Source organism: Polypterus senegalus, chromosome 6 (genome assembly GCF_016835505.1).
Source record: "Polypterus senegalus isolate Bchr_013 chromosome 6, ASM1683550v1, whole genome shotgun sequence".
Taxonomy (NCBI): domain Eukaryota; kingdom Metazoa; phylum Chordata; class Cladistia; order Polypteriformes; family Polypteridae; genus Polypterus; species Polypterus senegalus.
In genome coordinates this window covers 181,585,924-181,658,012 of record NC_053159.1, presented here as the reverse complement: position 1 = coordinate 181,658,012, position 72,089 = coordinate 181,585,924, and positions in this window count along the sequence as shown.

Here is a 72,089-nt window from a genome sequence, read left to right as displayed (position 1 = left end):
CTAGTGTACAGTATGCATCATGTTTTGCTCTGGAAGATAGCAAACATGATTCAGTCGAGAAGGTGACTAAAAAAGTCAGATGGCCCGCCTTTACTGTTTTCACAGCTGCTGCTGACATTGCTGGACTAAGAGATGTGTGTGGAGTGGTCTGCCTGCTACAATAAGAGATGCCCCTTCAGTCTCAGCTTTCAAATCCCAGCTGAAGACTCACTACTTCAGTTTAGCACACCCTGACTAGAGCTGCTGATTAACTGTACAGACTGCATCTCTGTTGTTGGTCATTAGCACTAAAACATAACTGATATGATAGTTAGAATTTGTTACTAACCCTCACCTATTCTGATTTTCTTCTCGGTACTCAAATGTGGCACTTGGTGCCACCTGCCAAGTTGTTCTGCCTGCCTAAGGTAAAGTCATCTCTGATGGAGGATCACAGGAATCGTGGGGTAGAGGGGTCCTTTCATTGGACTGGCTGGCCCAGCACTGACTTAGTTGTGGAATGGCCAATTGGGGGAGGCAGCTTCATGGACGAGGTCTCCAGGACTCTAAACAAATCCAAATCATATTATGAGATATCATCTACTGTTGAATTCTGCTCTGTACTTATATGTTTATTTTAATATTATGTTGTATTCAGGAATACTTGTGTTCTGTTCTGCGTATTGTATTGATCCCCTTCGTTTGACACCCACTGCACGCCCAACCTACCTGGAAAAGGGGTCTCTCTTTGAACTGCCTTTCCCGAGGTTTCTTCCATTTTTTCCCTACAAGGGTTTTTTTGGAGTTTTTCCTCGTCTTCTTAGAAAGTCAAGGCTGGGGGGCTGTCAAGAGGCAGGGCCTGCTAAAGCCCATTGCGGCACTTCTTGTGTGATTTTGGGCTATACAAAAATAAAGTGTATTGTATTGTACGAGAAAGGAGCCATCGATGGTGAGACCGTGACTGTTGTCACAGCTACAGATCTCCTACATTGCAGTTTTGCCGCACTGCCAGTGCTGGCGGATAAGAACAGCGCTCAGCTCAGGTTGTATGGCCACGATTCAGATGAAAGTGACTCAAATCTGATTTGAAAAAGAGCTGAATTTTGTGTCTGCAACACCCTGAAAACATCAGATTTGCGTCACACTAAGGCAAAAATTGGGATGTGAGTCACTACAGCCTGGTAATGTGAACATAGCCAGACTGACTTCAGCCTTTATTTACCAGATCAGATTTTCAGTTTCTATACACTTTGTTCGTATTTGATGACCTTGCCTTTTAATTGCTTAACTTGACTCAGACACTTAGGGTCACCTTCCATAAAGCTTCTCACGATTGCCATTTTGTCCTGACAAAACTTTTTTTAAAGTTTTCATTGGGTGGAAAGCAGGGAATATTGCTCAATGCAGTCAAAAATGTAGTTTGTCTCCTTCCTCGGCTACCCACCAACACAGTCCCGATCTTCTGATTTGCCTCACATACTTGTCATCTGGCTCTACGGTGGCTTTGGGTCTGCCTGAACTGGTCCTGTCACAGTTTTCTCCAGTTTCCAAGTTCCTTTTGAAGGAGTGGGAAACTAATGTCTCTCAGTAGACATGCTCTGCAGAGGTAAGTAGTTCCAGCCCAGGATGAGAGGGGTCACTGACACTAACAGCACCTTCTCCTTTACCCATAGTGTCAAAAAAACACTTCAGTAGGACCCCTACTCCCACCCACCAAACTCTGAGCAAACTTTGCCCCCTCCGGCTCTGACGCAATAAAACATGTCTGCTCCTGGAGGGTAGCATCTGTTACACTGCCATTACACTATACTGTTGTTTCAGCCATTTTGGTTTGTTTTATTTCTGGGCCCAGGCCGACATCTTTTTTTTGTCTTGTGTGAAGTAAACAGGGTGGCCCGACTGGTACCCCAATGTTCTCCCTTTACCGTTTTTTATGCTTCCCTGCCTTGTTATGCTGGACTCACTGACACCTTGGCTTATTTTGCAATTTCATTCAAGGAAAAGACCTCCACTGTGTTATAATGGTCTGTCTGTCTGTCTGTCTGTCTTCCTTTGTTACCTGTCTTTTTCTTTGCCATTATGATAGCACTACAGTATAAAGTGCAATGTTGTTCACAAGATGCTTAACAGAGGGTTGGAACACAGCTTGTTAAATCATTGCTAGTCTATAGACAAAGGATTTGTAAGTAAGCAGCAAAAAACAGGACACCTGTAGAAATTGTTTGCTTTATATTTTAAGGCTTAATAAACTTACTACGTCATTGTGCTGCTTCTGCCGTTGCCCCAAGGGCTGCTGGGTAAAAGATGAAGTTGCAAGCTTTAAAAGTGAGCCATAACAAGCCAGAAGGTTTGCAATCGGTGGAGTCTTCTGTGTTTCAATGCTTCACTGTACAATTGGATTACAGTTACACCCATCGGATTGCGTTTTTCTCTGGATTTATGTTCTTGTCCTGAGCCCTCTAACTAGAAAGATTACAATATGCAAGCTTTCAAGGCAACTCAGGCCTGTTCTTCTTGCCTGAAGAAGGGGCCTGAGCTGCCTTGAAATCTTGCATATTGTAATCCTTCTAGTTAGCCAATAAAAAGTGACATTTTGCTTGACTTCTCACTACATCCATAAAGACTAACACGGTACAACAGCCTAGTACTGCAGTAAAACTGTAAGTTGTTAACCCATTACTTGTTCCCTGAAAGAGGCCTATTTGTACTTCTCTGAAAATAACATAATGTTTCAGTTTTTTGGTCACCTAAGCAATTGTTTTTAGCTTTGTACCACATGAGATCATTCACTGGACTTCAATATATATCAAACACATGCAGATGCACATGGAAGACATCTTGAGTGCTTATCAAACAGTAATTCCACCCCGAGCTGATGGTTGGCGCTGTTGTCTGATGCTCTCCTTCCTCTCTCTTCAATAGATATATATATACTAGGGGGACCCAAAAATAACCGGAATTTTGTTGTTGTCCAAACACATTTCTCCAGTTTTAATGTCACTACACTGGTTACCTGTGTCATTCAGAATTGACTTTAAAATTCTGCTTATGGTTTATAAAGCCTTAAATAATCTCGCCCCATCTTATATATCGGAGTGTCTGACACGTTATATTCCAAATCGTAACCTCAGATCCTCAAATGAGTGTCTCCTTAGAATTCCAAGAACAAAACTTAAAAGAAGTGGTGAGGCGGGCGGCCTTCTGCTGTTATGCACCGAAAATCTGGAATAGCCTGCCAATAGGAATTCGCCAGGCTGATACAGTAGAGCAGTTTAAAACACTGCTGAAAACATATTACTTTAACATGGCCTTTTTATAACTTCATTTTAATCTTAATTTAACTTAATCCTGATACTCCGTATGTTCAATTTCCTCAAAATAATTATTCATGGTGGCTCTAAAATCGGTACTGACCCCTACTCTCTTTTCTGTTTCTTTTTCCGGTTTCTTTGTAGTGGTGGCCTGCGCCATCACCACCTACTCAAAGCTTCATGATGCTCCAACAATGATGGATGGATTAAAAGGAAGAAGTCTACGTGACCATCATCATCATCAAGTCCTTCCGTGAGAACCCTAAATCCAAAGAGGACTGTTTCATTTATGTTAGGTAGAATGCCCAGAGGGACTGGGCGGTCTCATGGTCTGGAATCCCTACAGATTTTATTTTTCTCCAGCCGTCTGGAGTTTTTGTTTTTCTGTCCCCTGGCCATTGAACCTTACTCTTATTCGATGTTAATTAATGTTGATTTATTTTTTATAATTGTGTCTTTCATTTTTCTATTCTTTAATATGTAAAGCACTTTGAGCTACTGTTTGTATGAAAATGTGCTATAGAAATAAATGTTGTTGTTGTTGTTGTTGTTGTTAGGTTGGTACTTGTAGTACGTGGTTGGGCCGCTAGGGCAATCTAGTTACACTCCTCACAAGTCAGTCTGCCAAGTGCCATCAGTCTGGAAGGTTGTGCTTGTGTTCAGTGAATTTTGTAAAAGTAGTTTTGTGCAAGCGTCGTTTTTTTACCATGGCCGATTATCGTGAGCAACACGTGGCGGTGAAATTTTGTTTTCTTCTTGAAAAAAGTGTTACAGAAACTATTGTTAATGAAACAGTATGACAACCCTGAACCACCCACCCTACTCACCGGATTTAGCTCCGTGTGATTTCTTTTTGTTCCCTCGGATGAAAAAAGACTTGAAAGAAAGGTGTTTTGCTGACGTCGAAGAGGTAAAACAAGAAACGACCAGAGCATTAATGGGCATTACTTCAGACGAATTTAAAAAATGTTTCGAACAATGGAACGGTTAGATAAGTGTATTTCCGCCAATGGAGAGTACTTTGAAGGAGACTAATTGTAGTTTGTACAGAAAATTAAATTAAACACGTTTTAAAAATATTTCCGGTTATTTTTGGGTCCCCCCTCGTATATATATATTGTATTGGACAGCCGGGTCCCATGCTGCATCTGTTCCGTGGAGCAACCATGGGCAGCTCAATACCTCCCCCGGGACGCTTGGTGGCAGCCTCCCTGGCCGACGGTGATCCCCCAACCTGCCACATGGCTCCATGGGAGATGGAGTCTTCCACAGCCTGCTTGGGAGCTCGGATGGCCACTAGCGGGATCTGCATGGAGTCAACAGCCTGGCTGGACGAGTCTTCCGCCCCATACGGAAGTGCAATTAGGACCAGGTTGTGAAGCACCTGGAACGCTTCTGGGTGGGCTATAAAAAGGGCCAGCTACCACCACTCGAGAGCCAGAGTTGGGAGGAGGAGGACTAAGCTAGAGGAGGAGTGGTGATAAAGGAGAAGAGTGTTTTGCTGGTGTTGTAATTGTGCTTTGGGACTGTGTTGGGCTGTGTGGCACAGGGAAGACATGTCCCACAGCTGAAGAATAATAAAGCCTGTGTTAATCTTGTACGTGCCTCTGTGTCAGTCTGTGCCGGGTCGGGCACTATACAGCGTTCTTATTACAATATATATATATATATATATATATATATATATATATATATATATATATATATATATATATATATATATATATATATATATATATATATATATATATATATATATATATATATATATATATATATATATATATATAATGTGAACTGGGACCCGGACACAGGCAGAAGGACAACATAGTTCCACCACACACTATTTATTTACAATATTTACACAGTTCAGTACACTTGCAATTCCCAGTGCCTCTTGCACCGATTCCCCAAAGTCCAGGCCACACTCTCAGTCACCGTGCCTCTCTCTTGACCGCCTCCCATCCTCTCGCCAGCTCTGTCCTCTTCCACCCGACATCCACTATCGACTGAAGGGAGGCGGCCCCTTATATGGGAACCCGAATGGGCTCCAGCTGCTTCCCGGCAATCAGTTGTAGCCACACCCCAGTGTGACTGAAGTGCCGGCCGCGCACCCGGAAGCCGTCCGGGTGTCCCCTGTTCTCTTCCCCCCAGCACTTCCTGGTGTGGTGGAAGTGCTGGGCTCCAGGGTTCCTCAGGTACCTGGGTGCCGCCCGTGGCCCCCAAAGCAACCAGGAAGGCGGCCCCCACGTGATCCCAGATTGGCGCACACCCACTTCTGGTCCTTCAAGGTGTCCTGGCCGGGTCGTAGCCCCTGGCATCCTCGACAATATATATATATATATAATTACTAGGAGGCTTTACCCCCTGCTTACTTCACTCGCCAACTCCTGGGCCTGCGCTACACACTAAAATCTTTGCGGTTCTGCCGCTCACGTATGGGGATGCGGATGTACAATTTAAACATATTGTTATTTTCATGGGAATTGTTACATATACATCAACACAACATATAACTGCCCATGATTGAATTTCGTTTATTTCTCTCTATTAAATAAAACGGCTTTTTCGATTGTTTGACTCTGAGATTTGTTAATTGTCTTTGCAAAATCTATTCTAATGGGAAACTGTTAATGTTTTAATACGAATGGCATATCAAGACCTCCTTTGTTGTCTAATGTTATCCCCTGAAGATGTACTACATTTCTTGGATACACCCTTCTTTCTACAGCAATTCGTGCGTTGGAAGACCGGACAGTGTTAAAGGTTATAGATATTCTTCGTGATATTGTAACTTGTTGTTTTTTTCTTCCACACGATCAACATTTTTGGACTGCTTTAACCAATTTGCCGTGTAACCGAACGACAATTTTGCCGTTAATTCATTTGACTTCTTCGTTTCTCAGTTCTAGGATTGCCCGTGTACTTTTTTCTGTTGATAACCCTTCATGATTAAATTCTTCAATAAGATTTGGACATAATACGTCTTCTTTAATTGGGAAAATGTTACAATTTATAAGAGCTGAGAGCACAGGAAGTGTGTCTGTTAAAAGCATTCACACAATTGAGAGGTGAGAGGACGGTGGTTTTGTTTGAAAATGTTTGAGAATAGGGTGGAACTTGAAAAAATCTCTCTTCCAAAACGTCTTGTCTCCAAAACGTCTCGTTGAAGGATTTTTTTATATAATAGAGAGATATATACAGGTGCTGGTCATAAAATTAGAATATCATGACAAAGTTGATTTATTTCAGTAATTCCATTCAAAAAGTGAAACTTGTATATTAGATTCATTCATTACACACAGACTGTATTTCAAATGTTTATTTCTTTTAATTTTGATGATTATAACTGACAACTAATGAAAGTCCCAAATTCAGTATCTCGGAAAATTAGAATATTGTGAAAAGGTTCAATATTGAAGACACCTGGTGCCACACTCTAATCAGCTAATTAACTCAAAACACCTGCAAAAGCCTTTAAATGGTCTCTCAGTCTAGTTCTGTAGGCTACACAATCATGGGGAAGACTGCTGACTTGACAGTTGTCCAAAAGACGACCATTGACACCTTGCACAAGGAGGGCAAGACACAAAAGGTCATTGCTAAAGAGGCTGGCTGTTCACAGAGCTCTGTGTCCAAGCACATTAATAGAGAGGCGAAGGGAAGGACAAGATGTGGTAGAAAAAGTGTACAAGCAATAGGGATAACCGCACCCTGGAGAGGATTGTGAAACAAAACTGTGGGGGAGATTCACAAAGAGTGGACTGCAGCTGGAGTCAGTGCTTCAAGGACCACCAGGCACAGACGTATGCAAGACATGGGTTTCAGCTGTCGCATTCCTTGTGTCAAGCCACTCTTGAACAAGAGACAGCGTCAGAAGCGTCTCGCCTGGGCTAAAGACAAAAAGGACTGGACTGCTGCCGAGTGGTCCAAAGTTATGTTCTCTGATGAAAGTAAATTTTGCATTTCCTTTGGAAATCAAGGTCCCAGAGTCTGGAGGAAGAGAGGAGAGGCACAGAATCCACGTTGCTTGAGGTCCAGTGTAAAGTTTCCACAGTCAGTGATGGTTTGGGGTGCCATGTCATCTGCTGGTGTTGGTCCATTGTGTTTTCTGAGGTCCAAGGTCAATGCAGCCGTCTACCAGGAAGTTTTAGAGCACTTCATGCTTCCTGCTGCTGACAAACTTTATGGAGATGCAGATTTCATTTTCCAACAGGACCTGGCACCTGCACACAGTGCCAAAGCTACCAGTACCTGGTTTAAGGACCATGGTATCCCTGTTCTTGATTGGCCAGCAAACTCGCCTGACCTTAACCCCATAGAAAATCTATGGGGTATTGTGAAGAGGAAGATGCAATACGCCAGACCCAACAATTCAGAAGAGCTGAAGGCCACTATCAGAGCAACATGGGCTCTCATAACACCTGAGCAGTGCCACAGACTGATCGACTCCATGCCACGCCGCATTGCTGCAGTAATCCAGGCCAAAGGAGCCCCAACTAAATATTGAGTGCTGTACATGCTCATACTTTTCATGTTCATACCTTTCAGTTGGCCAACATTTCTACAAATCCTTTTTCTGCATTGGTCTTAATTGATATTCTAATTTTCCGAGATACTGAATTTGGGACTTTCATTAGTTGTCAGTTATAATCATCAAAATTAAAAGAAATAAACATTTGAAATACATCAGTCTGTGTGTAATGAATGAATCTAATATACAAGTTTCACTTTTTGAATGGAATTACTGAAATAAATCAACTTTGTCATGATATTCTAATTTAATGACCAGCACCTGTATGTACCACATTTTCACTCCTCTATGGTTTAATGATCAGTGAGTATTACGACCTGATCTCGAAACCATCCCTGTTGTGTGTTTTTGTGCTTAAGTAAGTTAACTGGCACTGAGTTCCTCTTTTATGCAGAACAGGACTATCAATATTGGAGCTTCTTCCTTCCCCACGTTTGTATTCCAAACTGCTCACAAATGCCTCCATGATTATCTGGGTTATAGGAGCACTTTGGCCGCCCAACTGACCAAGGTTGGCTCTTCCATATAGAATGTGGCCGGGACGCCTGGAGGATGGAAGGACCATTAGAGGAAGAATGCCATCCCCAGAACACAAGAGGGCAGCTGCCCTGGTTTTCATCAGGGCCATGGGATCGGAACTTAGAAGCTCAAACCTGTTGGGGCCCGTGGGTACCCAGATGGTTACGGAGCCACAGACTGCAGCACTTATAAGGAAGTGCTGCCAGAACAGGAACTAAGTACACCCGGAGTGCTTCCTGGTGGGGTGGAAGGGTCATCAGGGAGCACCTGAAGCACATCTGGGTGATCTATAAAAGGAACCGCCTCACTCCATCTGGGGGGTCAGAATCAAGAGGCAGAGGATGGAGCTTGCGAGTAGAGGAGTGAGAAAAGACAGAGAAAGAAATGAGCATTGTTAGGATTTGGGCACTGTGTGTTGTGATAAGGACTCTTAAAATAAATGTGTGTGTTTTAAGGACTTCTGTGTGTCCTGTGTCTACCTGTAGTTGGGCTGATCTTCCACTGGGTGTACTATAAGTCATCGCCTAGGATGGCAAAGTTTATGGAGGTTGGCATTTTGTCAACTCCAAGTGAGACGCCTCCCGCTCTTATCTCTTGTATATATTTCTCTTCCGGTTCGACCTGCTTCCTCTTCAAACCCGGTCATGTCATGTCACGTCACCACCCTATATCTAGTCTGACCACGTGACCTTTCACTTTGGCGGGGACGTGACACCAATGGGGTCATGAGAGAGGAGTGGGGAACGCGGTAGTCCGAAGGAGGAATAGGATTCAAAAAAAGTGCTGTGGGATTGTATGGGAGGCCGCAGCCAGCGTGGGAAAGGGTGTGGAAGAGGAGGAATAGGAATCGAGAAATGTCATGTGGGCTGCGTGTCGGTGGGGGGACCGGATTTGAAGAGGAAGCAGGACGAACCAGGAATGAAATATATACCGTATATCTTCCAATAGTGGCCCCCGGCGTTTATTTGCAAAACTAGCCTCGGCTCCCGGCACTTAATAGAGACCGGCTGCTATTAGAGACTGGCCATTATTAACAAAAACCTTCACAACGCAATATTTTTTTCGCGTGTGTCGGTACATGTAGGTACACAAAAATATTGGCTAATATTACAAACAGCTACTTTATTTGAATTTCACATGCTGCATAACACTGTTAAAGATAAATGGCAATGTCTTTCTGTACCGTTCGCTGCTATTCGTCGTCCGAATCCGCAATGATGGCTTTGTTTTTGTCCAGTTCACTATCGTCTTCCTCTTCTTCCAGGTTTGCCCGTATTTTGGTCAACCCGGCACGAAAATGAAGCAGTTTTAGAAACCAGTATATCGATATTTCTTATATATGCAACGTGCTGACATGCACATGTATTACACATGCAAAGATACAGACGCTTACAATCTACGCTAGTTGGCAAATATCAAAGACCCGGCTACTGTTAAAGACTGGCTACTATTTGGCCGCGTCCCCTCTGAAGCCCAGCGCTTATTAGAGACCGGCGACAATAAGAGACTCGGCGTTTATTGGAGCATATACGGTATATCTAGCCTGACTGTGTGACCTTTCACTTCGGCGGAGACGTGGCACCAATGGGGTCATGAGAGAGGAGCAGGGAACACGGGAGTCCAAAGGAGGAATAGGAAGCAGGACGAACCAGAAGAGAAATATATATAAGAGATTATTGAGTACAAACTGATCGCTGTCCAAAATTCTGAAACAATCTTCATTCCCAGAATCTCTCTCCTTCCTTCTGACACCTATCTCCCTTTTAAATTTAAACACACACAATTCCCAGTCAGACTCACCTTCTCCATGACTATCAACAAGTCCCAAGGACAAACGTTTGCAAAGATTTGCGTTAATCTACAACAACCAGTCTTCAACCATGGTCAGCTGTATGTGGCTTTTTCTAGGGTTAGATCTTTCGACTCATCATCTGTCATCTCCAGCAAAACACCTATTCACAACTGCGTCTTTCAAGAAGTATTTATTTCCTCTTGATTTCTGAATTCCTTTCTCAACGTTTTCCATTCCTATTCTTACACATCGACTTGTATCTAATATTTTGATTTTGTTTTGATATACTTTATTAATGACTGAGGGGAAACTGTGTTTTCACATGAGGTCAATTGTGTTTTGGAGCTCAGAGCACAGGGTCAGCCATTGTACGGTGCCCCTTAAAAATAAAAAAAACTTAAAAATCACACGTACGTAAGTATTCACAGCCTTTGCTCAATACTTTGTCGATGCCCCTTTGGCTGCAATTCCAGCCTCAAGTCTTTTTGAATCTGATGTCACAAGCTTGGCACACCTATCCTTGGCCAGTTTCGCCCATTCCTCTTTGCAGCACCTCTCAAGCTCCATCAGGTTGGATGGGAAGTGTCGGTACACAGCCATTTTAAGATCTCTCCAGAGATGTTCAATCAGATTCAAGTCTGGGCTCTGGCTGGTCCACTCAAGGACATTCACAGAGTTGTCCTGAAGCCACTCCTTTGATATCCTGGCTGTGTGCTTAGGGTCGTTGTCCTGCTGAAAGATGAACCGTCACCCCAGTGTGAGGTCAAGAGCGCTCTGGAGCAGGTTTTCATCCAGGATGTCTCTGTACATTGCTGCAGTCATCTTTCCCTTTATCCTGACTAGTCTCCCAGTTCCTGCCGCTGATAAACATCCCCACAGCATGATGCTGCCACCACCATGCTTCACTGTAGGGATGGTATTGGCCTGGTGATGAGCGGTGCGTGGTTTCCACCAAACGTGACAACTGGCATTCACACCAAAGAGTTCAATCTTTGTCTCATCAGACCAGAGAATTTTGTTTCTCATGGTCTGAGAGTCCTTCAGGTGCCTTTTGGCAAACTCCAGGCGGACTGCCACGTGCCTTTTACTAAGGAGTGGCTTCTGTCTGTCCACTCTACCATACAGGCCTGATTAGTGGATTGCTGCAGAGATGGTTGTCCTTCTGGAAGGTTCTCCTCTCCCCACAGAGGACCACTGGAGCTCTGACAGAGTGACCATCGGGTTCTTGGTCACCTCCCTGACTAAGGCCCTTCTCCCCTGATCACTCAGTTTAGACGGCCGCCCAGCTGTAGGAAGAGTCCTGGTGGTTTCAAACTTCTTCAACTTATGGATGATGGAGGCCACTGCGCTCATTGGGACCTTCAAAGCAGCAGAAATTTTTCTGTAACCTTCCCCAGATTTGTGCCTTGAGACAATCCTGTCTCAGAGGTCCACAGACAATTCCTTTGACTTCATGCTTGGTTTGTGCTCTGACATGAACTGTCAACTGTGGGACCTTCTATAGACAGGTGTGTGCCTTTCCAAATCATGTCACATCAACTGAGTTTACCACAGGTGGACTCCAATTAAACATCTCCAGGATGATCAGGGAAACAGGATGCACCTGAGCTCAATTTGGAGCTTCATGGCAAAGGCTGTGAATACTTATGTACATGTGCTTTCTCAGTTTTTTTATTTTTAATAAATTCGCAAGAACCTCAAGTAAACTTTTTTCACGTTGTCATTATGGGGTGTTGTGTGTAGAATTCTGAGGAAAAAAATTAATTGAATCCATTTTGGAATAAGCCTGTAACATAACAAAATGTGGAAAAAGTGATGCGCTAATACTTTCCGGATGCACTGTATCTGTGTAAGGTCACACTTGAAACTCCAAGGAGACCCCATAACTTCAAGGGGAAACCTCACCCTCATCTGATCTAATCTAATAATAAGATTGGCCTCAAAACACAAATGGGGCCACCAATGCAACGGACATGAAGCAACTACCATCAGGACACTGTGGTTTGGGCACAACATTTTCACTCTTAAATGGCACTTTACTGGGTTGTGTGGTTCCTCATAGACCCAACGCCTGACTAAAGTCCAAAGGGTTCAACTGAAATAAAATGGGTTCTTGCGTTTACAAAGTTAATAATATGTGAATTAAACAGAAACCTTTAATATATAGTAGGTTAGGGATGTCAAACTCCAGGCCTGGAGGGCCGCAGCAACTGCAGGTTTTCATTCTAACCCTTTGCTTAATCAGTGACCAGTTTTGACTGCTAATTAACTTTTTCCCCCGTCATTTTAATAAACCCCTGTTAGAAGGATTCAGCCCTCTGGATTGATTTTTATCTTCACTAAATGACAGCCAAACAGAAATGAGATGTGAAACGAGCCAACAGGTGACCAGCTTAACCTGGGGCTTCAAACTCCAACTAGTTTCTTAATGAGAAGCCGATTCTTGCTGTTCATCAAACCTGTTATTTAATTCCATGGCTTGTTGCTGCTCTCATTATGCCACAGCACAAATTTTCAAAATTGTTTTCTATTTTTTCTAAGATTACTGTCAAAATGTTTTGGTGACCTGAGAGATCAGCCTTACTGAGACCTTCACCTTTCTTTATTTTCAGATATTGTGTGAAGGGCACAGGTGAGCTGCTCATGTGGTGGCTTGCTTTGTGTCTCATTATTTTTGGCTGCTAATTAAGGAAAAAGAAACAACTAAGGCACGAGTGTCGAACTCCAGCCCTGGAGGGCCACAGTGGCTGCAGGTTTTCCTTCTAACCAACTTCTTCATTAGTGACCTGTTTTTGCTGCTAATTATCTTCTTTAGCTTTAGTTTTAATTAACTTGACTCCGGCCCCTTAGTTATCTCTTTTTCCTTAATTAGCAGCCAAACAATAATGAGACAAAACAAGCCGCCACATGACCAGCTCACCTGTGCCCATCACACAATATCTGAAAATAAAGAAAGGTTAAGGTCTCGGTAAGGTAGACCTCTCAGGTCCCCAAAACATTTTGACAGTGATCTTAGAAAAAACAGAAAACTCAGTGCTTTTGGAAATGTCTTCTGTAGCAGAATGAGAGCAGCAACAGGCCATGGACTTCAATAATGGGTTTAATTAACAGCAAGAATGGGCTTCTCATTAAGAGATTGGTTGGAGTGAAATTGGTTGGAGTTTGAAATCCCAGTTTAGCTGGTCACCTGTTGGCTCGTTTCCTGTTTCATTTCTGTTTGCCGGACATTTAAAGAAGAAACAAATCGATTTAGAGGACTGAATCCTTAAAAAGTAGGCTATTAAAATGAAGGGAAATTAAGTTAATTAGCAGTGAAAACTGGTCACTGATTAGGAAAAGGGTTAGAATGAAAATCTGCAGCCACTGCAGCACTCGAAGTCTCCCTCGAAGGTGGGGTCTGAGTCAAGCTAATTATAAGAAGTAATTAGCAGGAAAAGCTGGTCACTAATTAAGAAGATGGTAGGAATGAAAACCTGCAGCCACTGTGGCCCTCAAGGACTGGAGTTCAACACCCCTAGCAGAGGTGACCTAGCAGAATACTAGCAGATTAAGAAAAACTGAATTTAGCCAGTTTTATTATTACAGCAAGAGCTTTGAAAATCATGAGCCCACTGAAAATGCCCCAATCTCATATCATCTAGTTTTGATCGTTTATGGAGCCTGATACGGATTTAAATAAAGAAAGGGACTTTCTGGAACCTTCATGTCTTTGGGGAAGCAAAAAGTGTTCCCTTGTGCCGTCGCTCTGCCACCTTTATTTTTAAGAGTGTTTATAGGGCAGCAAAAATCCTAAAGCCGACCCCGCAGTTGACACCTAATGCAGAAACGGGCTCGGGAAAATCAGGAAGTCTCTGCAAATGGCAGTCTCGCAAGAGGCAGTGGATAAAGTTGTCTGCACTCGACTTGATTTCAACTTATAATGACCATAAACACTAGAAATAAATCGTGTTGCATTGTATTATTTATATTATACTTGCAGTTACTGCATAGTGCATGCGCTGGTCTTATAAGTGTAAGATTTATTTCTACGAAAGAATTGAAATCAAATTAGCAAATGTGCAGGTCGTTCATTAACACACGGAAATACAAAACAGATTTTGCAAACCACTTCTTGCACCCAAAAGCCGCAAGGGTAAAAAAAAAAAAAAAATCGAAGTGATACGCAAAAGCGAGAAGACAAAATAAAAGAACGGGCATCCCGGATTCAGCTTTAGGGTAAACGCCGCCGGGATTCCGCTCCTGAACGGTGAGCGTGCTGTGAAATCAATCGGTCACTGAATTGACATTAAATATATATATATATATATATATATATATATATATATATATATATATATATATATATATATATTTAGTTTGGGCTTAAAAACGTTAACGCGACGTTTATGGTGCGCAGTCTTCCACAAGAAGAAACACAGAGCTGGCGTGTTGTGTCACAGTAACTGTCACTAGTCCGGCTTTTGTCTCCCTCTTTTATGAAGTGTTCTGTAATTTGACTGCAGTGTAGTGTGCCTTCTCTATCAAACGGTCACAGTATGCAAAAGGTGACACCATCGAATCTGTGCCTAAGAAAATATTGATCGTCAAAAATGAGAAATTAAAATTATTTAGTAGCCTTCAAAATGTCCGACTAATTGTCGTTTATGTCTTACAGCCATCCACTTCGATATAAAAGTGGATGGAAAGAAGAAATAAAGTCTATCTGAGCAACATTTACATATCTACACGACTATCATCTATATACATATCTTTTTTAAATCGTCTTTACTATATGTATCTATCTATTACATAGTGCCTTTCGTATATCATATAGTGCCTTTCTTTTTTTCTATCTATCTATCTATCTATCTATCTATCTATCTATCTATCTATCTATCTATCTATCCAAGCCCAAGGCATAAGAAGAAGAAGAAAAACAACAACAACAATACACATAAAGCACATTCAGACATCTTGGATATGTCCTCATTTTTTACAGCAGAAGACGTCCTTTTTTAATTTCTAACTCGTATCCTCGGTTTAGTGTCACTAGGTGTCGCTGTCTATCTCGGCTGTCTATATCTCTGGGAACAATCTATGGACGGGCAGCCATCCCACCGTAAGTATTTCGCCTGGAACATAAAAACAAATTAGTTACTGTCGTTTTGTGTGTGTGTTTACCTCTGCAGATTTATTTTCTTAAGCACCTAGCCAGACAGAGTATTTATTTTTATTTTTGTTATATATATATATATATATATATATATATATATATATATATATATATATATATATATATATATATATATATATATATATATAGTATCATTTTCTGTTTAATTTTTATTCTTTCTACTTTTCATTCTGTAATACATTAATTCGATATACATTTTTTGTTGGTGTTAATTTTACATTTTTTCTTACTGTAAAGTGCTTTGAGCTGCACATTTTTTACAAAAATAAATAAATAAATAATGTTGTGAATGAACATAAAAATAAGGCATCACTCATTTTTCAGTCTTCATAAACACTGCAGTCATTGTACTTCTGAATGTTTTTGGTTAACTGTGTCAAATTCCAATTTCGACAGTTTGTAACCTGCACCTCAATGATGTCCTGCAGCCAGCACATGAGGAGCAGCCCCATTTGCTGTTAGATAGATAGATAGATAGATAGATAGATAGATAGATAGATAGATAGATAGATAGATATGAAATATTATGTAGAACAGATAAACATAAAGGACACCATATAGTAGATACACAGATGGATAGATAGAAATTAACACATTTAAATGCCTTTATAAGATAGAGAGAAAAAAGGTGAATAGAGAGATAAACATGTAAGGCAGTATATAAGATACAGAGAATGATAATTATACAATACATAAAAAGTGAGGTGGTGCCTAATGATATGTGAAGAGGGAGTGGCTAATTATGGCTAGGAAGGGAGTGGCTAGTGGCAGATAAGAAAAGAGTGGCTAATGAGAGAAAAATAAAAATAATTAGATAGATAGATAGATAGATAGATAGATAGATAGATAGATAGATAGATAGAGTGACTATCGACTGGGAGGCTAGGAGAGGTAAAGGGAGTATCTAATTAATACATTTTGTGTGTGATCTTTACCACATTTCTTGACACACATTGCACACCAAACCTATCTGGAAGGGAGTGTCTTGATTGCCTTTCCCAAGTTTCCTTCCATTTTTTTACCTACAAGGGTCATTTTTTTGGTTGGGGGGCTGTCTTCATAAGGAGTAAAGGCTGGGGGGTATCAAAAACAAGAAACTGTTAAAACTCATTGTGACATTCCTTGTGTGATTATGGGCTATACATGAAACAAATTGGTGGTGGTGGTGTGGGTAATTATAGATAAAAGAGGAACGCGTGGCTGGGCAGAGGCAGAGGCCTGGCTACTGACAGGTAAGGCCAGTAGCTAATGACTGACACATTAATGCTAATTATACATAGAAATTGAGGGTGGGGCTAATCTCATGCAAAGTGGGATTAGCTAATGAGACTAATAAAGATGGAAGGAGGAAGAAAATGGATAACAGTAGATTGGTCATTTACTAATGATAGATAGATAGATAGATAGATAGATAGATAGATAGATAGATAGATAGATAGATGAGTGAAGAAACGACTAATGACATGTAAATGATTTGGCTGAACAGTTAGATACTAAAGAGTAATGCTTTATTAACCAGAAATATTGCTTTTTAATTTTTTTTTCAAAATTTCTTGACAAGTATTAAGGCAGTATCAGTTCGAAATGGAAATGTACATTTAAATTCAGAACTGTTTTACTTATTTATTTGTTTGTTTGTTTTATTTATTTCATTATTTATTGTCTGCGTCGTGGAAAAGTCATTGTGAGATAATTGCGCATCGGCCGTTAAACAGTGTAATTATGCCCGTATAATTGACAGAGAGAAGATACACAATCAATGTTTGTTTTGTATTATTATTTTTTTTTCTTTGTAATACTACAAGCGTCCTGCTGTTAGGCGAGGGCGAATGCATCTAAAGCTACAAACCCCGGCTTTTCCTTTTTCCGGCTGATTTCACATGCACGTCATTAAAATATTCGGTCCCGAAATTGGAGGCGAGTTGTGTTCTCGTTATTCTCATTACAGCGCGCCGTCGGGCCGCCTTGTAAGCAGCGTGCGCTCGCCCATTATCCTTATTTGTATTTGATATTGCACCAAATCAGGAGCACTTTGCGTCAGGCTCCTTAATAACGTGTTTAATGTGCACCACGTCGTTTGCATGCTTGATCTTATTACAAGTCAGTAGGAGGGTCTGGCTTTCGGCGGCTTTATTCTTTAGGGACCACCTCTGCAGTGGAGATGAAACAAATGCTTGCTAAAAAACCCTTCATGAGCAACGTTCAAAGACACAGACAAGTTGTGACTGGATTAACATTTATTGACTGTTTAAGCCTGCCTTTTTTCCCCTCTCTCTCCTTTTTTTTCGCTTCAGGACAAAGATACCCAGTTAATTGCAGTGGCTGTTCCACAAACTGATCACCATGGTGGCAACAAAGGCTTTGCTAATAGGCACTTCATTAAGGATTAGAAAGTCTCCATTACAAAACAAATTAAGCATGCTCCGATGTTAACCTATAGGTCGAATGGCATTACAGCAAAGTTTAAGCTCTTAGATAGCTGAAAAACTTATTAAGGGTTAGCGCTGAGATAGCATTTTGGTATTGATTTTACGATACGCAGGTATTATGATTTATGGAGTGCTTGTGTCAGTATAACAAGATGAAGGACAAACAATATCATCTCCAACATCATTAAAATTCAGAAGACTCCAGCGCGAACTCATCAGCAACTATATACACTGTCACCGTGCAGACACGCAATTTTCAAACAGGTTTTCGGCTTTCAAAATGTGAGATTTTACCTGTTCTTTTGAAATTATTACCAGCATCGAAAAAACGGGTAGAAAACGTTAATTTGGGATTCCTATACAATATGTTCAAAAATCATGTAAATATTCACTTTCACTGATATAATTATTATTTACCTTTCTCTGGGGGAGGGGTGTGTGTTCTTAATATAGGAGAATTTTCAGGCCTAAGCGCGGTAATCATCAAAGCGGGTCGGGAACGGCGAAGCCGGGAGCGCGCAGGGAAGGAAGCAATAGGCGGTGCGTTGGAGACCCCTACAGGTGAGTGCGCGAAATGCATGAGACCCGATAGCGATTTATTTTTGTCCCTTTTGCCGTATAGTACTTGGAAGTTGGTTAAAATTAATATTAAAGGAGTGAATTATGTAAAGTTTATCATCCTTTTAAAACGCTCAAATATATCTTAGAGTTAATTAGTTATGGATTTTTTTTTTCTGTTTTCTAAAAGTGCATTCATGTTTCGCATTTTCGCTCCAGCAGCAAACTGAGGTGCAAACGTGCCGGAGAGACAGTTTCACTATCCTTTTAATTCTTTTGAAATGTACACATTTTTCTTTAAAATAGATACAAAGATGGAATGATTTAAATTAACGATATATTATCTTCAAAGTTCAAGGGGAAAAGGCAGCGAGATTAAGATGGCCCACGCAAACGTGTAGGAGAGAATTCTGGAAATAAAAAGTGATGAAATATTGGAGAATCCATGGTGATTGACAGATTTGCCGTAATTCGATGTAATCCGCAAAGATTTTTTTTATAAAAATAACTAAATATCTGTGCCAAAATAATTTAAATATACTCATCTATGTATTAGCCAGTGCAGCTTTTGATAAGTGAACTCGGCAAGCAACTGCATCTTAAAAAAGAGAGGCGACCTGTTAGTGTTTTAGAGGTAAAATAAAAGAAGAAGCCGTTAAGTTAATGGCAGAGGGAATTAAACACCCAGCAGACCTAAACCAAAAAAAAAAAAACGAGACTTGGAAACAGACCCGAAAAGCGGCACCGCGCTGTTCATACTACCCTAAATTCTTCTTTTTTTAGTAATTAAAATAAATGCAGAGATAACTGTTTATTCTTATTCCGCTATTCTTTACCATAACGAAAGGATGCCGAGTGGGGACAAAGTGAAGTCAAAGTCGGGGACTGTCGCGCACTTTTTAGTTTTCCAAGTTCAATTTCACATCATCATCGTCAATATTAATATTATTATGACTATTAATTACTATTTGGACTATTATTCATGTTACCATTTATGATTTTCTTTTCTCTTGTGCTGTAGAAATACATGTGGATTCAGCGGTGTTTGTAGTCTCTATATGCTATTCGCTCTTAAAAATTAAAAAGCTTAAGTGCTTCTTCAGAGTGCTGCCGCAGAAGAACCGACAGCATGGAGATTTAGAAACAGCCTTTCATTTATCTAAACTCGTAACTGATTCCCTAAATAGCCACGTATAGATGATAGCAGATGTGTGAAATACTCGAGGTTTTAAAAACGGGACTCTGGCTGCATACACTCACCAGGCTCACGTCACGTCATCCTGCCTGCCTACTACACATTACTGGATTAATGTCCTCGTGTCAGGTACCTTCTCAAAGCCCAAAACATTCAATTTCATGCGCAAAGAGTCCATCACAGAATGAAATTGTTTTTTTTTTGTTTGTTTTTTTTTTGTCGAGGATTGGTTCGGTGAGGAGAAACGCATTCCAGTAAAATGGCATTAAAGAACCGATATTTGTATGATGCGAATATGGACAAACGTGTGACAAAAATGTAGAGTTGGATAAATGGATTGTGTATGTGAGTGAACATCAAATGTGTCTAGAGAGAGAAAGCTATCCAAATGATAGGGACATGGAAAACAATAAACCAAAAGTTACACAACTACTTCTGCATTTATATTTACATATAAAGGAAAAACACAAAATTTAGGAATGACAAAAAAAAAAATGAGCTGGTATGCCTTTGTCTGCCTGTCTGTCTACCCAACTGTCCTCAGTCAGTCCTTAGCTGTCTGTCTATAGTATACATCTACAACTCAATGATCAAATCACTTAACCTACCTACCTACCTACCTCTCTGTGATAAAGGGCTTCTCATATCCCTCTGCAACAACTTCCACGTTAAAATACATTGATGTTTAGATGTCAGGAGATGCAGAACTCTGTGTGGCCATCACACTTGAACATGATGTGCAGAAATAACAACAAAGAAAGAGAAGCATTTGGATATCTATTTTAGAAAAGTAGATCAGAAAGACATTATATTAGGAATGATTAAAGAGAAATATAGAATCATCTTGATTTTTTACCTATTTGTGCAATTCTGTATGCTTAAAGGTTTATTTTTCAAATAATCTTTATTCAATAAAATAACAAGACCATTACAAAACTTCAATATATTTACTTAATATAATTAATATAATGTAATACTTTGAGCGACGTTTTGTATGAAAATGTGCTATACAGTATAAATAAATGTTGTTGTTGTTAATATATAAACAATTTATGACATCATCTATTCATGTTGCAAAGATAAGTACATTTCTAACTACATGTATGTAGTGTGTAGTAATATATATATATATATATATATATATATATATATGTATATATATATATATAGAGAGAGAGAGAGAGAGAGAGAGAGAGATACAAATAGATATATATACAGTATATACAGATAGATATAGATATAATATTCGATTTCCTCAAATTAATTTTATAACTTACACATTTTATCCTCACATATATTATTAAATTCAAACTTTAAAAAATCATCACTATTACTAACCTAATACTTCCTACTGTGCACATAGATATCTATGGAGATACAGTGTGCTCATATTATAAAACCTAATATACAGTGCCTTTCACATCTATCTATCTATCTATCTTTATTTTTCTTTTATCTCATTAGCCACTCCTTTCGTATCTGCCAGTAGCCACTCCCTTCCTGATCATAATTAGCCACTCCCATTTCAAATATCATTAGGCACCACCTCACTTTTTATCTACTGTATAATTAGCAATTATCTATCTCTGTATTTTATACTACCTTACATATTTATCTCTTTATTCACCCCTTTTCTCTCTGTCTTATATATTGAATTTAATTGTATCAATTTATTTCTATCTATCCATCTGTGTATCTACTATATGGTGTCCTTCATGTTTATCTATTACACATAATATTTCATATTTATACATATGTTCAATGTGATGTCTTCACATCTATCTATCTATCTATCTATCTGTTATATAGTGCCTTTCATGTCTATCTATCTATCTATCTATCTATCTATCTATCTATCTATCTATCTATCTATCTATCTATCTATCTGTTATATAGTGCCTTTCATGTCTATCTATCTATCTGTTATATAGTGCCTTTCATGTCTATCTATCTATCTATCTATCTCTCTATCTGTTATATAGTGCCTTTCATGTCTATCTATCTATCTATCTATCTATCTATCCCCTTCTGGACAATCAAAGCAATCGTGAGAGACTGATCAAGGATTAAGCCTTTTTATATTTCAGTAACTTCTCTCTGCAGAATATTTTAATTTAACATATACAATTTATAAAATAAAATTATGAAATTTCCAGTAGCTCTTTTATCCCTTGTGAGACATTCCAGTCATATTTGTCAATCTATCTGTGTGTGTGTGTGTGTGTGTCAGTGCATATACATACACACACACACACACACACACGATTCAAGATGGAGCTGATTACCTCTTTCCTCTCTGCCTCTCTGTTTTATTTACTCTATTCCTCTGTCTGTCTCTGTACGTATGTATTAAACAGTTGGTGACGTCTTTCCTTTCTATTTCATATGATGCCATTTCTGTCTCTCTGTTTATCACGCAGTGCCTGTCCTGTCCTGTCCTTTGTATTTCTTCCTCTTTCTCTCTCCATGTGTGTTTTCTGTGTTGCCTTAGTAGTAGCTGGCTCTAGATGCGGCCATAAGCCTGGTCACATTTTTGGTCAGCTCACCTTTCTGTTTGTGAGATTTCTGTCTTAGCCGGAGGTTCCTCTGTTCCTGTCCATTTTAAAGACCCGCCAACTCCTGTCAGCAGACGCTCCACAGCGGTGTACTTTTCGGCTGCCGTATTCTGCCTGTAGGTTTGTTTCAGCTCTCGGTCTTCACCATTCAGCCATAATCTCTCATGTCCATGTTTGTGATGCATATCCACAATGTCCTCTTTAGGTTTAACTTTTCTACAGTGGATGCATGGCCTGATCCGTATCTGCTTATATTTCAGACAACTGAAGAAAATTTTACAAATGAAAGGCAGCCATTGAGCTATTGAACCTTCTTTCGGTAGCCGGCGGCTGTTGATGTCGTATCAAATTAATCCTTAACTTGATTTGTTTAAAAGACTCTTTGCTTTGTGGTACTGAATGTGTTATATGGGGGTTACTTGCAGCACATTAAATTGAATTATTTATGTTATTAACATTTCACAACATTAACAGCATAATCCAGTGAGTGTGTGTGAGGCTATGGGCCCCCTGTGCCTTCCTCTAACCTTACCGAGGGTCCACATCACACGGGACACTGCAGGAGATTTGTGTTGTTTTCCTAAGTCAAAGCCCACCATGTGTCACCATAAGTGAGTGGCCTGCCAAAGTGACGGCTTTGCTTCATCACATTTTTTGCGCTCTGTATCACACACCGCTGGGCGCTCTATCGTTCTTCTCCAGTCTATTCATCTACCGCTTCCATTTTTCTTTTTAATTTATTTCCCCTTTTGTTATATTTCTACAGAGAGAACAAATAAGGAATTCAGGGGATGGTTAGTTGTGGTAAATAAAACAAATCCCCTTAAACCAATTCAGAAGCCATTAAGAAGGCTAACAGAATGTCAGGTTATATAGCGCCTTGATGTGTGGAGCACAAGTCACAGGAGGTTCTGCTCAAGCTTTATAACACACTGGTGAGGCCTCATCTGGAGTCCTGTGTGCAGTTTGGGTCTACAGCACCAGAAAAGGTCCAGAGAAGAGCGACTAGGCTGATTCAGGGCTACAGGGGATGAGTTATGAGGAAGGATTAAAAGAGCTGAGCCTTTACAGTTTAAACAAAAGAAGATGAAGAGGAGACCTTAGTGAAGTGTTTAAAATGATGAAGGGAAATAGTCCAGTGAATCGAGACGGCTACTTTAAAATGAGTTCATCAAGAACACAGGGACACAGCTGGAAACTTGTTAAGGGGAAATTACACACAAACATTAGGAAGTTTGTCTTTAGACAGAGAGCCACCAACACTTGGAGTAAGTGACCAAGTAGTGTTATGGAGAGCAGGACTTCAGGAACAATTAAAACTCAACTGAAGAATTAAGTGGGTATGACTGGCAAGCTATGTTGGGCTGAATGGCCTGTTCTTGTCAAGATTGTTCTAATGTTCTAATTCTACTTTGCCTTAAAATAAATGAATCACAGGTTGACCCAGGCCACCAGGTCACAATATTTGTCAATCTCATCATGGTATCACATGCATAGAATGTCAGTAATCACAGTTAACAAAAGCAGAGACATTCTTGCTAGGTGTTCTTATTGCAATACAAGTGCTGTCAAGTGCTCCAACACCTTCAACACCTAACACCTAATGTGTGGTGATTGTACTTGTGCTAAAATGGCTGCTGTCACATCATCCAGGTGGATGCTGCACATCAGTTGTGGTTGTAGTGGCTCATCACTTAAGATCTTTGGGCATCCTTTAAAAAGAGTAGGGTGTTTTTGAAGTCCTGGCTAAATTGCCCTTCACAGCCTTGTCCATTCTGGTCCCGTAACCATTTCTTGGATCAAACTAGCTATTTCTCTTGCCCCTTCGCCACCTAACTGCTAATGTGTGGTGAATGTAATGGTAGAAGAATGGTAGCCATCACATCATCCAGGTGGATGCCACACATTAGTGGTGGTTGAAGTGACTCCCCACTCTCTATGTCAAGTGTTTTGAGCAGTGAGAAAAGCACTATCTATCTATCTATCTATCTATCTATCTATCTATCTATCTATCTATCTATCTATCTATCTATCTATCTATCTATCTATCTATCTATCTATCTATCTATCTATCTATCATATAGTGCCTTTCTTTCCTATCTATCTGTCTAACTCAAACACTGAAAAAAGTATTCAGCAGAAGTGTGTTAAGAAACACTATGGGGGTCCTTTATACCATCAGCAATACATCTGTGTAATGCCTGGCATTGTGACTGCAAAGACATAAACTTTCTTTCTTTTTAATTATTTTTGTTTTAGTTTTTCTGGTGTGTGTTCAGACTGTAGTGTCTATCTATCTATCTATCTATCTATCTATCTATCTATCTATCTATCTATCTATCTATCTATCTATCTATCTATCTATCTATTGTAGCACAGAACAAAGCACAAATAAACACTGTGCCTTCTTTTCTTTTCCTTCTTTTCACTCTCTTTCTTTCTCTTTATCTTCTTCTGGCAAGCTTTGCCATCTCCCTCCCAACTCTGGCTCCTGGAGTAGTGCCCACTGAATCCTTTTAAGCTACACCCAGGAGTATTCCAAGTGGCTCATTAGGGAGGTCTGGAATCACCCTGAGATCCAACTCCCAGCATGCCCTGCAAGAACCTGTGGTACCACAGCAACATAGGAGGGCTCTCCTCTCCCATCTGGTGTCCCAGGGGAGATTGTCTGTCCCCGGGACCTCCACAATAAACACTTGCTGGTCAGGTAAGGGTACTGGCCATCCACAAATCTATCTATCTATCTATCTCATATTATTTGTTAGAAGTCTCTATCCTGCATGTCAAAGACAACTAAACTTCTTCTTCTTTTTGGAGCCGCTCGACCATCTGCATTGGATTCCTGAAGTCCTCTCTTCTCCATATTAAAAAGAGCTGGCCATTTAAAGGCTGAAGCCTAAGTGAGCCTGCCGAGTCTTGGCATGCGTTCCTGTCTGTAAATGAGTGGTGTTAAGAGAGCAGGCCCAGAACCCTCGAAGCTCAGCTCCTGGCCTCAGATGAATGCCATCTCTCCTGCTGTGACTTGGCACTCCCGGATGGACGGCTGGAGACCAAGAAAGGAACGAGGTTGTCAAGTGGGCCTTTAAGTGAAATTTTAATGCTGTTGATTATGCAGAGCCAATTTGCTTTCCTACTTGGAAAATATTACTCATTCTTCTTGCAAATACACTCTACAATTAATGTTGCGCTAAGTTAAAAATGAAGTCAAATACGTGTCATGTTTTTATGTTTTATTATATTCTACAATTTCTTGATGTATTTAAAGATTTCAGTGGAATCCAGGCTGGAACCAGACCCAGTCACCACTATGGTGCACCATATATGTCTTCTGAAGGTCATGTTAAAAGTGGCATTTAGGGGCCTTTGTGTGCCAACCTGAAGTAGAAGGTGGGATGCATTGGCTTTGGCCAGGGAAGCAGAGATTAGCATATCCTTCAGGGAAGTTTGCTTTTATCCCACTCATGAAAGCATCTCCAATGAGGTAAGTGCAGGCACTCATATAATAAGCAGACCACCATGATGTCATGGCGGACAGCGATTTGGATAACCTAATTAAGCAGAACCCAGGAGGGGCTGACCAGCTACTTTCCTGGTGCAGATGAACAAATCTTTATATTGTTGGGTAGCTGGCTTTCTCAATTTATTTTGGTTTTCTGTCCTCCTTTCCTTTCTGACCATAGCTATTATAAAATAATAAACTAATCTTCACTTCACCAACCATTTTCTACCACTTATCCAGGCTGCAGGGGCATCTAAGCAAAGATGACCAGACTATACTGACTCAAGAGAGCAAAAAAAGAAATGAAAACAACAAGTCAAAAGTCGAAACTCAAGTCTAAAGGCCAAAAGTGGGAGATGAAGAGAGTTTTAGCCCAAAACCAGAACACAATCGAAGAACTCAAAGTCAAAAAACAAGGAAGGAGTAAATAAAGATATTTTAATGCAGAGAAACAAAACTTATCTGTCAAGATCTGATACCCCAGACACGCCCAGGGGGATCTTTGTACTGTCGTAAAATTGATGTCACAAACAAGCACTCCCTGGGAAATTTTGGGAAAAATCTCCATGAAGATGGCAGAAACAGAATCCTAAACCAATGGGCACTTTCCCCACCACAAGAACGTTTGTTTTCAAGAGTCAACGAGATCCTGGACAATGTAGGCCCTGGACTCCTTGTGATCCCTGGCCAGTTTTGTGTGTTGTGTTCCCAACAGGAACTGTAAGCTGTACACAAAACATGTGATGTGCAAAGAACTGGAATGATTCGACGAATGTGGCACACATGAGATTTCTTATGATTATTATTTTTACCCCTTCTTTTGTGCAACACCATTTTGTTCCTTGGTTATTTTTGGATTGATTTTCATGGCCAGAACTGTTGTGATGTGGAGTCTTCCACATGGCGAAAGAGGTGTGCGGTCTCCAAATGGGCTTCACTGGAAAGGCACAGGCCTCCATTGCCACACCTGAGAAAGGCCTCACCCCAGTCAGCTTGATCCCAACTCTATTAACCTGCCTAACACTTCACAGGCCCAAAGGGGATTTAAGCCTCAAAAATAAAATTAAATCTCTCTTATAAAAGGAAATCCTGAGATAAGACTTTCTCGAAGATAATTTGAACTCCCGCGAGACGACACTTTTTTCCAAGAGATTTTTCACAAGTCCCGCCCTCCTCTCAAACATTGGCAACCACGCCCACAGTTCAATCACTTCTCATTCGTGTGAATGCTATTGTCAGACCCAGTTCCTGCGCTCTCAGTTCTAAGTAGGGTCGGAAATAAAAGACAAACCGTAGAAGACAAAGTAGATAGATACATAGATAGATACTTTATTAATCCCCAAGGAGAAATTCACATACTGCAGCAGCAGCATACTGACAATAACACTATTAAATTAAAGAGTAATAAAAAAAAAGCACTGAAAGTTAAAAAATGCAGGGTGGAGAGTGCAAGGCAGGTATAACAGTCTATAATCTTGTATAATGTTAATGTTTACCCCCCGGGTGGAACTGAAGAGTCGCATAGTGTGAGGGAGGAACGATCACCTCAGTCTGTCAGTGGAGCAGGATGGTGACTGCAGTCTGTCGCTGAAGCTGCTCCTCTGTCTGGAGATGATCCTGTTCAGTGGATGCAGTGGATTCTTCATGATTGACAGGAGTCTGCTCAGCGCCCGTCGCTCTGCCACGGATATCAAACTGTCCAGCTCCGTGCCTACAATAGAGCCTGCCTTCATCACCAGTTTGTCCAGGCGTGAGGCGTCCCTCTTCTTTATGCTGCCTCCCCAGCACACCACCGCGTAGAAGAGGGCGCTCAAAACAACCGTCTGATAGAACATCTGCAGCATCTTATTGCAGAAGTTGAAGGACGCCAGTCTTCTAATGAAGTATAGTCGGCTCTGTCCTCTCTTGCACAGAGCATCAGTATTGGCAGTCCAGTCCAATTTATCATCCAGCTGCACTCCCAGGTATTTATAGGTCTGTACCCTCTGCAAAGTCACCTCTGATGATCACGGGGTCCATGAGGGGCCTGGGCCTCCTAAAATCCACCACCAGCTCCTTGGTTTTTCTGGTGTTCAGTTGTAGATGGTATGAGTCGCACCATTTAACAAAGTCCTTGATTAGGTTCCTATACTGCTCCTTCTGCCCACTCCTGATGCAGCCCACAATAGCAGTGTCATCAGTGAACTTTTGCACGTGGCAGGACTCCGAGTCGTATTGGAAGTCCGATGAATGTTGGCTAAACAGGACCCGAGAAAGTACAGTCCCCTGCGGCGCTCCTGTGTTGCTGACCACAATGTCAGACCTGTAGTTCCCAAGACGCACATACTGAGGTCTGTCTGTAACATAGTCCATGATCCATGCTACCAGGTATGAATCTACTCCCATCTCCGTCAGCTTGTCTCTAAGGAGCCGAGGATGGTGTTGAAGGAGCTAGAGAAGTCCAAAAACATAATTCTTACAGCACCACTGGCTCTGTCCAAGTAGAAGAGGGATCGGTGTAGCATATAGATGATGGCATCCTCCGCTCCCACCTTCTCCTGGTATGCGAACTGCAGAGGGTCGAGGGCGTGACAGACCTGTGGCCTCAGGTGGTGAAGCAGCAGCCGCTCCATGGTCTTCATCAGATGTGACGTCAGAGCAACAGGCCGGAAGTTATGAATTTATGAAGAAGGCCCAGGGATCTTTGAAGACCACAGAGAGTCAGGACCTTAGTTTTACGTCACATAAGAAGGAGGGCACTGGAAACTCCAACAAATGATTGATTCTCAACTCCTGAGCGTTCTCAGCCAGTTTTAATATCCTGAGAGGGAACTTGGGAGTGATGACGTCAACATGCAACGTACCTGAATTCAGGGACGTTCTTAGGCATACGCAAACTATGCATTTGCGTAGGGCCCCGACCATGACTTACAATTTTTTTTTTGTTGTTGGGCTATGGGCCTGGGGCCCCTGTCATGCACCTGGCACTGCAGCCATCTTTGCCAGTCCCAGGAACTTCAGTTCAGTGCATCTCTTAGTCTTATTAACAATGGTAATTTATTATCCAAATTGCAATCTTCCCCTAAATCCCTAATAATATTGTTACGCCATCGTAACTTTGCCAAATGCACTATAGCAACGTTAATTTTAGAGATTCATTTCGGATTCATTCAGAGAGAACCCCATAAAATCATAAAATATCCCTATATTACCGGCCTTTACCAGATCCTGAACAAACTCAATATTTTACCACTCTGCATACATACAAGCATACATGTAGTTTTAGGTGGAGTGGTGGCTCTGAGGCTAGAGATCTGCACTGCCAATCGGAAGGTTGCCAGTTTGAATTCTGTAAATGCCAAAAGGGACTCTGCTCTGTTGGGCCCTTGTGGAAGGCCCTTAACCTGCAATTGCTGAGCTCTTTGAGTAGTGAGAAAAGCGCTATATAAATACAATGAATTATTATGTAGGCCTACTGGTCATCTAAGGCCTTTTCCAGACGTTTTATTAGAACACCTTCCTGAGCTCAAGGGGGACTTCGCCTAAACCGGACCTCCATAACCCCCATCCAGGGCCTGCACATTTCGGAACCGTGTAGGGGCCACAAACTTCTAAGAATGGCCTTGCTAAATTTAAAGTGACAGTCCACAATTACAAAATCACATATGAAATCAACAATGAAAACACCTAGACATGAAAAAAATAACTCACAATTAACAAACACCAAAATGAAGTTGCCATGAACGTGGGGTTCCTAAACACCCAGAGTTCCAAAAAAAGTCCAGTTTTAATTTACCTGTCCAACCCCATCTACTAAAGAGAAAGTATAATCTTTACAAATAAAAAAATATATTTTAGCGATAAAAATGTTTTGTTACAGTGACGTTCTGATGAACACAAAAGGCAAAGCAGGAGTTGCCTAGTACAAAAATTATCTTTAAACATTTACCCATGATTCCTATTTACTGTTTCTTTGCCAATATATGCAAAAAATGCAATATCACCATCCAGTCAGTGCAAGTCAACAAGGAATTTTCTTCATTTGCGGGACTTTTCAAGAGGAATGAGTATTTGAAGAGTGAAATCTATGAAGTCATAGGCTATGGTGAACAATAGGGGGTGATTTTTGTAGGAGTTGAAACACAAGCTTTATTGTAAATCCCCTCCACACCCACCTGCCTAAAGTCAACACCAATGTATGAAGAATAGAGGCCCAAAAATAAATCTTGCACACCCCATTAAAAAAGCTAGTTGTACCTCTGCCCAGGAGTGTCTGAGAATTCACTTGGATCAGGTGGAAGTAATTCAAATAGATAGGGTGGTCTGTGTTGTAATTTATAGTTTGGTAATCTTAGACTTATATTTGGCACACTCGTTCTTACCATTTATTTACCTTCTTTTGAGAATCTCGTTGTGTTGAATAAGGCTGCCTGTGGCAAGGTACGTCTTTGTTGGCCAATACCCGATACAAATCCTTGCTAAGCATAAGTCATTACACTTAATCTTAGAATTGTAAGTAAAAATGGTTAACCCCGAGTGTCTCTCAGGTTCAGGTGTTATGATCCACCTTAGCGTGTTAAGCCCAAATAGTGCTTGGGATAGCATGCTGTTGCAATCTCGTAGGTAAAACAACATCATGCTGCTAATAAGAAGTCAAACGAAATGACACCTTTTATTGGCTAACTTAAAAAACTACAATGTGTAAACTTTTGAGGCAACTCAGGCCCATTCTTTATATCTTACCTGAAGAAGGGGCCTGAGTTGCCTCAGAAGTTTACATATTGTAGTTTTGTTAAGTTAGCCCAGCGGTTCTCAAACTTTCGTGTTTCGTTCCCACCTTTTCTACCTGGAATAATTCTGCGACCCCTGCATAATATAAGATAGAAGAGAATAACCCACGATACAACTAACAAAAGTATGATACTCGTGCAGTGTCGCGGTATCCTACCATTTTTACTTCTATAAGATGTGCATGTGTTCGGCTAGCTTCGATGAAATATTTGCAATTTTTTTTTTTTTTGTAAAGTGCTTTAATAACTGTTTAAATGCCTTGTGTGGTTTTTGGTAGTCATTCTAATCCCAAAAACAAAGAATAAATAATTTATTCTTATTTAGTAATTTTTTTATGTAAAGAAACGATTAAATATGTTTTAATTTTTAAAAATCTCATAAACCAGGACACCAATAAAGTCAATCTGCGCGAGACGAACATATTTTCGTCCGACAAATATTATATCGCTGTTAGTTGTATCAAGAAATAACCCAATACGCAGTAAATTATTTAACTCAATTTGTCAATATTGGCTACGCTGCCAATGTGGTGCATGTGCCCAAAACATTAACATTTATATGTCACTTACATAAAAGCCAGATCGAATGTTATTTACCTTGAGTTATATACTTACTTCCTACAGCATAAAGTCACAAGTAGAGAGCAGAGGGCATGCTCAAAAAATATGTGTAATGCCACAAAAAGTGCCTGCTGATACTTTAGTACACAAGCAATGGTACAAGAATGCAGTCAGACTTCTTTTTTGGGCACATACACCGTCCAGATCGAAACACTAGAGTGAAGAGTCGCTTGCGTACTGAAGAGTCTGTAGCTGCAGGTGGAAGCTACCATCGCTGTACTTTGTATATAAGAGCCAGATTGAATGTTATTTACTTATTTACCTTTATTTATTTACTTACTTCCTATAAGCGTAAAGTCACAAGTAGAGAGCAGAGCTTCCCGTGTACATATACAGAGTACAGCGACGGCAAAAGTGCATTCTTGCTCCGATGTAGAACCGTCGTCATGATCTGAGTTCACCTCTGTTATAGCGCGTCTTTATGTGAAAACTGCAGTTTCAAATGGGGAGGGGGGTGGCATCGTGAATGTGACTAAGAGAATAAAACTAAATTAAAAAAAAACAAAGCTAACCTTTACAAGTATCATAAATTTACACTGGCAGTTACAGACTGAAATCAAATGTATGTTTTTATTCTAAAATAGTAAGAATAAGAGCAGCTCACTTCTCAAAACGGACTCGTCCGGTCTCAAATCTGTGAAGTTTTGATTACCAGTCAACAGTTGATACCGTTGCGCCACCAAAGTGGTCGTAGCAAATGCATGTCAATGTCGCACCCTAACATGGGTTCTTTTTCTGCGGTTATATTCTTGAATAGAAGCACACTTGTTTGTTATATTTGTATCTTTTGTGAAAGTGTTTATTTGATATTTGGACTTCAGGCTTCACACATTATAAACTTCATGTCTACATTTATTACTAAAGCATGAAAAGTGTTTCTGTTTCAGCGATGTGTTTACATAGATCGTTGTAGACACGGAACACACATGAAATGCATGTGTTCCAAATAACAATATACAGTGGTATTTACTAGCAAAATACCCGCGCTTCGCAGCGGAGAAGTAGTGTGTTAAAGAATTAATGAAAAAGAAAAGGAAACATTTTAAAAATAACGTAACATGATTGTCAATGTAATTTTTTTGTCACTGTTATATATATAATATATATATTGTGACGGACAGCCGGGTCCCATGCCCGGCCGGGACGCCCCACTGCATATGTTCCGGGGGAGCCACCATGGACAGCTCAATACCTCCCCCGGGACGCTTGGAGGTAGCCTCCCTGGTGGTTGTTCATTTCCCAGTCTCCCACGTGGCTCCATGGGACATGGAGTCCTCCACAGCCTGGTTGGGAGATGGGGTGGCCGCTAGGGGGTGCTGCCGAGAGCCAACAACCCGGATGGACGAGTTATCAGCCCCACCCAGAGGTGCAATCAGGACCAGCTGGTCAAGCACCTGGAACACTTCCGGGTGGGCTATAAAACGGGCCAGCCTCCCTTTATTCGAGGCCAGAATCGGGAAGAAGAGGACGAGGTTGCCTGGGAGGTGTGGTGGTGCCAGGAAGGGTTGTTGGAGCTCTGTATTTAAGTGCTTTGGGACTGTGTTGGACCTGTGGAACACGGGGAAGACGTGCGCCCACGGGTGAAGAGAAATATAAAGCCTGTTTGTTTTACACATGCCTCTGCGTAATCTGTGCCGGGTCGGGCACTATATAACGCCTTTTACTATATGTATATTGTCACACACAAGCGCATCGGGAGCAGTTGAAAGACCCGACACGCACCACGATAGACTGTGCCGGGGGCCGAAGACAGCGTACTAACTTCTCTCTCCTTTCTTCCGTAGAAAAGACGAAGCGACGTCGCCATAAGACAACCTGGAATACACAACGATCTCCACTTCCAGGTTCCTTTCTTCCCTCTGGTCCCCCAAAGATGACGTCAACTTCCAACAAACCATCACGCCTTCCCAGCAACCATCACGCCTGATATATGGTCCATCCCTTTATATTGTCCCCCCAAAGCGCCATGTTTTGTCTTATGATTTTGGCAATTTATGTCTGAAAGAAAAGACCTTATTTTTTGTTACAGTATACAGGGCAAAACCCCAAACCTTTATGCAAGTCTTTTGTATATATATATATACATACACACACACACACACACATAAACATATATATACATATACACATATGCATATATTGTATATCTACATACAAACATATATACACACATACATCCACATATACTGTATATACATATATACATATATATACATATCTACATATATATACATATACACACATATACAGTATATGGTTGAAATAGTTTTTACTGACAAAGAGTACGCGGCACGTGTTTCGCCCAATTCTGGGCTCATCAGGCGTACACACTCACTGCACTCTCTCTCGGGAATCGAACCTCAGGCATCAGCCGAACCTTCTTACCTTGCGCCACGGCGTGTGGTTCATTTATTTGACAGCATGTAGATCAAGGTAATTACATTCAAGGCATTCGTAGTCTGAATCACAATCTGACTGTATGGGTGGTTACCTACCAGGTAACGCTTGTGGTTGGTCAGCAAGTCGGCTAACGCCACAGCGTGTGCTTCATTTATTTCACAGTATGTAGATCGGGGTATATATATATGTATATATAGCAAAATTACCCGCGCTTCGCAACAGAGAAGTAGTGTGTTAAAGAAGTTATGAAAAAGAAAAGGGAACATTTTAAAAATAACGTAACCTGATTGTCAATGTAATTGTTTTGTCACTGTTATGAGTGTTGCTGTCATCAAGGATTTGATTCTCATTATTTCTTTCAATCAGGTTCGTATTTGGAGGATGTGTTGTATTCAAGTTACATTCCATGTTTGTCAACCGTTGTAAAGATAACACGTTTTATTCATTGAAGTGTTCATTACCCAAATCGGCTACTCGTGAATGTAAGATGTTTAACAGGCATTCCCAGTATTAACTTGTGCTAAACGTACCATGGTGTGACGTAAGGGGAGCTGACTGTAAAAAGGCAAGGAGGCGCGTATTTTGAACGAAAAGGGAGAAGACAGCGAAGGAGCAGAAAAGTGAGAAGGAAAACTGTTCAAATAAAGAGCTAGGAAGGTGAATGGAAAGAAGAAGCCAGCGGTAAAGGAAGGAAGATTTCGTAATAAGGACGGTTCGGTGCACATAGAAGGTGTAACAATAAGATTGTTAAGCCTTATGATAATGTTCCTGCACGGAGGATTTAGAGAGACACACTGGGAGAAGAATAATCTGAACCTCTCTACAGTTTCGTTTATTTTCGGGTTGTAGTGTTCATCAAATTTACGTATCATCTGGTCCAGTGGTGGACCGTGCACCTCACACCTAGGCCTTCAGTAGTGCTCCGTCTGAATCAACCCGCCACTCAAAAACTAATTTATGGTTATAAAAACCATCTTAATATGCAGAAACACAGTATAAAGAGCCGCTGCATCGCAGATAGATAACTCCTGTTGCCACAATAAATGCCTTTATTGAATAGACAAACCAGGGGTGAACAAGTTCCTTTCTACTGCAGCTACAGCCGCGACACACATAAAAAACATCAATAACTCCTCATAAACTTGCAATATTATTTAGGAAAATCGCAACATTTTACTCACCAAAAATCAGATTATTTGTAAATAAAATCCATCCTCCTCTCTTTCCTTAAAAACAGTTCAATTATTCTGTCGTACAGATTATCCGGGCACTTCAGTTCCATCAAAAAGTCCCTTTCTATCGCCATCGAAGCTAATCCTGAAAGTTGAACCTGCCCTGTCGTATTTCTGGCATAAGTTTTAATTCGCTTTAGGGCTGAAAATGTCCACTCGACAGAAGCAGTGGACACAGGAATGTTCACCACCAAATATACCAATGTGAACAGCTGCCCCATGCTCTCATTCAGATTTTTCTGATGAAGGAAGTCAAGGAGATCAGTGGGAGATCTTTTTCCAAAATCATCCATGGCATACATTACAGTCATTTCTGTTTTTAGCCGAGACAGATCAAAAACTGCTGCGTGGCTCTTGTGTTAAACTGGAGAAGGCTGCATGCGGGAAATTTTTCTTGTATTCCCGAAACTTCTGGGGGTCGAGGAGCGTGACAAACATCAGGTTTTCGTGGTCTTGAAATCTGGTCTGTGTCTGTGTGAAAGCCGGCCCGGCACCCAACACACTTTTTATTTACACTAATTATTTACAGTTGTAATGTTCACTCACAAACCCCAGTGCCTCCTGCACCAATTTCCCCAAGTCCAGGCCACACAGTCCTACTGCCTTTCTCCTGGCCGCCTCCAGTCCTTCCTCTCGCTCCGTCCTCTTACACCCGACTTCCGCTCTAGACTGAAGGGAGGAGGCCCCTTATATAGTGCTCCCGGATGAACACCAGGTGTTCCCGGCATTCTCTCCTTGGCCACGCCCCAGCGTGGCGGAAGTATCGGCTGTCCTCCCGGCAGCTCTCCGGGCGCCACATAAAGTCTTCCCCCCAGCACTTCCTGGTGTGGCGGAAGTGCTGGGCTCCAGGGTTCCTCAGGCACCAGGGCGCCGCCTGGCGGTGGCCACGGGTCCCTACAGGGCTGGGCTTCCAAGCCCTTTACCCGAGGCCCCCAACAAAACCAGGACGGATGCCCCCTTGCGGTCTGGAGGAGGCACAAGCCCTCCTCTCGTCCTCCTGGGTGTCCCGGCCGGGCTCCAGCCCCAGCCAGGGACCACAGTCTGATAAATAATATTGTCCAGAATCCTGCCATGGAGTTGGCGGTAGTGTGCGTGAGGATCTTGCGCTCGGAGCGCCTGCGGTGCATTCAGTGGCCTCGTAGAGTTCCTCATATTGGCTTCTATCCAATCAATGGATCTCAATACGGTGACGTTGCCGTACGCCTGCTAGAGGGCCCTACTGACACCAACTCAAAATCTGATTGGTTGAAGCAACAATTTAATCGACATTTATTCTGTGTTAGAGGGCCTGCACAACGGATTGTGAAGGCCTCTCTGCCTGGCAACAAATGATGGCTGAAATGTGATTGGTTAAATGCTTTAATACGAAAATACATGTCTGGAAGCAGCACAACCATCGGATTAAATTTGTATCTCGCGAATATCTTTTGCAATCTTGCGATGTCCACGGCTTTATTTAGTTTTAGCTCAGACCCGGCACTTAAAAGTTTCTTTCGCACTTTCGCTGAGGGAGGGTTTCCACAGTAGCTGCACTTATGAATATGCTAAGCACAGGTCTTCACGCGCGAATATTTACCTTATATGGGCAGGCACTCAATTACGTGGGAGGCGTGATGATGCGAGACGCAACTCCGCCTCACACGGCAACCGAGCTGCAGGTTATGGCCGTATACAGTATATGGACGAAATTAGGTTCCAGTTATGACCAATACGTGTAGAATTTCGAACTGAAAGCTGCCTAACATTTGTAAGTAAGCTGTAAGAAATGAGCCTGCCAAATTTCAGCCTTCCACCTACACGGGAAGTTGGAGAATTAGTGATGAGTGAGTCAGTCAGTCAGTCAGTGAGTCAGTCAGTCAGTCAGTCAGTCAGTCAGTCAGTCAGTGAGTCAGTGAGGGCTTTGCCTTTTATTAGTATAGATAAAAGGTGTCATTTTGCTTGACTTCTCACTCTATACAACTCTAAGCAACTGACACACAGGTAAGCAGACTTGAGCTGAGACAACTATGCGGGGTGGGGGAAGTTATAGAAGGCTGCTTGCTGCTTCTCAACACATTTAAAGGACAAAAGAAGCTGATGGAGAGGTGCGAAGCAATTTCAGGTGGGACGGATGTACGAGTTTTTTTGTAGGTTCTGCTAATTCTAGTGTTAATTCCATTGTGGATCTTCAAGAGGCAGGTGGACAAACACAAACTCACCAATTCTGACAAAGTCCAAGCATTGATTATGCAAGAATGGGCTGCCATCAGTCAGGATTTGGCTCCGAAGTTGATTGCCAGCATGCCAGGGTGAATTGTAAGGGTCTTGAAAAAGAAAGAAGGGCCAACACTGCAGATATAGACTCTGAGTATAAACGGAATGTAATTGTCAATAAAAGCCTTTGAAACTTATGAAATGCTCGTCATTCTACTTCAGTACACCATAGAAACATCTGACACAAAGATCTAAAAACACTGAAGCAGCAAACTTTGTGAAAACCAACAATTGGGTCATTCTCTGGCCATGGCTGTACATGTGCCTGATAGGCAAACAGCAGAGGATCCTGATGTAACGAAACCAGTGGTTCAATCAGTACTGCAGTAAATCCTTACATCGTATGTAGGACCTGGATGTGCAGGGACCCCACTCTCCACTAGAGGGAGCTGTAGCCTGATATCTTTATAGCCTTAGGGCAGGGGTGTCGAACTCCAGTCCTTGAGGGCCGCATTGGCTGCAGGTTTTCATTCTAACCCTTTTCCTAATCAGTGACCAGTTTTCACTGCTAATTAACTTAATTTCCCTTCATTTTAATAGCCTACTTTTTAAGGATTCGGTCCTCTGTATCGATTTGTTTCTTCTTTAAATGTCAGCCAAACAGAAATGAGACATGAAACGAGCCAACAGGTGACCAGCTAAACTGGTGTAAGATATGGCCGGCCATGTACCCCGGCCAATACCTCCAGGCCACCAGATGGAGCCCTCCTTGCAGCGTAGAGGTGCCCCAAATGCCAGCAGGGAATTATGGACAGTGGTCTTTAAATGCACAGCCCTACTGGATACCATGGGGGCCGCCAGGAGTCGCTGCAGGGAGGCCCAGGGACTATTTTCCCTACACTCCGGAAGTACGTCCCACTCACATGGACAGAAGAAATGACGTGCTTCCGGGATTAAGAAAAAGAGAAGTTTTTACCTGACCCGGAAGTGATAGAAAGTCACATGGACTGAGGGACAAACACTTCCGGGTCAAGAAGTATAAAGGACTCTGGGAGATCCCAGACAGATGAGCTGAGTTGGGAGGCAGGGTGGCTAAGCGTCTGGGAGTTGGAGGAATTGTTATTGTTTTTGTTTATTTGAGTATTGTGGAGAGGAGCGTGCTTTGTGCACATTATTATTGTAATAAATATCATTATTGTACTTTTACCTGGTGTCTGACCTGTAGTCTGAGGGTACAAGGGTGCGAGCAAACCCGTAAGCTGTCACACTGGATTTCAAACTTCAACCAATTTCACTCAAACCAATCTCTTAATGAGAAGCCCATTCTTGTTGTTAATTAAACCCATTATTGAATTCCATGGCCTGTTGCTGCTCTCATTCTGCTACAGAAGACATTTCCAAAAGCATTGAGTTTTCTGTTTTTTCTAAGATCATTGTCAAAATGTTTTGGGGACCTGAGAGGTTTACCTTACCGAGACTTTAACCTTTCATTATTTTCAGATATTGTGTGATGGGCACAGGTGAGCTGGTCATGTGGCAGCTTGTTTTGTCTCATTATTGTTTGGCTGCTAATTAAGGAAAAAGAAATAACTAAGGGGCCAGAGTCAAATTAATTAAAACTAAGGCAAAACTAGCAGCAAAAACAGGTCACTAATGAAGAACATGGTTAGAATGAAAACCTGCAGCCACTGCGGCCCTCCAGGGCCGGAGTTCGACACCCGTGCCTTAGCGGATTGTAGTGGAGTAAACCGAGGGAAACATGTTTCTATATAACACACTGTGGCAAAGGTGCTATATAGCCGTCACTACAACACAGACTGACAGCAGAGGCATGTATAAAAATAAAGAAAAAGGTTTTAATTTTGTCTTCAGCCATGGGGCACATCTTCCCCATGTCCCACAGGCCCTACACAGTCCGCAAAACCACACCAAATGAAAAACACCCAAAAACACACTCCTCTTCTTCTTCTTCTTCCTCCTCCTCCTCCTCCACTCCTCCACTCCACCCAGGCAGCTTTGTCCTCCCAGGCAGCTTTGTCTTTGTCTTTGTCTTTGTCTTTGTCTTTTTTGTCGTCGTCGTCGTCGTCGTCCTCCTCCTCCTAATTCTGGTGCGCTGAGTAGTGGCCACAGGCTCCTTTTATAGCCCACCCGAAAGTGCTCCAGGTGGTAATTGGCCTAATTAGGCTGCACTTCCAGGTGTGGCTGCATTACCACCCACACAGGCTCAGGAAGCAGTGTAGCTCCCCCTGGTGGTGGCCATGGAGACCAACTGGGATGAGCTCCGGTGTTCCACAATAGTGGCCCCGATGCAACCCAGGGAGGCTGCCAACAAGTGTTCCAGGGGGCATAGTGTGCATCCCATGGCTGCTCCCCTGGATTCAGTGTCAAACGGGAGTCCCGGCCATCCGTCACAACGCATGAAATGTGTTAATACTACATGAACGATAAAAAATTTGTTCATCAAACAATTATGCAAACACCACTGCATTTTGTGAAAAGAAAGGTGCTTTACAAACTGTTATAATATAAAAGGAGGAAGTATTAACAGTTTATTTCGCACCTTTCACTGTGCAATTAACACAATTAACATTACAGGAATAATGAGAATTCCATTATGTATTGTTTGAAAATAAAAGGTGCCACATAAACTGTTGGATGGTTTATATAGCGCCTTTCATTTTGAACACTATTAAGGCTGTATGAATAATGAAAATTCCATTGCGTATTGTGTAAGGCATAACACCTTTCATACTGCATATTACCTTCCATTCATTCCTCCATTTTTGAAAACTCTTTGTCCAGTTGAGGGTCCCAGGGGTGGCTGGTGCCTAGACTAGTGGCATAACCAGCAAAGTGAGAACCAACCGCAGGGTAGACACCAGTATTTATATAATTAAAATAACAAATTCATCATTTCATTTGAGTTTCTTTTTAAAATGCCCTGTCGTCTCCAACATTTTGATGGTGTCCCGAACAGCCAGGGGTCCTGCCCAGCCAGGGTGCAAGATGAATGTAAGGGCCAGGGTAGAGAGCATGTTCAGGACATTACCTCCCCTGGAACACTAGAGGGCAGCCCCCCCCTGAGTTGCACCACAGATTCCTGCAGGGCACACTGGGAGTTGGAGTTCACTGCAGTCCCGTTGGGTTCTGTGGGTGCCACCAGGGGGAGCTGCAGATACTGTAGAGCCCTATTATATTGCGACACCTGGAATTTTGTCTAGAACAGGCTAAAGGGCCACCAGGATGGCTCCTGGGTGAAGCTTAAATGGAGCCAGCCACCACTACTCCAGAGTTGTGGAGGGAGAGGACGACGCTTGCCAGAGGAAGAGCCAGAGTCGGCAGGGAGGAAGACGAAGCTTGCTATAAGAGGAGTGGAGGTGAACAAGAGAGGAGAAAGAAGAAGAAGAAGGAAAATTAAAGAAAGTACTGTGTTTGTCTGTACTTCATTGTACTGTGCTGCTGTGGAGAATGATAGAGGAGCGCTTCCCCACTGTGCCTGATGTCTGTCTGTGTCAGGTTCGGACAGCTAGGGTGCCCCCTGCAGGCCAGAATGGATGGAGTTGATCTGCCCTGAGCCTGACTGAAACTAGCCATCCAATGAGTTTGGATAACCGTGAGACGTTGGTTCTTCCGCTTTACCATATAAGATGATAGCTTCCATTGTGCTCTGTGGTTGTAACTATATCACTCCACCTCTGGAATTGTAACTGCCGTTATATTGCGTTATGAATGTACAGTCCACATTCACCATGAAAGGCACTATATCGAGGACTGATGGTTGCACCATACTTTGGAGACGACCACGCACCATCCGTAACACGGCCAACTTTAAGACCCTCCTCTCTGCCTTCTCTCCGTCTCATGCAAATGAGCCTCACATTCCCATTCACACACACACACACACCCAGTGTATCACTTGGGGAAAGAAAAAATCATTTACCAAAATAATGCCAAATTAGCACTGTAAATATTGAAATCAGCCCTTTCCGCCTTACATGTGGCCCAGTTTTTTTTTTCTTTTTATCTTTTATTCCTCCCTTCGATCGCAGCTTAATCTCAATTCATCAATTACACTCCCTTATTATAGCGCGCTGACAGCAGGCTAAGGCTTTTGATAAATTATACACCTCAAACCAGATTCAAAATTTGAAGCTCAAGTGCTAATTATCTGTACAGACCTAGTTAATAACGAGATTTCTTGTTAAATATCTGATCACAGCATGGGCGTCATTTGTCAAGAATGCTCAGGTTTACCTCGGAGACCGGTCCCTCTAATTCTCTTATGCCTAACATATGTAAAATTGGGATCTTTGTTTCTATAATAACCTTTTATTAGGGAGCTGACATAATGATTAAGTTCGCCGTAGACACTTACAATGAATTAGACAATTACCCTTGCTACTTTAAACTGCTTTGGATGCTAGCAAGAGAAAATAATTAATATTGAATTTTAATTTGATGTGTTCCACATTTAAACCCCAATTTGCAAAGTACACCTGGAAAGCTGCCACTGTTTGCTTGCCGTTTGTGCTGACGATGAAGACTCCTGTAGTCAGAGCGCCGGAGCGCAGGCGGCAAGGTGCAACGCCATTGCCTCTCAGTGGAGTCCAACATTTTTCTTGCTTTAATGGGGGAGGTAATTGCCTGGGTCTAAGTTTATAGCCTTGCTTCTAATTAAGACATCATTTCCAAACGTTGAGTGACATGATTGCACACGAGCTTTGCCACAGCTGGTGGCTAATCGTCGCCTGTCTACGGGATACGGGGCTGCCGTCGTTCCGTCTGGGAAGCGTTGTGTGCTGGAGTCATGGAACGTGGGGGGAGATTGTGTAAGCAATCTAAACGTACCACAGAAAGCAAGCGTTCCCAGAAGAAGATCACCCTCAACACAGCCGGACCCTCCACTAGTAGGTAAAGGCTTCGGCCTAGGCTAGGCCTAAAATTCTAGATGCTGTTATTCCATGATGGACTGTTCGCTGCTTCTCCAACAACAAACCATTGGGCACCAGTGAACTGAAGGGTCTTCTTAACGAAAAATAAGAGCCCCTTGAGAGATTTGGGGTGGCAAATAAAAATGGTGCAACTAGAACTCAACGAAAAGATCAAGGAGGAAACTAGTGCTGTGTTTCAACTAGCGATCCCCCTTTGGCTGAGATTCAAAAGTCTGTTTTGTGTTTGTCATATTTTTTACATTATAATTTGTTGTTGATTTGATTTCTTACTGTTAATGCATCTTCCTTATGTTTTATTGACAGTCCCACCAAGTGGTAGGGCCACCGGCCCACCACTGCAAGGGACTGCCATCAGCCCTATGAAGGCTCAGGAAAACGCACAGTTCCTTGTGGTTCATTGACTGCGATAGCTGGTTGTGAGCTCTCCTGTGTTCGTTATTTGGTGAGTTACAGTGTACAAATACCGTTCACAGAAGCTTAAAATGAATAAAATAATATAAATGCAAACAAATAAATTAATAACTAAAAAAAACGTACAGAAAAAATTCAGTTCACAGAAGCCAAAAATTAATAAAATAATACATTCAAACAGGTCAGGTTGTAATAAGTGTATATGTTTAATATGTCACTGTGCTCTGTACAAAAATATTTTATAAATCTACTTTTCTTTCTACTCACATGTACAGCTAACACAAAACCAGATTTAGCACACAGTGGTTCACCATATAAGAACTGCTAGGCAAGCATTAGAAGACAAGACAAGTTAAGGACAACTGCGAAATGGGCAGTCAGACTGATGACCATTGTATACTATTTTTGTGTGTCAGAGTCACCATGAAACTGTATCCTGTTTGCCTTGTTTGGAATGGCATGATTCGCCTAAGTGGGGGCCTGCACATGAAGAAAGAGAATAAAGCCTTGGAACATTGCCCGGCACACCTTTGAAGCCAACGGACAGATGTGAGATAATGTCATCCGATCCCGAAAATCCTTCCAGCGCAGCGACGAAAATGGCAGACTCTACACATTGGGCCCCCATTCCCGAACTGGGATTTTGTCATGGCTTCCTTGGTCTGTTATGCAGCATAAACAGTCATTAAAGAAAGCTAAGTTATTTCTCCTATGTGATTTCTTACCACCGTATCACTAAGGGAGGGGTATTGCCTTTTCATATTACATCTGTATAGTTATGTAACACACCGCAATTAAAAAAGAACTCATTCCAGAGCCTCCTGCTGGATACACAGGTCAGGTCAGGTTGAGGAGCATGCACCGGTACAGCACATTGCCACACCCACCACATGACGAAACAGCTCGGGATCCCAGCTGGCAACCCCCCAGGCAGACACACAATCCAGTCCCACCATCCGGAAATCTTCTATCTGCCGTAGCCAGGTGTTACGTAGGCGTCCCCTTGGCCTGGCCCAACCACTCGGGTCTTCAACAGTGAGGGTCGTGTGAGCCGGACCACCCTCGGGTCTGGTGCTGTAATCGACATTCCCTCACAATGCAGGTCATGTGCCTCATTCGGGACTCCATTAGCAACACAAAGTCAAACCAGTGGTACACAAGGATTCTCCAAAGAGACACAGTACTGAAAGAGTCCATTCTTTGCCTCACATTACCGGATAGTGTCCATGTCTCACAACCATATAGCAAGACAGGAAGCACCAGGACTCTAACGACTTGGACCTTTGTCTTGTTGCAGAGATATCAGGAGCACTACACACCCCTTTACAGAGACCTCATGACCCCCCACGCTCTCCCGATCCGTCTGCTGACTTCATAGGAAGAGTCACCATAGACATGAATGTCACTGCCGAGGTAAGTAAACCTGTTAATGACGAGGTCGACACTCTCTCCACAGACAGACACACTGTTGATGGCCGTGCCCAAGAGGTCATTAAAGGCCTGGATGTTGGTTTTTATCAGGACACTCACAAGCCCAGACACTCAGACTCCTCCCTCAGTCTCTGGAGCGCCCCGGTCAGAACCTCCATTGACTCCGTGACTCAGTTGATTGAGCTACCCTGTGGGAAATCCTGACACTTCGCAGAGTCAATTCAAATATTTACTTATTTTCTTATTTATAAAGACTAGGGAGCTTCGCTCGCCAACCCCCATGTTTGGTTTTCTGGATACACACGTTTAAGACTTTTTTTTCCTTTGAATTGTTGCTATTTCATTAGTTTCACTTTTATTTCAGAAGTTCTGTTAAAACAATATTTGGAATCTTTCGAGTCCCAATGTGCTAAATCTTTTTAATGAGGTCGGTGAGACGTGTTTAATGACTTTGTACCCTAATTCAGGATTGGTTTCTTTGTTCGAAATTTCAGCACAGACACAATGATCGACATCATCAGCAGTTAATATTTTTTTTTTGCAAAGTTTTTGAAATTCTCTTGACTTAAACTTCAAAGCCTTACAATACTGTATTTACATACTTCTGACATATCAACTGTGTCCATATATTCGATCTCTATTTACCTTTTCGTTATTTCTCCGAGTAATAATTTCTCTTTATTTGCGCTAATGCGATCTTTACTTTATTTTTTGACACTGTCATTTTTTTCTGCTTTCATATTCTGTATCCTGCTCTGCTTGTGTTTCGTGCCTACGTTTTTTTGAGTCTTTTGAATTCCACTTTTCATTTTCTCTTACCTGCTCCGCATGTGTTTGGCCCCCTTGTTTTTTAACCTCTTTATGACATTTTACTTTGTTTTCTGCTCTGTCTTTAATTTCACTTTATCCTGCTTTTTTTTCAATGACACCTGGTCCGTGGTGATTATTTTCCCATTTTCGAGTAATAATTTCCGTTTATTTGCGCTCCTGTGATCTTTACTTTCTTTTTTTTTTATACTTTACAATTTTCCTACTTTGATATTCTTTAACTTTCTCCACATGTGTATTGCACCATTGAGACTTTCGAATTCCACTGCTTTCATAATCTTTAACCTGCTCTGCATGTGTATGGAGCCAACGTTTGTGAACGTCTTTATGAAGTTCTACTTTGTCTTTTACTCTCTATCTTTTAATTTTGAGCCCGATTGGACCTGCTTTTTTTTTCAATTCCACTTGTTCTAGGCTGATAATTACTTTCCTTATTTTCTGAATTTGCACCTAGATTACTCTTTTACTTTTTTTTCTCTCCAACGCTTTTGAGTCTCTTTTCTCCGCGCTGCTTTCTTCTTCGCTTAGTCATCGACGTTTCATCTATAACGTATTGTCCTTAAACGCTTTATATACGCTGAAAGCCCTGGATCTGTGTGTGCTCAAAGCCTCCTTCATACGACTGAGTGTTTTGCTTCCCCTGGTCTTATTTGATATTGGTTGTAAGTAGGCCGTGTCTTGCAAGAATCTCATGTTCTACGTCATCGCGAGACAGTCCTGAGTCAATCTCTTGACACAAAGTCTCATTTTTAAGGTCCCAACGAGACACTCCGTGGCCAATATCTTTCATCTCTTGGTTTCTTTTAAGTGTCTTCCGTGATCTTTAAGTGAAGATCACGTCTCGATGCCCTAGTGTTTCTCTCCAGGATTTTTTTATAATAGAGAGATTTTTGTTGCTCTCTTTGTGACAAACTGGGATTTGATGGTCCCCACTCTGATGAGCATTTTCAGGATTTTTCATGACGGCTAGAGGTCAAGCTAAAGCAAACTAACACACAGGAGGTGTGAAAAGGAATGAAAAAGATCACAGTCTTTAAACAGTCCAATTGTAGATCAGTGTTCGCATTTCTGGAGCATCGCAAAATCACTCCTGGGAATTACACCAAAAGTTTGATTAGGATGAGAATTTGGTCATACCTGAGAGTAGAACAAGAGGTGTAGTTATGGGACATCCTACACATGAAGAAGTTCACATTTGAGAATGAATAATGGTGACTAAGCTGTAAAATGGCACCCATGATGACATTTTGTAGTTTCTACGGAAATCATGATTACACATTGTAGTTTTCTGATACTAATGGTAATGCGTCATCACAATGTTAGTAATAATAGTACTGAAATGGATATGATTATCTTTAAATAAAAGGTTTGTGCCATTCTCATGAAGTTCTGCACAGCCATGCCTTTAATGAGGCTACTTTGAAACAACATCAATGATAGATAGATAGATAGATAGATAGATAGATAGATAGATAGATAGATAGATAGATAGATAGATAGATAGATAGATAGATAGATAGATAGATAGATAGATAGATAGATATGAAAGGCACTATATAACATTTGATAGATAGATAGATAGATAGATAGATATTTAAGTATAGTCAGCAAGATAGATAGATAGATATTTTAGTATAGTCAGCAAGATAGATAGATAGATAGATAGATAGATAGATAGATAGATAGATAGATAGATATGAAAGGCACTATATAACATTTGATAGATAGATAGATAGATAGATAGATAGATAGATAGATAGATAGATAGATAGATAGATAGATAGATAGATAGATAGATAGATAGATAGATAGATAGATAGATATGAAAGGCACTATATAACATTTGATAGATAGATAGATAGATAGATAGATAGATAGATAGATAGATAGATAGATAGATAGATAGATCATATTGGAGTCTTAACACACACCAGAATGAATGAAAAGGAAGACAAATATGACCTCCAGGAGGTCCAGAGTGCGTCCTATAACTGAGCCAGCCCTTTTAATTAGCTTGTTGATTCAGTGGGCCTCTCTTGATGTGATGTTACCAGCCCAGTACACCACAGCATAAAAAAAAATCACACTGTCCAGATAGATAGATAGATAGATAGATTGATTTGTGGACCCTTATCTGACCAGCAAGTGTTTATTGTGGAGGTCAAGGGGGCAGACAATCTCCCCCGGGACACCAGAGGGCAGAGGGGAGCCCTCCTAGGTTGCTGTGGTACCACAGGTTCTTGCAGGGCATGCTGGGAGTTGGATCTGGGGGTGATTCCAGACCTCCCTAATGAGCCACATGGAACACTCCCGGGTGCAGCTTAAAAGGATTCAGTGGGCACTACTCCTGGAGCCAGAGTTGGGAGGGAGATGGCAAAGCTTGCTGGAGGAGGAGCAGAGGTGAAGAAGATAAAGAGAAAGAGAGAGAAAAGAAGGAAAAGAAAAGAAGGCACAGTGTTTATTTGTGCTTTGTACTGTGCTGCTTGTGGGAAACGGGTGTTGAGAAGCCTTTCCCACTGTGAATAAAAGTGTGTTGTGCTGTAACTTGTGCCTGGTGTCTATCTGTGTTTTTCTGGGTGGCTATTGTATCTCCTACTGGTCACAATAGATAGATAGATAGATAGATAGATAGATAGATAGATAGATAGATAGATAGATAGATAGATAGATAGATCATATTGGAGTCTTAACACACATCAGAAGGAATGAAAAGGGAGACAAATATGACCTCCGGGGGTCCAGAGTGCATCCTATAACTGAGCCAGCCCTTTTAATTAGCTTGTTGATTCAGTGGACCTCTCTTGATGTGATGTTACCAGCCCAGTACACCACAACATAAAAAAATCATGCCGTCCATCACAGAGTTGTAGAAGATGTGAAGGATGTCACTTCCCACGTTAAAGGATGCCTGCTCTGCCCATTCAACAAAAGTTCCTGTGTGTTCCAAAATCAGTCTGGCCTGTTGTTGACATGGACCCCCAAGTACTCATAGAACTGGACCACCTCTGCATCGACTCCTTGAGTAGTGAACGGACACAGAGGCTCTTTGGTGCAGTGAAAACCAATAAGCAGTTCTTTGATTTTGCTGATGCTCAGTTGCAGACAATTCTCAAAGTTCTCTCCCTGACTCCTCTCCTCTGTCTCATCCCCCCCTTTTCAATACACCTCAAAAGTTCAGTCTGAGGTGTACAGAGTGATGAGAGGAGACAGTCCTGTTCATGTGGCGCTCCAGTGTTGCTCACACAGCCCTTGAGTCTCACAAAGTGCAGTCTGTCCGACAGACACTCTGCCAGTCTGTAATAAGCACTGAGATGGAAAGACTGAAACACACAAACTCACACCAAATGAGAGTAACACCCAATAACGGGCACATTTATTTAATATTGAATGATCTACAGCCATATTTTCCGAAGAATCACCTTTCCACTGTCATGGTGACAGGAAAACACCTCGTAAAATAACAGCTACTAAAACTCGCTACAGCTCGTCTTGCACTGTTTCTCAAGTTGTGTCGCTTTTCCAGTGTTCTTGATCGTCTTCCACTGTGTTGTGTTAAGGTGTCTCTTTGCCATGATCTTCCCTTATTTTTTGCGAGTTTCTATTTAACCAATGCCCTTTGAATCTTGAACCATCCTGGGCTTGTATAATGTAATACCTTATAGGTATCCACACATTTATTCATTTATTTACCATACCAGCTCACTCATTCTGATACTTGGTCACAAGGAGCATTTAGGTGTCCATATATATATCTACAGTGCATCCAGAAAGCATTCACAGTGCTTCATCACTTTTTTCACATTTTGTTATGTTACAGCCTTATTGCAAAATGGATTAAATTAATTTTTTCCTGAATTCTACACACAACACCCCATAATGACAACGTGAAAAAGTTTACTTGAGATTTTTGCAAATTTATTAAAAATAAAAAAACTGAGAAAGCACATGTACATAAGTATTCACAGCCTTTGCCATGAAGCTCCAAATTGAGCTCAGGTGCATCCTGTTTCCCCTGATCATCCTTGAGATGTTTAATTGGAGTCCACCTGTGGTAAATTCAGTTGATGTGACATGATTTGGAAAGGCACACACCTGTCTATAGAAGGTCCCACAGTTGACAGTTCATGTCAGAGCACAAACCAAGCATGAAGTCAAAGGAATTGTCTGTAGACCTCAGAGACAGGATTGTCTTTAGGCACAAATCTGGGGAAGGTTACAGAAACATTTCTGCTGCTTTGAAGGTCCCAATGAGCACAGTGGCCTCCATCATCCGTAAGTGGAAGAAGTTCAAAACCACCAGGACTCTTCCTAGAGCTGGCCGGCCATCTAAACTGAGTGATCGGGGGAGAAGGGCCTTAGTCAGGAGGTGACCAAGAACCCGATGGTCACTCTGTCAGAGCCCCAGAGGTCCTCTGTGGAGAGAGGAGAACCTTCCAGAAGGACAACCATCTCTGCAGCAATCCACCAATCAGGCCTGTATGGTAGAGTGGCCAGACGGAAGCCACTCCTTAGTAAAAGGCACATGGCAGCCCACCTGGAGTTTGTCAAAAGGCACCTGAAGGACTCTCAGACCAGGAGAAACAAAATTCTCTGGTCTGATGAGACAAAGATTGAACTCTTTGGCGTGAATGCCAGGCATCACGTTTGGAGGAAACCAGGCACCGCTCATCACCAGGCCAATACCATCCCTACAGTGAAGCATGGTGGTGGCAGCATCATGCTGTGGGGATGGAACTGGGAGACTAGTCAGGATAAAGGGAAAGATGACTGCAGCAATGTACAGAGACATCCTGGATGAAAACCTGCTCCAGAGCGCTCTTGACCTCAGACTGGGGCGACGGTTCATCTTTCAGCAGGACAACGACCCTAAGCACACAGCCAAGATATCAAAGGAGTGGCTTCAGGACAACTCTGTGAATGTCCTTGAGTGGCCCAGACTTGAATCTGATTGAACATCTCTGGAGAGATCTTAAAATGGCTGAGCACCGACACTTCCCATCCAACCTGATGGAGCTTGAGAGGTGCTGCAAAGAGGAATGGGCAAAACTGGCCAAGGATAGGTGTGCCAAGCTTGTGGCATCATATTCAAAAAGACTTGAGGCTGTAATTGCTGCCAAAGGTGCATCGACAAAGTATTGAGCAAAGGCTGTGAATACTTATGAACATGAGATTTCTCAGTTTTTTTATTTTTAATAAATTTGCAAAAATCTCAAGAAAACTTTTTTCACGTTGTCATTATGGGGTGTTGTGTGTAGAATTCTGAGGAAAAAAATGAATTTAATCCATTTTGGAATACGGCTGTAACATAACAAAATGTGGAAAAAGTGATGAGCCGCTGTGAATACTGAACACAAAGACTCCCTAGCAGTTTTACTCTATTCATGAACTAGGAGAGGTCTCAGCTAACTCTTCAGAATGACCCAGGGCAGAGGACGTGGACCCAACTGTGCTTGCTGCCCCACTGGTGTTCGTATGAAGACCCTGGTGATACCATATCCTAGTCATATCGCTGGCATGTGAGTCCTATTAACTCCAGATAGACAAGGTTTTTAGTAAAAACCTTAAGCCTTGTTCTCCATTGCTGTGTGTTTCACTTGCATGTTGCCAAGTCACACCATTTGCTTTGTTTCGACATCACGTCCCTTCACTTGTGTCATTAGTATGACGTCACTGTTGCGTGGTGGCATTTGTTGCACACACATCTTTCGTAATAAGAACTGACATGCATGCAAGCACCGAAAAGATTTAAAAGTGAATGCGTGTGCCATTTAGTGGCTGTGGTTGAGCTTGACTGCTCTATATAAACACACACAGGTCTTTTGTTTCTATATGTCTAACTAGTTGCGTGTGGTCTACAGGACAAAAAACAACCTGAAGACTCCCTATCAGTTTTACTCCATTTGTGAACTTGGGGAAGCATCAGCGACTCAAACCACTTACACCTGAACAGCAGCAAAACCAAGGAGCTAGTGGTGGATATTGGGAGGTCCAGGCCCCTCATGGACCCCGTGATCTTCAGAGGTGACTGTGCAGAGGGTGCAGACCAATAAATACCTGGGAGTGCAGCTGGATAATAAATTGGACTGGACTGCCAATACTAAAGCTCTGTGCAAGAGAGGACAGAGCCGACTATTCTTCATTAGAAGGCTGGCGTCCTTCAACATCTGCAATAAGATGCTGCAGATGTTCTACCAGACGGTTGTGGTGAGTGCCCTCTTCTACGCGGTGGTGCGCTGGGGAGGCAGCATAAAGAAGAGGGTCGCCTCATGCCTGGACAAACTGGTGTGGAAGGCGGGCTCTATTGTAGGCATGGAACTGGACAGTCTGACATCCGTGGCAGAGCGACGGGCGCTGAGCAGACTCCTGTCAATCATGGAGAATCCACTGCATCCACTGAACAGGATCATCTCCAGACAGAGGAGCAGCTTCAGGGACAGACTGCTGTCACCATCCTGCTGCACTGACAGACTGAGGAGACCCCACACTATGTGACTCTTCAGTTTCACCTGGGGGGGTAAACATTAACATTGTTCAAAGTTATTGTCTCTTATACCTGCATTGTTATCACTCTTTAATTTAATATTGTTATTATCAGTATGCTGCTGCTGGAGTATGGGAATTTCTCCTTGTGATTAATAAAATATCTATCTATCTATCTATCTATCTATCTATCTATCTATCTATCTATCTATCTATCTATCTGTCTGTCTGTCTGTCTGTCTGTCTGTCTATATATAGCGCCTTTCACATCTATCTATCTATCTATCTATCTATCTATCTATCTATCTATCTATCTAGCTAATGCTTAAGAATTACCGAGGGCAGAGGACGTGGACCCTTCTGTGCTTGCTGTCCCACTGGCGATACCATATCTTGTCCTATTAATCTTTGTCTTGACAAAATACCTCCAAATAGACAAGGTTTTTATTGAAAGTGTCATGCCTCGCCCTCCATTACTGAGGTGTTTCACTTGCACGTTGTTGAGCTGCAGCATTTGCTTTGTTTCGACATTGTTGTTGTATCAGCTACAAAAGAACACACGAGACCAGTTGTTTCTCCAAACTCCATTCTTTTACTACTACTGTTTTCTTACATGGTGCATCCTACAACTGTCTCAGGAGTGAATCAACAACCAATCCCCCTCTGTGTATTTTAATGACCCTCCCAACATCACAGTTTTGTCTCTTCGTCTGCATCATTAGCACGACATTGTTGCGTTTGCTGCACACACGTCTTTCGTAGTGAGAAGTGAGGTGCGTGCAAGTGCCAAAAAACTTTAAAAGTGCATGCATGTGTCATCTAGTGGCTGTGGTTGAGCGTGAGCGGAGCGGACTGCTCCACAGACACACACACACACACACACACAGGTCTTTCATCGATATAGGTCTCATACGGGGTGGGCAAAGTCAGTCGTGGAGGGCTGCAGTGGCTGCAGGTTTTTGTTCCAACCCAGTTGCTTAATTAGAAAACAATCCTTGCCAATGATTTAATTTCATGGCTTCTTAGTGCTTTAACCCTTAGACTTCCACATACTTGGGGGGGTTAATGCACCCCCCAGACACCAAATACTTTTTTCGCTGCACTTTTTAAGGAAACGCCACAATTCACAAAGAAAATGTGAAATTTTAACGGAACACATTTTTTTCATGCAAAGAGTATCACAATTACTGCAGCCGGGATCATTTTACACACTACCAATGAACTACAAAAATCTACTGCCACAATCTATTACATGTACAAGGTGCAACTGATGCCATTGATGAAATTCAGTAAATCAGCGAGCCAACTGTGCTTGAACTGGCTACACGCAAGCACACAGAGGCCAACGCTGACGCTGGTAGGCCAGTCTAGTGCAGCAGCTGAATCCCAGGGACAGTGATGCGGCAGTGCTACAGGGGGCGCCAGTGGTCACGAGCTGTCTGCTCAACAAATGCACGGCATGGACTGATCAGCTCCGTTGTGTTGGCAAAAAGCACTGGAAACTGACTATAGCCGGTTGTGGCTTACAATGTAAGTATTTCGCCGAATATACTCGGCCCTTGCGCGCTGGCAAATTGCACTGAGGAACAACTTTAGCCTGTTCCAGAGTTCGATGAATGTACGTCATCGAATGTATGTCACCGAATATACTCAGCTCTGGCATGCTTCCAAATTACACTGGAAACCGACCTTGGCCGGTTGCGCCATTCAACGGATGTACTGTACTTTGCCGAATATACTCGGCTCTGGCGTGCGGGCAAATTGCATTGGGAACCAACTATAGCTGGTTCCGGCGGTTTAAGGGTTAACTCTTCCATGTCAGCTTATTCTAATATCCTAGATTTATTTATTTGTTTTCCTTTATAAGAATATCATCCAAATGATATGAAGTCTGAAACGGATGAGTAATTCTCTGTCCTTCACTTTTTAACTTCACTTTCCTTCCAAATATTTAATTAAACCAAACAGTGCACAATAAATACACCCAGGTGTAAATGGTGTCTCAAAGATTACACAGAGATATCATGAAGGTTTGGGGCAGCCACCTGCATATTATGTCCTGGCTGCAAAAAGGTTGAAGATAAGCACAGATCTTTACAGATCAGAGTCCACAACTGAACTACCGGTATAGAGGCAATATGGCTGCTTTAAAGGCCAGTGTAGGAAATGACATCATCAGAGGTGGGACAGGAAATGACATCATCAATGGTGGGGCTGGAAGTGACATCACCAGGGTTGGGGACCAGAATTGACATCATCAAAGGTATCAGAACTGGAAGTGACGTCGTCGGAGGCGCCGGAACCCTGCGGGATTTCCCGAGAATGGACTGCAAGGGATCGAGAAAGACAGCGCACCCCTCCGCCCCCAGTCAGATGTGGAATTACTGTTATTCAGGCCCTTTAGTTGTCTCCTACTCACATGTGTGTGACAACGGATACAAGCTAAATGGAGAAATTCTGGTTTCTTTTGTCGATTGCATCTCATTGCTAATAAGGAGCAATTTAAAAACCGAGAATACGACTGTTTAAAATTAAAATGAGCAATAAGTGCCCAAAATCTTAATGAGCGAGACCACTGAAATGAAGCAGAAGTGACACTTGAGCAATACGTGCTTCGTATTAGTCATTTGGGTTGGAACAAAAACCTGCAGCCACCGCGGCCATCCAGGAACCACTTTGCCCACCCCTGCTCTAATATTTATGCATATATCCATTTCTTCATTCAGCTTATTCCAATACCGTGCTGTTATCACCATACATTGATTCACTCATTCACCATTCATTGAAGAACAACAACATTTATTTCTAGAGCACGTTTTCATTCAAATGAGGTGCTTTACAAGATGAGGAAAGAAAAGTTTATAAAAATAGAAATATAAAAATAAGATCAGGCATTACTAAATAACAAAGAAAAAAGTAAAGTCTGATGGCTGGAGGACAGAAAAAAACGAAAAAAAATCTGCAGGGGTTCCAAGGCAACGAGACCACCCAGCCAGCACCCCGCTGGACATTCTACATAACATAAATGATCTCAATCAGTCCTCATGATTTTCAGATGTGGTAAAATAAGCCACCAGAATAGGCTCAAAAAGAGTTGGGGAATGTCCCTGTATATTGTCCAGTGGACAAAGATGAAAAATGAGGTAAAAAATATTCAAAAATTTCATCACAAATGACAAAGTAAATTCATTTTTATGGTGTTTTTATATGCAATCATACAAAATGGTGGAAGGAAGTGGCATGTCAGGAATAGCCGGCAGTGAAGTCATCGGGAAAGGCCGAAAGTGACGTCATTATGGCAGTGGCGTCATTGTAAAAGAGCCTGAAGTGATGTCACGGATGTTGCATGTGGTGAGTGTGGCAGCCATTTTGTGAACCCGGAAGCAACATAGGTGAATTCTTATTTTTCTACTTTATTTCTTCTTTATTTCATAACCAGCCTCTCACCTTGTGAAGTAAAACTCACTCTAGGACTAGGTGGCTGCTTCCTAATCACGCATGTGTGACACAGGCTTCACGTGGAAGAATTAGCGAAGAGGGTCGTGTGGACCTCTGGCCTTTAATCCATCAATGGAGGGGCTTCATGGTCGTCACCACAGAAAATGGTAAAAAGAACAGCCGAGAAAGTAGGGGTTAATGATAATGATAATTCAATGCATATACAGAATATCAGGGTTACACTAAAATGAAGCCATGAGAAAGCCATGTTACAGTAATGAATTTTTATTCAGTGTTTTAAAGAGCTCCACCGTTTTAGCCTGACGAATTTCTATCAGTAAATTATTCCAGATTTGAGGTGCATAACAGCAGAAGGCCGCCTCACCACTTCTTTTAAGTTTAGCTCTTGGAATTCTAAGCAGACCCTCATTTGAAGATCTAAGGTTACGATTTGGAGTGTAAGATGAGAGGCATTCTGAAATATAAAATGGAGCAGATTATTGAAGGCTTTGTAAACCATCAGCAGTCAATTCTAAATGGCACAGGTAACCAGTGTAGGGACATCAAAACTGGAGTGATGTGCTCAGATTTTCTTTTCCTAGTTAAGATTCTGGCAGCTACATTACTGGATCCCAAATGGCATTAAGGTGTGTGAGCATGTAAAGAAATGTATCCATTTATCCACTCATTTACCACATCAGCTTATTTTAGCACAATGTTGTCTGTAGTAAGAGTCTAGCCCACTAATATCCTGGCCAAAGTAGGGTTAGGGTTAGTAATTAGGGGTTAGGATAAGGGTTAGGTTAGGGTAGGGAATATGTGCCTTACAGCAATGCGCTGGTACAACTGATCCCTTCCGTAAATGCTTACATAATGAAGCCAATTACCATCCTCCGTCATAGTTATTAGAGAAACCAATTATATTGTGAAATTCAGACTCTTTATCTATATAAATAATTCTCATATTTGGAAAGAATATATATATTTAAAGGCGGTGATCAACATGAGCTCAAGCGCGTGCTGAAGTAACTCCGAGTCCAGCTCAGGGCGGCGAAGGAGCAGTGCAGGAGAAAGCTGGAGCAGAAGTTGCAGGATAACAGCATGAAGGAAGTGTGGGATGGGATGAAGACGATTACTGACTGCAGCTGGAAGCGGTGTGCCACCATCGAGAAAGACGTGGAGAGAGCAAACCAGATGAACAACTTCTTTAACAGGTTTGACCACCCTAACCACTCTCAACTCGGAGTACTGCACCCTCCACCCATCCTTCTGCTGATACCAGCATAGAAGAGACATCCCCACCCACAATTACAGCAGGTCCTGTTCAGCCTATATACATCGGACTTCAAATACAACTCGGAGTCCTGCCACGTGCAAAAGTTCACTGATGACACTGCTATCGTGGGCTGCATCAGGAGTGGGCAGGAGGAGGAGTACAGGAAGCTAATCAAAGACGTTGTTAAATGGTGCGCCTCAAACCACTTACACCTTAACACCAGCAAAACCAAGGATCTGGTCGTGGATTTTAGGAGGCCCAGGCTCATCATGGACCCTGTGATCATCAGAGGTGACTGTGCAGAGGGTGCAGACCTAGAAATATCTGGGAGTGTAGCTGGATGATAAACTGGACTGGACTGCCAACACTGACGCTCTGTGCAAGAGAGGACAGAGCCGACTATACTTCCTTAGAAGGCTGGCGTCCTACAACATCTGCAATAAGATGCTGCAGATGTTCTATCAGACGGTTGTGGCGAGCGCCCTCTTCTATGCCGTGGTGAGCTGGGGAGGCAGCATAAAGAAGAGGGACGCCTCACGCCTGGACAAACTGGTGAGGAAGGCAGGCTCTAATGTAGGCATGGAGCTGGACAGTTTGACATCCATGGCAGAGCGACGGGCACTGAGCAGACTCCTGTCAATCATGGAGAATCCACTGCATCCACTGAACAGGAGCAGCTTCAGCAACAGACTGCTGTCACCGTCCTGCTCCACTGACAGACTGAGGAGACCCCACACTATGCGACTCTTCAATTCCACCTGGGGGGGTAAACGTGAACATTATACAAAGTTATTGTCTGTTCTACCTGCATTTTTATCACTCTTTAATTTAATATTGTTCTTTATCAGTATGGAGTATGTGAATTTCCCCTTGGGATTTATAAAGTATCTATCTATCTATCTATCTATCTAGAATACTGCCAATATATATCTAAAACAGCAAGGTTTAAACACTAAAATGCCCCCCCCTACTGTTATATTTTGATAATGCAGTTTTATATTCATTAAAATGATTTTATAACAAATTTGTATTGTATTCTAAAATGATTTATTATTCACATAAATTATACTCGGTTAATCCTAGGATTAAGATTAGGGACCCAAGGAGAGTCTTTTTAGTCTTAGGGCTCCCATCAATTATTTTAAGATTAGGGCTGCTGATTTTACTAATTTTAAAATAAGGATTATGGTAGGGGTAGGGGAGAGAATTAATTAGGATTAGGGTTTTATTACTGGGTTAGAAGATGTTATTTTAATCTTCTCTAACCAATACTCTAATAATCTCTGTATTGACTCTGGTGTAAGACAAACCTGTCCTTTTGCGTCCTATGGCTCCGAAATCCATACTAACTCTTACTTTCTCTGCTGTTTTTTTCTGGTTTACTGTGTCGGTGATCTGCACCACCACCACCTGATCAAAGCACCATGCAGTCCCTACATTGATGGATTGATGGCCAGAAATCCACATGACCATCATTGTCTAATTTCTTCCATGCAAAGCCTGAAAACCATGAGGACTGATTGAGGTCTTTGATGTTATGGTAGAATGCCTAGAGGGGTCTGGGTGGTCTCGTGGCCTTGAAGCCCCTTGCAGATTTTGTTTTTTTCTCCAACCATCTGGAGTTTTTTTTGTTTTTCTTTTTTTCTGTCCTCTCTGGCCATCGGACCTTAATTTTATTCTATGTTAATTAGCGTTCCCTTATTTTAATTCTTATTTATTTTGTCTTTTTTCTCTTTCTTCATCCTGTAAAGCACTTTGAGCAACATCATTTGTATAAAAATGTGCACTAGAAATAAATATTGTTGTTGTTAATCGAGGTAAGGGTGGAATTAACTAAAACATTTTTAATTGTGGGGAAAAAATATTGGTTAAACACTAGCATTTTTTTGTTTTCCTGTATCTCTCAGAATGGAGGTATTTGTAAAAAATACAGATTAGAGTTTGGAAAACATAAACAAAATGTTTTAGCCAACTTATCTATAGTCACGTCCCAGTCTCTCAGATAAAAATAGGTCTGTCATTCCAATTAATATAATAAAAGTATATGGGGTAGTATGTAAATTTGCCATTTTAAACCAATTGATTAATTTTGTAATCCTTAAATTTTGCATCACCTCAATCTGTACACCTTTATAATAACAAGGCCAAAAATTTGTATCTGCCAGGACGACAGTGTTAGAGTTAGTACAATACAATACAATTTATTTTTGTATAGCCCAAAATCACACAAGGAGTGCCACAATAGGCTTTAACAGGCCCTGCCTTTTGACAGCCCCCCAGCCTTGACTCTCTAAGAAGACAAGGAAAAACTCCCCAAAAAAAACCCAGTAGGGAAAAAATGGAAGAAACCTTGGGAAAGGCAGTTCAAAGAGAGACCCCTTTCCAGGTAGGTTGGGCGTGCAGTGGGTGTCAAAAAGAAGGGAGGGTCAATACAGTAAAATACAATACACAGAACAGAACACAAGTAATCCTCAATACAGTATAAAAAATAAAAATATATTTTAGCAGAATTTAAACGTAGATGATATCACAGAATATGATTTGGATTTGTTTAGAGTCCTGGAGACATCGGCCATCAAGATGCCTCCCCAATTTGGCCATTCGACAGCTGAGTCAGCGCTGGGCCAGCCAATCCGATGAAAGGACCCCTCTACCCCACGATTCCTGCGATCCTCCATCAGGGGTGACTTTACCTTAGGCAGGCAGAACAACTCGGCAGGAGGGCAGTGGCACCAAGTGGCACATTTGAGTACTGAGAAGAGAAACTGAATAGCTGAGGGTTAGTAACAAATTCTAACTGTCATGTTACTTATGTTTTAGTGCTAATGACTAACAACAGAGATGCAGTCTGTACAGTTAATCAGCAGCTCTAGTCAGGGTGTGCTAAACTGAAGTCGTGAGTCTTTGAAAGCTGAGACCAAAAGGGCATCTCTTATAGTAGCTGGCAGACCACTCCACAGTTTAGGGGTCCTGTAACTAAAAGCTTGACCCCCCCACTGTTATTTTATTAATCCTTGGAATCATAAGCAGACCGGCATCTTGAGATCTTAATGTGCGCTCTGGTTTGTAAGTCATGATAAGTTCAGACAAGTAAGCCAGACCTCAGACATTTAAGTCTTTATGTGTTAAAAGGAGGATTTTGAAATCTTCCCTAAACTTAACCGGGAGCCAGTGTAAGGATTTAAGAACTGGAGTTATGTGTTTGTATTTTCTTGTTCTTGTAATAATTCTTGCAGCAGCATTTTTTGAATTAACTGGAGGCTGTATAGAGAACAGTTTGAACATCCAGTGAACACCGCATTGCAGTAGTCAGTCCTACTAGAGATAAATGCATGAATTAATTTCTCAGAATTCTGTTTATTTAGAAAGCGCTGTCGGAGATGGCTGGGGTGGCAACCCGGCTGGGACACCTAGGAGGACCGGAGGAGGGCTTACGCCTTCCCCAGACCATGTGAGGGCGACTGCCCTGGTTCCTTTGGGGGCCACGGGTATAGAGCTTAGATGCTCTGGAGCTTAGCACTTCCGCCACACCCAGAAGGGCCGGGGGGAAGAAGATTGGGGACACCTGGAGTGCTTCCAGGTACACAGCCGGCACTTCTGCCACACTGGGGCGTGGGAGATTGCCGGGAAGCACCTGGAGCGCATCCGGGTGTGTATGAAAGGGCCCACCTCCCTTCATACGAGGGCATTAGTTGGTGGTGAAGTGGACGGAGCTCTGGAGGAGAAAGAGGTGGCCTGAAGAAGTGAGGCACTGTGTTGTGGCCAGGACTTTTGGGGACTTTGGGGTTTGTGTGGCACTTTTGTAAATATGGCACTTCGTAATAAATGTGTTGTGGGTGAAACCAATGTGTCTGCCTGTCTGTGGCCAGGCCAGTCTCCACAATGACATCCCAGATGGGAGTTTCTGCCTGTTCCAAGGTGGAGAGCCCCATTACAAAATAATTTTGTGGACGGCCCGGCGCAGCAGGAGAACCCACAAATGTGCCGCGAGTGCGGTGTGCCCACAGCCCTGGGAAAGACCGCTACCGGACTGCGGTCAGAACGTGCTCTCCTGGTGCGGAGGAACATCAAAGAGCCTTACTGGAGTGCAGTGGTCTCCCATGAGCGTGCTGCCGCTGATGGCGCCCAGGACAGTGCGGTGTTGAGAGAGGCCACGCCGAGGCAGCTGCCTCGGACAGACGGGACTCGGGAGGTAAGTTCCCTGCTTGCTGGCGGCCGGCCCTGGGGGGCTGAGTGCATTTTGTGTTTTGTAGGCAGGGGCTGCCCGGGTCTGCGTCGGTGGCAGACCCGCGCTGATCTGCAGGGCTTTACTGACGCGGCAGCAGCAGCAGGATCTGCGGAGAGGGAGACACTGCGACTCAGAAAGTCGACTCGTCACTGCACCAGGGGAAGGAAAGCCAAGATAGCCGTGGAACCGAAGTCCCTCCCTGAGACAGACACGGGATTGGATGGTGTGTCTTGTGTCCCCGCCAATGACTGTATAGAGGCGGGACCAAGGAATGTCCATATCATGCTGGGGAGTGACCTGATTGGGCCACAGGAAGAGGCCCACAAGAAGTCGCCGGCGTGTGTTGCTGACAGACAGGTAAGCTCACCGCCGGCTGCTTTTCTGAGCTGGAGGCCTGCATTGAGCCCGCGGAGCAGCAGTTGTTGCAGGTGCTGCGTGCCCTCCAGGTGGAGTTGCTGAAGCTGGAGAGGAAGACGGTCGCGTCAGAGTAGACAGAACGGCGCAACGCTGGATTCTTCGTCCGGAAAGGTACGGCGGGGACGGTGAGTACAGCCAACCCTGTAAAGCATAAAAGAGAGCCCACCGAAAATGGCCGTGATTTGAATGATCGGAACCAAGTAGGGGATTCTCCGACAGTGGACGCGGCAGTGTGGGCTGTGCACGAGGTGAGGGGAGGAAGATCGAAGGGGCTGGCAGGACGAGGGCTGACGAGTGTCCTGGGTCCTAGCGCCCTATGCCCCGAGCCCACGGCAGTCTCCCGTCACTCTGTAGGGACGCAGATCGGGTTGGATCTGTGCTATTGCCATGTGCAGACCCAGACCATCACAGCATCCAAGAGGAAAAGGAGTAATTGAGGGAAGGATACCGGTTCCTCCGGGTGGACGTGAGGCAGATCGCTCATGCCCGGTTGCTGGCTGCCCTCTGCACGGGCAGGGGGAACCCGGAAAGGAGTGCAGGCGGTCCCGTCTGTTGCATCAACAGGAGAAACACGGAATGCACGGAGGTGGTGCCGAACAGGCAAGTTCCAGGGTGCCGGTCGGAGGGGAAAGCGCTGCCAGTGTGTGGCACGATGGGACGCCAGGAAAGGGTGTCCAGGCAGTGGCTCTGCCCCCTTGTTTCTGTGTTGTGTAGGACCAGACCCTGGATGAGCAGTAGGACCCGCTTCGTTGGGAACCTGCCCTCATCGGATGGGCCATCTGGCTGGAGGACTCTTCGCTGGCAAGGGGGTGCTGCCACGCCTGATGGAGGCTATGAAGGTGCGAGTGGCTCCAACCAACAGGGCATGACAACCTCAGAGGGGGTGCCAAAGGAGTAGGCCCTGGGGTGCCGAGTTGGACTCCAGCGCCTCAGGAGTAGGCCCTGGGGTGCCGAGTTGGACTCCAGCGCCTCAGGAGTAGGACCCGCTTCGGGGGTAAGCTGCCCTTGCAGGACGTGCCTCTCCTCCCGACTGGTCTTCACTGGTGGTGGGGCACTGTTGGAGACGGTTGGGGTGGCGACCCGGCCGGGACGCCTAGAAAGACCAGAGGAGGGCTTACGCCTTCCCCATACCATGTGGGGGTGACCGCCCTAGTTCCTTTGGGGGGCCACGGGTACAGAGCTTAGAAGCTCAGCCCTGTAGAGGCCCATGGTCACCGCCAGGGGGCGCCTCTGTGTCTTTGGAGCCCTGGACCTCGGCACTTCCACCACACCTGGAAGGGCCAGGGGGAAGAAGAGTGCTTCCAGGTACGCAGCCGGCACTTCTGCCACACTGGGGTGTGTCGGTGGGAGATTGTCAGGAAGCACCTGGAGCACATCTAGGTGTGTATAAAAGGGGCCGCCTCCCTTCATACAAGGGCAAGAGTCGGGAGTGGAGTGGACGGAGCTCTGGAGGAGAGAAAGAGGCGGCCTGAAGAAGCGAGGCACTGTGTTGTGGCCAGAACTTTTGGGGACTTTGGGATTTGTGTGGCAGTTTGTAAATATGGCACTTTATAATAAACGTGTCTTGGGTGAAACCAACGTGTCTGCATGTCTGTTGCCAGGCCAGTCTCCACAGCGCCTTAATTTCCCAACATTTTCTAAGATGGAAGAAACATGATTTGGACAACTTTGTAATGTGCACTTTAAATGACATGCTAGAGTCAAAGATAACTCCGAGGTTGCGGACTGATGTGTGTAGATACTGTCATATCACTTGTGATACACATACGTGTGTGTCACCTAATAGGGAAGTCCCGACTACACCACCTAGTGAGGTTATGGGAACTAGCACCTCTGAGCAAAAGAAACCTTCTTCACCCTATTATTCCCCCTTTGGTTTAAATTCTGGAACCCAAAGGCAGGCCGTTGTGGTGTGAAACTTTGTATATAAGTTGATAAATATTTTGTATGTCTTTCTTTGTAACTTAGATAAGGCAATATAATATTAGTGTTATATCATTGATAAGGGCGGCACGGTGGCGCAGTGGTAGCGCTGCTGCCTCGCAGTTAGGAGACCTGGGTTCGTTTCCCAGGTCCTCCCTGCGTGAAGTTTGCATGCTCTCCCCGTGGGTGTCCTCCCACAATCCAAAGACATGCAAGTTAGGTGCATTGGTGATCCTAATTTGTCTATAGTGTTTGCTGGGTGTGCGTGTGTGCGGTGGGCTGGCGCCCTGCCCGGGGTTTTTCCTATCATATGACTTCTGTTTTAGTGGTAATGACTAATAACAGAGATGCTGTATGTACAGTTAATCAGCAGCTCTAGTCAGGATATGCTAAACTGAACTAGTGAGTCTTCAGCCAGGATTTAAAAGCTGAGACGGAGCGGGCATCTCTTATAGTAGCAGGCAGACCAGCAGCTAGTAGGAACTAAGCCTTGATTCAAGTCCATTTCAGTGCAATTATTGAGTCACACTGCCATCCTGAGACACTTTCTGAGACACACAAGATTCCTTTAAAACACAATGACTTTCCTACAATGACAGTGAACACACACACACACACTTTGGTTACTCCAGTCTGTCGCTTCAGTCAACCAGCACAGGAACGTCAAAAGAGAACTGCCTGCAGCTCCTTGATGGATGGCCGTCTGCCTGACATGCTGTGGGAGGCAGTCTGCTATAAGCTGCTTTAATGAGGAGGTCTCCTCGGGTGTCCATCTTGGGTAGTGGAGAGCTCAAGCCTTCATACTCGCTTGACATTTTGTCAGCAGCGCTCGAGGAAACAAAACTAAGTGACTTCCTGAGAAGTCAGAGTGGCCAGGTTAACTGTAAAGTTCTAAATGCACTCTGGGAGGCTAACTCGGATTAAAATGAGACTGTGTTACCATGTCACCACCGTGGAAAATTAGAGGTCAGAGTCCATGCATTTGTGAACTCGATCTTGGATGTCATAGGTGAAGATGAGAGTGCCGCTCAGACCAGGGATTGTTACACCCGATGCTTCCTGTGATAGACTCCAGCTCCAGCTGCCCTAGATAAGCAGGTTTAGAAAATGGATGGATGGATTCCATGAGTTTGAGAAGCACTTGGATGTTGGTTAAAATCACAGACAACGATGAGACTGGGGGTCCATCCAGGGATTCTTATTGCCCTGTGCCCGATGCTTACTGTGGAAGACTCAAGCTTCTCCACTATGGACAGACAGGTTTAGAAATTTGGATGGATGAATTCTACAAGTTTGTGAAGCACATGGATATTTGTTAAAATCACAGAAAAAGATGAGGCTGGCGGTCCATCCAGGGATCGTTCTTTCCCTGTGCCTTATGCTTACTGAGCTAGGCTCCTGCTTTTCCGTGATCCTGCTATGTACGCAGAGATTTAGAAAATGGATGGATGGATTCCATGAGTTTGTTTAGCACTTGGATGTTGGTTGAAAACACAGGCTAAGATGGGACTGGTGGCCCATCCAGGGATTGTTCTTCCCCTGTGCCTGACGGTTATTGGGACAGGCTCCAGCTTCTCCGCACCCCGCTATGGACACAGGTCAGGTCAGGTTTGGTTGGGGATCATGCACTGGTACAGTGCATTGCCGCACCCACCACATGACAAAACAGCTCGGGATCCTGGTTGGCAACCCCCCAGGCAGACACACGGTCCATTCCCACCTTCAGGAAATGACCCCTCTATCTGCTGCAGCCAGGTGTCATGTGGGTGAGCCCTTGACCTGGTCCAGCTGCTTGGATCCTCAACAACAAGGATCCTGTGAGCCAGATTATCCTCAAGGAATTGCGCCACATGGCCGTAGTGCCATAACTGACGCTCCCTCACAATGCAGGTCACGTGCCTCATTAAGGACTCCAAGAGCAACACAACGTTAAACCAGTGGTACCCAAGGATTCTCTGAAGAGAGCCATTATTATTAGATTAAGCAGGCTCAGTAAACGGGAATGAAGTTATGTGAAAGAGTAGTGGAAGCTCGGTTAACAAGTGAGGTGATGATTAGTGAGCAGCAGGATGGTGCCATGCTAAGAAAGAGCACCTCAGATGCGCTGGAGATGGAGAAGTTTAGTGAAGGTCAGAAGGAGTTGCATTGCATCTTTGTGGACCTGGAGAAAGCAAATGACAGGGTGAGGAGAGAGGAGTTATGGTATTGTATGAGGAAGTCGGGAGTGGCAGAGAAGTACGTAAGTGTTGTACAGGATATGTACGAGGGAAATGTGACTGTGGTGAGGTCTGTGGTAGGAGTGACGGAGGTGGGTTTACATCAGGGATCGGTTCTGAGGCCTTTCTTATTTGCAGTGGTGATGGACAGGTTGACAGACGAGATTAGACAGGAGTCCCCGTGGACTGTGATGTTTGCTGATGACATTGTGATCTGTAACAATAGTAGGGAGCAGGTTGAGGAGACTCTGGAGAGGTGGAGATCTGCTCTAGAGAGGAGAGGAATGAAGGTCAGTAGGACCACCAAGACAGAATGCATCTGTGTAAATGAGAGGGAGGTCAGTGGAATGGTGAGTATGCAGGGAGTAGAGTTGGCAAAGGTGGATGAGTTTAAATACTTGGGATCAACGGTACAGAGTAACAGGGATTGTGGAAGAGAAGTGAAAAAGAGAGTGCAGGCAGGATGGAATGGGTGGAGGAGAGTGACAGGAGTGATTGGTGAGTGAAAGGGAAGGTCTACAGGACGGTAGTGAGACCACCTATGTTATATGTGTAGGAGACGGTGGCACTGACCTGAAAGCTGGAGGTGGCAGAGTTAAAGATGCTAAGATTTGCATTGGGCGTGACGAGGATGGACAGGATTACAAATGAGGATATTAGAGGGTCAACTCAGGTTGGGAGACAAAATCAGAGAGGCGAGATTGCGTTGCTTTGGACTTGTGCAGAGAAGAGATGCTGAGTATATTGGGAGAAGGATGCTAAGGATAGAGCTGACAGGCAAGAGGAAAAGAGGAAGGCCTAAGAGAAGGTTTATGGATGTGGTGAGAGAGGACATGGCAGGCAGGCAGGTGATGGGGGTAACAGAACAAGATGAAGAGGACAGAAAAATATGGAGGAAGATGATCCGTTGTGGCTTTCCCTAACAGAAGCAGCAGGATGAAGAAGAAGTAAACGGGAATGGTGAGTACATTTTAAGGATGTCTAATATTATTTTATATTTTAATAGTTCTATATCACTGACATGCACAGCTCCAGTTTACTCCACACTTTTGTCCTCACGTCAGTCCAGCGGGGGTCCCGACTTCATAAAGCACACAGCCTGTGCCCCTCTTAAGACTTTCATCTTCAGATATGAAATTGCGGCTATTAAAACGACTTTCCCAGAGCGCCGCCGTGTTTATTTATTTATTTATTATTTATTTATTTTTTGGAGTGCCGTTAGCATTACTCACATTCATCCCATTCTGTGAATATTAAGCTCTGCTTTTATGCCCCCTTTAGAAGATTTACAGCATTCAGCAATAAGGGACATCGGACCAACCAACGACCGCCAAAGCCATCAGAAGCTGCCTCTGCTCTCATAAAGTTGACAGATGCCGGGGGCTCCGTTTTCTTCCTCGAGTTGTTTGCGCAGCCTTCATTTCACTCTTTAATATATGACATATTTTATTATTATCTAACAGAAACCCGTTTAAAGCTTAAAACCTTTTTTTTTTTTTTTGCCTAGAAGAGATAAACACGCAGCACGGAAGGAAAGCGCAGAGAGCTCCTTTCATTTGACGCGAATTGTAGTACTGGGGTGTTGTACCCATCCATCCATTATCCAACCCGCTATATCCTAACTACAGGGTCACGGGGGTCTGCTGGAGCCAATCCCAGCCAACACAGGGCGCAAGGCAGGAAACAAACCCCAGGGCAGGGTGCCAGCCCACCGTAGCGGGTGTTGTAACGTGTTAGCTATTATGGCTGTAATGAGAAGTCAAGTAAAATGGCTAACTAAAAAGATTACAGCATGCCAGCTTTCGAGGCAACTCCAATAAAAGGTGCCATTTATGCCTGACTTCTAATTATATGCGTATTGTTATTAACAGTCACTCATCAGAGTTAGTAAAGCGCCCCCTTTCGGCTGCCCGCCACAGTTCATTTGCTCTAAGCGTGTGGCTACCTGGCAGCTCCAACTTTTATTGGGTTCGTGCGTTACTAGTACCTGTGGTCGCCCCTGCTGCTTGTGGACCCTTGTGTATGTTCAAAGTGATTTTGTTTACTTCGGGCAATAATTCTGAGCACGCGATTTATTGGAAAATGTTGAAAAGATGCAACAGGTAGTTTAGCTTTATATGGTGTGGAATGAACCCCAGACACAGACAGGTAGACATGTTGAAAAGCACCACCACACATTTACTTACACATTATATTTACAAATAAAGTGCCACACAACCCACAAACTCCCCCAAAGTCCAGGCCTCACACTGCCTCTCTCTTTCTTTAGGCCGCCTCTTTGACTCTCCTCCCAAGCTCTGTCCTTCTCCTCTCCCGACTCCAGCCATCGAATGGATGGAGGCAGCCCCTTTTATACACACCCGGATGTGCTCCAGCTGCATCCCAGCAATCTTCCACCGGCACTCACCAGTGTGGCTCTGCATCCAGAAGCACTCCGGGTGTCCCTGATCCTTTTCCACCCAGCACTTCTGGGTGTGGACGAAGTGCTGAGGTCCAGGGCTCCATAGGCATGGGGCGCCCCCTGGTGGTGACCACGGGCCCCTACAGGGCTGAGCTTCTAAGCTCTGTCCCCGTGGTCCCCAAAACCACCAGGGCGGTCACCCCCTCGTGGTCTAGAGGAGGCGCAAGCCCTCCTCCGGTCCTCCTGGGCATCCCGGCTGGATAGCAGCCCCAGCCACTCACCACAATGGTGACCTTCTCGGAAGGATACATCACTAAACTGAACATTTTGCCCCTTGATGATCCAAGAGTTATCCACATGGACCTAAACTGTCCCAGAAGGATCAGGTGGACTCTTAAAAATGAAGGTACCAGAGCGGTTCTTCAGTGCTATGCCACAGGAGAACCAATTTTAGCTCTCAAAAGACCTTTCCAAATGAATGTTCCAGAAAGAATATGCATTTATTTCGATCCGTAACAGGCCCCATACAGTGAATAACCATAGATGGTAACAGAATTGTGAAATACCAGTAAGAACTCATAACACAAGTAAGCCCAGGTTTTCTAAATCTGTTAGTGTCCCACTTCATAGCCCCCATATTAAAGATTGAGGCTTGTTTTTCTACATATCAGGAAGTTTTTCAAAGCACAAAGAACCAACTTCATATGCAGAGAACCCTACCCAGAATACAGTAATCCCTCCTCGATCTCAGGGGTTGCGTTCCAGACCCCCCCGCGATAGGTGAAAATCCTCGAAGTAGAAACCATATGTTTGTATGGTTATTTTTATATATTTTAAGCCCTTATAAACTCTCCCACACTGTTAACATTATTAGAGCCATGAAATAACACCCTTTAGTCAAAAGTTTAAACTGTGCTCCATGACAAGACAGAGATGGCAGTTCTTTCTCACAATTAAAAGAATGCAAACATATCTTCTCTTCAAAGGAGCAGAGAATGTCAGAGAAAGAGAGAGTGAGCGTGACAGAAAAGCAAACAATCAAAAAATCAATACGTGCTGTTGAGCTTTTAAGTATGCGCACCGCGATAAAGCAGCCGCAAAGAAGGGAGCAATGTGAAGGTAAGACTTTCAGCATTTTTTAGAGTAGCGTCCGTATCTTCTAAGCAAACAGCCACTGTGCAAACAGCCCCTCTGCTCACACCCCCTCTGTCAGGCGCAGAGAAAGTCAGAGAGAGTGAGAGAGACAGAGAAAAGCAAACAATCAAGCACCGCTCGGGAAGCACATCGTATATCATTGAGGAGTTTTAGTTAATACGTAATACATGCTCTGATTGGGTAGCTTCTAAGCCATCCGCCAATAGCGCCCCTTGTATGAAATCAACTGGGCAAACAAACTGAGGAAGCATGTACAGTGGAACCTCGAGATACGAGTTGAATTCGTTCCAGCACTGAGCTTGTATAGCGAATTTCTCGTATCCAGAACAAACTTCCCCATTGAAAATAAAGGAAATCCAATTTTCCTAACAAATAACACTGATAAATAATATATACAAGTGGAACCTCGGTTTGCAAGTAACTTGGTTTACGAGTGTTTTGCAAGGCGAGCTAAATTTTAATTAATTTTGACTTGATAAAACGAGCGATGTCTTGCAATACAAGTAGTATGGATACACTTTGTCTGCTGAGCGTCATGTGAGCATAAATGAGCTGATGGTTCTTCTCTCTCGTGCGCATCTCTCTCTCTCCTTATCTCTCTCGCTCGTGCGCGCCTCTCTCTCTCTCTCTCTCCTTATCTCTCTCGCTCACTCATGCGTGCCTCTCTCTCTCTCTCTCTCTCTCCTTATCTCTCTCGCTGACTCGCGCGCACCTCTCTCTCTCTCTCTCTCTCTCTCTCTCTCTCTCTCTCTCTCTCCCCTTTATCTCTCTCGCTCACTCGCGCGCACCTCTCTCTCTCTCTCTCTCTCTCTCTCCTATTCTCCGTCTGCATGTCCGCGATATTTTTGGATATGCTTATACAGCGAACTGCTACAGCGAAACAATGGAATCACAAGCGCACAAACACGTAGATCCTCACGCTACGGGAGAACAAGGAACACTGAGTGAGCTGACGGGCTGGCAGCGTCAGCTTGGGTGAATCCCGGAGTCAAGGCGGATCGGGAAACACGTCACGCATAACCACAGCCTGGCTCATGGCTCGTTACGCGAGCCAATGCTCATATTTAAATCCGAATTTTTCGCTCATACTTTCCTCTTATCTTGACTTTCTCGTATACAGAGGTGATCGTATCTAGAGGTTCCACCGTACTTTAAATTAAAAGACCCATTGTCCGCAGAAATCCGCGAACCAGCGAAAAATCTGTGATATATATTTAGATATGCTTACATTTAAAATCCGCAATGGAGTGAAGCCACGAAAGTAGAAGCGCGATATAGCGAGGGATCACTGTACTGTATAGCGGTGCTTTATCAAGCAGTAGTTCTGCAAGAAACCACACAACCCAATAAAGAATCATAGAGTGCCATTAAAGAATGAGGATTTGTAAAGAGGGTGCAAGGCAGAGATGAGGTTTGGATGGGATATCAGTTCATCATGCACTCCAATGAATAATTCAGAGGATGTTTCCCAGAAAACTAATACTCACTCTGTGGGCAGACCATGGAAAGTGTCAGGTCAGGTTAGGTCAAAATGGGGGGTATGCACTGTTACAGTGTGTTGCCGCACCCACCACAAGACGAAACAGCTCGGGATCCTGGTTAGCAGCCCCCCAGGCAGACACGCGGTCCGGTTCCACTGTCCGGAAATGACCCTCTATCTGCCACAGCCAGGTGTTACGTGGATGTCCCCTTGGCTTGGTCCAGCCACTCTGATCCTCAACAATGAGGGCCCTGCAAACCAGATCACCCTCAGGGAATCGCGCCACATGGCCATAATGCTGTAACTGACGCTCCCTCACAATGCAGGTAATGTGCCTCATTCAGGACTCCATGAGCAGTCAAAACAGGGGTACCCAAAGACTTGGGAAATACAACACTGGCCCAAAGTGGGGGCTGCTACAAGAGGCCCTTTAGCATAGTTCCCCTAGTGACCCAAAATGGGTTAATGGTTGGCAGTACAAGTTCGAAAAGTTCTTTGGAACAAACATTAGAACAATCTGGATGAGATCAGGCCATTCAGCTCAACAAGCACGACCAGTCCTATCCACTTCATTCTCTCTATTATATACAAAAAAAGGGGCGAGACGAGACCTGTTCAGGGAGACGAGACGTGACCTTCTCAGAAAGACACTTTCACATCCTGCAAAATGAGACTTTGTGCCAAGAGATTTAAGCAGGCCCGGGGCCGGAAATAAAACACAAAGACAGAGTTGAAGACAGAGTAGAACAGAGTAAAGAATTCAAAAACATTGGCGTGAGACACATGCTTAACAGTTTTAAGGTTATGGAAGTAGGAAAATTTAAAAGTCTCAAAAAACCGATAGTAAAGATCGTATTAGCGCAAACAAATGGAAATTATTACTCAGTGAAATAACGGAAAAGCGAAAAGAGATTGAATAGTGTTTGTGGATGTCTGGGGGAGAAGAGAGACAAAGCAGTGACACAAAAGGACAGCTGCTGTACAGACTTTTAAACGTTCAAAGCGGCGTATGAGATGCAGATCATGCAGAACGGCGGCAGCAGCAATCCAGCAGCTGATCGAGCAAAGAGGAGGTAAAAAAAAAACAACCTGCATTTGTTTCCCATTATATCACCGCTTAGGAGGGGGTTTCGGAGGAGCGACTGTGTCTCCATGGGGTGCATTCCGCCCCCCTCTTCACAGCAGTGCATAGCACTGGTGGGGGGGTTGGGGGGTTGGCGAGCTAAGTGAGCAGGGGGTGAAGCCCCGTAGTCTTCTGAAAAAACATCAAGTCGAGTTTTGAAAGTCCTTAAATGCAAGTGTCTATTGTTCGTGGTGTAAAAAAAAAATACTTCCTAGTATGTGTGCGAAATTTCCCCTTAACAAGTTTCCAACTGTGCCCTCATGTTCTTGATGAACTCATTTTAAAGTCACCGTCTCGATTCACTGCACTAATTCCCTTCATAATTTTCAACACTTCAATCATGTCACCTCTTAATCTTCTTTAAAGGCTCAGCTCTTTAAATCTTTCCTCATAACTCATCCCCTGTAGCCCTGAATCAGCCTAGTCGCTCTTCTCTGGACATTCTCTTGTGCTGTTATGTCCTTTTTGTAGCCTGGAGACCAAAACTACACACAGGACTCCAGATGAGGCCTCACCAGTGTGTTATAAAGCTGGAGCAGAACCTCCTGTGACTTGTACTCCACACATCAAGGCGCTATATAACCTGGCATTCTGTTAGCCTTCTTAATGGCTTCTGAACACTGTCTGGCAGTTGATAGCTTAGACTCCACTATGACTCCTAGATCCTTTTCATAAGGTGGACTTTCTATTTTCAGACCTCCCTTTGAGTATTAAAATCTCACATGTTCACTTCCTACATGTAATTCTTTATATTTACTGACATTAAATTTCATCTGCCACAAATTTGCCCAAGCCTGTATTCTATCCAAGTCCTTTTGTGATGTTTATAACGGACTCCAAATTATCTGCTAACCCACCTATCTTGGTATAATCCGCAAACTTAACCAGCTTGTTACTTATATTCCTATTTAAATCATTTCTATATATTAAAAATAGCAGCGGCCCCTGCACTGCCCCCTGCTGCTCACCACTCTTAGCATCACCCAATTCTGATGAGATTCCTCACACCATCACCTTCTACTTCCTGTGTTGAGCCAATTCTGTACCCACCTACACACCACACCCTGAATTCCCACTTCTTTTAGTTTGATGCCCACCCTCTCATGTGTCACCTCATCAAATGTTTTCTGAAAGTGAAGATAAACAACATCATGTGCTCCATTTTGATCATATCCTTTTGCTGCCTCCTCATAGAATTCCACCATGTTAGTAAAACATGAACTCCCTCTTCTGAACCCACGCTGACTGTTCAGTAAAACTCCTGTTCTTGTCACGTGCTTCTCAGTCTTATCCCTCATTGGCCCAGTGTTGGTTTGGTAACACTGGATGATGTAATCACTACCCCATATTTTCTGACTTTTTAATGTTGTTGCAGAGTATGGACACTCTTAAAAAGGTTTATACTTCACGCTCCTGTAGACGCTCCTGCCTTGCAAGCCTTGTTTTGTTCATACCTGCTCCCATACTTTACGTAACTCTGGAAGAATCCAGCAGGCGGCAGTGCGAGATATCATCACGGTGAGAACAGCTTCGGCATCGCTGTGTTGTGAATTGCCTGGAACACCCGTTAA